The 60,948-nt window shown below is 36.2% G+C and overlaps 3 protein-coding genes across 3 annotated transcripts; 2 read left to right on the top strand and 1 right to left on the bottom strand.

Moving 5' to 3' along the window:
- The first annotated feature begins 200 nt into the window (after positions 1-200).
- Positions 201-21,287, top strand: LOC139120541 (BTB/POZ domain-containing protein 16-like). The gene is made up of 16 exons (XM_070685013.1): positions 201-409; positions 3,557-3,623; positions 4,390-4,546; positions 9,168-9,330; positions 10,702-10,811; positions 11,707-12,075; positions 12,502-12,616; positions 13,066-13,135; positions 13,560-13,622; positions 14,418-14,485; positions 14,818-14,937; positions 15,378-15,469; positions 15,832-15,914; positions 18,101-18,178; positions 18,584-18,688; positions 19,013-21,287. Exons 1-16 carry the CDS (start codon positions 300-302, stop codon positions 19,268-19,270), a joined length of 2,028 nt encoding a protein of 675 aa, XP_070541114.1. The 5' UTR covers positions 201-299; the 3' UTR covers positions 19,271-21,287.
- Positions 21,288-21,756: 469 nt separating this feature from the next.
- LOC139120540 (beta-1,4-galactosyltransferase 7-like) lies at positions 21,757-53,628 on the bottom strand. Its single transcript, XM_070685012.1, has 6 exons — positions 53,197-53,628; positions 42,655-43,171; positions 29,425-29,656; positions 28,445-28,528; positions 27,932-28,036; positions 21,757-26,150 (listed from the first exon to the last, which is right to left on the bottom strand). The coding sequence occupies exons 2-6, from the start codon at positions 43,143-43,145 to the stop codon at positions 25,986-25,988; spliced, it is 1,077 nt and encodes a 358-aa protein (XP_070541113.1). The 5' UTR covers positions 43,146-43,171; positions 53,197-53,628; the 3' UTR covers positions 21,757-25,985.
- LOC139120539 (toll-like receptor 2) lies at positions 34,653-37,856 on the top strand. The gene has a single exon (XM_070685011.1). It carries the CDS (start codon positions 34,791-34,793, stop codon positions 37,716-37,718), a length of 2,928 nt encoding a protein of 975 aa, XP_070541112.1. The 5' UTR covers positions 34,653-34,790; the 3' UTR covers positions 37,719-37,856.
- Positions 53,629-60,948: the final 7,320 nt, after the last annotated feature.

Below are 60,948 nucleotides of genomic sequence, written 5' to 3'. Positions count from 1 at the left end.
CTGCCATTCATCGGACAACATGCCAAGTGGAGGGGACATGAATAAAATAGTTTACCCTAGCAACCGGGCCGAATCACCGAGTTCAACAATATTTTAAAGAAACTGCATACGTCTACACTTTGCAGTGTGTTAGAGTCACATTTTTATAATTCAACCTTATTCTCAACGCAGTTCTTGAAATTTGATCATAGTGAATTATATTTTACAATAATTTGTGGACGTTTCTACAGCGTTATTTTCGTTCGCGGAAGCCGACTGCGTTAAGCGCCGCAGCCTAGAGATATAGCGCCAAAGTGAAAATGGCGGCTGATGTATCACCATCGAGCTACTCTCCGTCGCCGAGGTTTACCACCCTCTATCTCCCATCTCTGCCGCCACAGATGCACAGAGATGCGGCTGCGTATCCAAGGTAAGATAAGGCAGTAGTTTAAAAATCTACAGTGTGTTAACTCTAAAACGTTTATTTTTATCAGTTTTCATATGAATACACATGGGAAGAGGGCCCGTCGCGTGCAATGGGATTGGCGGAACAAGTTTGATGTTTACTCAGAACAAACTTTATGGAACGTTAATCTTTCAACAAGTTTGCTCGGCGAATTTTCGTATTTGGATTTTGTTTACTGGGCTTAGTCTGGCGGCTTGCTACCGCTCCTTTTCATCGTGTATTTTTGGCAACGGCCTCTTGCTTGCATAGCTGTAGAGACGTGTTCTGGACGGGAAAATCTGAGTCAATTTTCCAGAAAATATTACTGTAAATCACTGCTACACCCCATGGCCATTTGATGTGATGCATTCATCCAGACGTAAACTGATGAAATAGAATTGTTTTCCTTAGTGAAATAATCCTTTCTAATCTGATTTAAAAATTGGCTTTTACCGCAGACAATTTAAGCATTACTGTGTTATACACCTTCTGTGATTCATTTTACATGTTGGCCATTTGTCTCACCTTTATTGACTACTCCATAAATTAATGACATATTTTCAATTTGTCTCATTGGTCGCATGTATTGCTCAAAAGAATTATAAAGTATAATCAAATTTACAGTCTCTCAACAACAAATGCTTAACCATAGACCCTTTTCTAGGCTTTAACGCTCTACCTGTAGCCTACATATTGTCTGGCCAAGCTTTGCGAGTACATTCAATGCGTGCGTTGATAAAAGTATACTGCCTCAAGGCATTGCAAGTCACTCTTTAAATCACTCACGTTACTCGACAAAAGGTCTTTTGATGCATTCACCTGTTGCATTCTTCGGGCGTTCACCTGTCTGTGTGAAAAAAAAGCTTTGAAAATAAATGAAAGGTCCTGGCAGTGATATTTATACGTCTTAGTTCGCAATGGCATACATGTTATTGTTGATGATGTTTTTGGGAACCATACTCAAGACTGATACTGGTGCCGTAAGTTGTGTGAATGTTTGGTCCAATTTCTGCTAGAATCGCCCAAAGGCAACAGTGGAGTGTATACATACTCTGGAAAGAATCTGTTCAGTAAACACATTTGAATTCCTCTTGTTGGCCAGTGCCATTAGGTAAACCTCATTGTAGGTAATATCTTTCAACATTTACCCAAGTAGCAAAATGGTCTAATTGTTTGTCATGAGAATTTTTGCTCAGGATTGTTTGACTTGGTTTATAGACAGCTTCAGTCCCAGTGGTAGTTAGATTTCTTAAATTTAAAAGGAGGGGGTTTATCTCTGTGACCATTGTCTTGTGCAAATTCACACTAAGGGTATAAGTTTATGCTGGTTATGCCATGGAAACTTCAGATTTTCACCGTTTAGATTGTAATTTGATTTGATTTGCAATGTCTGCTGTTAAAAATCCAATGATTGGTAGTTTAAATCACCGTCCCTCCACCCACACAGTGTTTAAATCAGCAATTTTAACTCCCAACAAGCTATCTCAGCGATGTATTGCATAGGGCAAGGTCAAAGTATGATTTTATTTTCAGATTTTCACACTTGCAAATTTTAACTTAGGGGAAGGGTAGGAGGTTTGAGACCAAACATGATGACTTCTTTAGCCCTGTCCTCGTTCCTGAATATGAAAAAGCCTATTCTCTGTTGTGATCTGTCATGGTTCAGTTGGTTCCAATCATACAGTAACACACTATTGATTTAGTAATTAGGAAAAATGGAGTGATCATAGGTATTAAACATTGTGCAAATCTGATTAAAAGATTACATAAAAGTCTAGATTTTATACACTGCCCCTAGCAACAGACAGACTGCAAACCTGTTGACATTACTGATTAAGGTGTTCATACACAGACAGCAGACATGCATCAAATGCAAGCCAAAGACTCTTGACTGTGAATCCAGAGATATCAAATTGAAAGAACTGTACATAGATTAACATATGTCTACTCAGTTTGTAGCCATAGACATCATCTACATTGCATAACATGGAAACCATCAGTCATCAAGTGTAAGTTATTCACATCAACACGGTATCAAGGGTGTAAAAACCTTAATAATAAAAATACAAAGTTATATACCAAATTTGATAGATATAAATTTCTCATACGTGTATTAATGAATTAAAATAAACCTTAAAAATTAATTTGCATTACCAATAAATTTAAATTAACCTCAAAAATCAATTTGATATCGAGAGTGTAACCTAAGTCATGTAAGCGGATTGTCAGTGCAGGGAGCCATTCACAGGCAAACAGTATGGGTATGATTCAGAAAATACAAACATTAACAACTGGTGTTTTAAAAGTTTGTGTAGTCAAGCTGAGCTGTATGATCATATTGTTCTAAATAGAAACTGTCTCCATACAACTGGGCTTCATAATCACAGCTATTGAAAACACTTGTAAATTTTTTTGTATTTTTGAATCATGTACATGATAATAATAATAATAATAATAATAATAATAATAATAATATTTTATTGCTTGCTTGTAAATATAGGATTTACATCACATTTATGGCAATAAAAGTGTAATACAAAAATAAGTTCAAATTTTTCTTCAATAAAGATAAAGTAATACAGTATAATAATAGTAGCTAATAATAAATATAACTAGGTATTTCTTTGTTTATATAAAGTAAAAATATAATCTGCAAGTTGTTCATTAAAAGATAACTCTTGTTAGTAGAGAAATAAGCTGATTTTCAGTTGTATCATTTGGGAAATTGATTTTACTAAAAAAGTTCTTTCTTTGGACTTTGTATTTCTGACAGACTAATAAAAAGTGTGTGTCATCTTCAATACTGTTGGTGTTACACTGATTGCAGTATCTTTCAATAATTGGGGTTTTTGGAACAGTGTGTCTCCCCTTTTCAATTACATGATTACTGAAAGTTTCAAAGAAAATGTGGAAATACTGTAAGCTTGATCTGATGATACGTTTCACATCCACTGTCTTTGCAGTGGTTCTTGCCCTTTGTGAATGACCTTGAAGTAATGCATTAGTATTGCAATGGCCATAGCAGCAATCACATTAAGCGTTGACTTGCATCACTTTGATGACTCTAATTGCTTATAATTGCGGTATTGCGCAACTTAACTGACTATCATGTATTTGTCTGTTTTACAAAAGGGCAATGCAAGCAGCACCAATGACAGCATTATCAGGTGTTATTGTGGACGGAAGATTACCAGCAAGGGTGAGTAGAGAATTTCAACAGACATTCACTGCCTATTCAAACCAATCACATCTGGTCTTACATCTGGATACAAAATTGTGATTAATTTGCATAACCAAAATGGACCATTCAAGGATAAATTTACTTCTGTAAGAAGTATAATGTTGTACTGAAAAAAATTGCAAGAATTAATTATTATTGGCCTTTTAAAGCAATTCTATTGTAATCTATTTCAGACTATCAGTGTTACTTTGATAGTTCATAAAGACCCTGTTACTGATAACAAGGGCAAATTGACGCCCCCTGAACTTGACCTCTGCCAATCTTGCTGTAATTGGCCGGTCAACCTGTGAAATCAGAGTACTCAGGCCTATCGTTATCAAAGTACGCTTGTCGCTTGATTGTCCAATGCATAGATTCAGGCCTTGACAACGTAAGAATGTTTACACTGCCGGGCATAATAATTTACCTGAATATAAATAAATGTTTTGATAATTGGGCACATGATGACATTATGCTAAGATGAATAGCTACCTGCAGTCAAGTGGAATTATTTGACCTTAGGGTTTTTCTGTCATATTGTTATGTAGAATTCCAACTTCAGCATGACCAAACTCAATGGAACAGTGTCAGGCTTCACACATTCTCCATTTTCCCAGATCATGTTGTTTTGTTTTATAACTTCCATGTATTTACATTGAAATAAAAAAAATACAGGATTATAGGGTCGTGCCTTGAAATTTTTGTCATCACCAAGGTGACTGTTTCACTCTTGAAATATCCACAGTTCCCTGTATCTCCAAGATGTCGGGTTCGCAGACAGGTTGGAAGTACCAACAGGTGGCGCTTGCCTGAACCACTAGGAGGCGATCTGCTGGGAACATCACAAGCCTTGAAGTCGTTGGAAGTTCCTTTTAACAGAACACTGATGAGGATTGTATCAGGTAAAGAGCAATTTAACAGTTTGATTTTTTGAAAATGTTTGTATTGTAAAAGAAATCTTTGTGCAGGCAGCAGTCACCCATATATGCACCTTATTCAGAAGTATGCATCTTTACTATCACTTGAACTTCAAAATACTGTTTTAACTTTGTCTGAAGAATGTTTTCTCTCAAACTAACACTTACTTAATACTATCAGAATACTGTATCAACGATATATACTGTATGTGATCGATAAACTTGTTATTTTTCAAATTTAAAATAAATAAATAAATGCACCATATCTAGTAATAATTGTCCATCAGTGTTATAATTGTCTATTACATCAACTTTGCATGTATTGCTTGTGTTAACAGCAGTAAATGAGTAAATTTAACTAGGCTATCCAAGTCATTATATATCTGTGCTCCCCTGGGCAAACCAAGGCATTCATAATTGTCCTATGAGGGGACAGTAAAACCTTTATTCACAATTTATCTGTATACACCAAAACATTAGCAAAGACACTGTGCATGTTGATAGTTGTCTGTTCTCTGCATATTTATGTGTGTACTAATTAACCAGTACTGATTAACATTCACCTATTATCATCTTTGTCTTAAATTTTGATCTCACCTTGTCACAAATCTTTACCTTCACTTCATCATGCTCAGAGAATACATGTACATGTAGATCTTCAACATTAATGTCATTGACACCATCTTCCAAGTTATCAAAGGTATTCACCATTTCTCATTTATCTCACATTTCATTTTCTGGATGGCTGTGTTTTGTGTATATCGACCATTGACGTATAATTACAACAGAGACTAAGATTTCATATAGCATAATTTACTGATCTGTGTCTCTGTTGGGTATTGAAACGGTTACTCCCCCTGGACATGCCTTCCCAACATTCCCATCCAGCAGTAAGGGTTAGCATAAATGTCATTTGGTAAATGTCCACAGAGGGTATTGACCTTGAACCTGATTTGGAATATATGGCCGAATTCTCATTTTGTTTGCTACTTCCTCCAAACATTCAAGTTTGTTTTTCGAATTTGTAAGTTTATTGAGTGTCAGTGTGTAGGAAAAAAACTCCATGTCTTATTCGTCAACTGTTTTTTAACCGATGTGAAGAATTTCTTTAAAATGTTCTCCAATTCATTGTCCTTGCTATTGTCCCTACTATTTTTACCTAGTTGTATGTCTTTTCGTCACTGAAATATCGTTTTGATACTTTTTTCCAAATTAGTTTGCTTACAGTAGAATGGCATGATGTCTTTGGGAAACAGCATAGGAATATCATTTATAAATTAAATTACCGGTATTTACTTTAGCAATATCTGGATAACTGTGAAACATAATGCTACATGCTGTATTTCGTGTGAAAAAATCATATAAACAATAACATGCAAATACCAGCATTTTCTCACCTTAGGCATTGTACATCCTAAGCTGTCAGTTGCTTTGCATTCGCTTTTTTTTCCCCCACCCAACTAGCACATGCCGGAAAATGCCGAGAGAGTTTGACCGGTTAAGAAGGGCTTGACTACGCAGTTTCTGCGTAGTGAAGCTTCATTACGTATTCATGGTGACCCCTGGCCAGCTGTCAATAACTTTGGGGGCTTTTGTCTTTTGGCCTGCTTTGCATATGCGTCGTTGGACACGACCTGCCAATCACCCAGGTAGTCAATTAAACTATTAGTTGACTCATGTTTACCGACCCAATTAACACTATCCAGCAGTATCAGTCATATTTTAATCGCGTGGCCCGGGTGGGCACAACGTAGGAACGCGTGTATTTCTATGTGTACGTTTCACTTGTGGTGTTGTTTGTACCATGGAGGTAGGAATGTTTGTACCATCGTGCATTTGAAGTAAGCTTACTTGTTTCACCTACAGCATTACCTTCAAGGTGACAGGCTAACTATTAATGTTCAGTATCATTGCACCGAGTTCTGCCCACGGTGAAAACCACCTGTTTTGCCACGGTCCCTCTGTGGAGGGACCGTGGTTTTGCCTACTAATTACTGCCCGTCGCTGCCCGTCCTGAATGTATCCTATCTATAGCTACAGTAATCAGTCAATATATAATACCCCGCGCCTTATAATTTTTATATAAACCACAGTCTCTCTATCCACGAGGGACTGTGTATAAACTTATAAAATCATAGTCCGTGCCGTAAAATTGTTGACTTTCGATGCGATATAGAGGTTGATCGTTGAATCGCACCGGCGCATCCATATTTACTTGCCCCATAAGCTTACTACTCTGTAAAGGGTGGGTAGATGGAATTCCTGGGCCAAAAATGAACACCGGGGCGAAACTTTTTGTGAACCCATGTGAAAACATAAATCATTTATCAGTTTTGATATATACTCCTAAATTGTAAGTTTGATCATGGAGGTACCTCCATGGTTTGATCAAAATCGAGACCACATTCAAGGGCTATGCAGACTGTCCATGTAGCACACACAGTGACAAGAAGGCGGCAAACACCTACTTACCAAGCACATCGAATCGGCGAAAAGAAGCATAAAAAAGCTATAGGCTCATCGCCAAAACAAACGCGCCAAGCGCTAACAAAAACCCATACCAAGCGGCCCTTTTCAGGGCCACCAAACACTCCAAAAAGAGAACTACCCAAAAAAACCCCCATAAAATGACATAGAACACACAAACACTTAAAAGAAATAACAAAAATCGTACACATAAAAATAACGTGACAGAAAAAATGGCCGTGGAAATAAATCAGCTATTTCCAAAGAAAAGCCGACAACAACATGAAATTCAACAACAACCTATCATCGCTCAAACTATGAAACTCCAAAAAATAGTACTAGGCAAAGGCCTTAAAATTAATTCGGACGCTAACAAAACCAAACAGAATAAAACCACCTCAGGATTTCAACAAATAAAGTCGTAAAATGTGACTACGCTACATCGTGAGACACAAACAATCGCAACAACACAAATTCAAAGAAAGTCAAATTGGGCTCCACAAACAACAAACACCAAAAACTTGAAAGCTATCTGAAGCTGCTAAACTCGCACTTCTAGAGATACCCTTTCAAACAAGGAAACAAAACATGTCGCGTGCTAAAAGAATCGCGATAAACCAGCTTGCAAACAATAGACAAATTTCGGGAAAAAAACCCTCGACAAGGGTCGGGTTTTCGTCATTGTCAACACAAACGATTACGTACTCGAATGCGAAAGGCAATTACGCAACACTCAGTATTATACACAACAAGCCAGAACAAACAGTAAACAAAGTAAACGAACTATGAATCAAAATGTACGAGAACAAGCACATCAACCAGGATACTTGTGAGTATCTTGATCCAATAAACATAAAATCCGTACCCCCAGTGGTACTAATTGCCTAAAAATTCACAAACCTCCGCAAAAATCTAAAAGACACACCAGTCAAAACAAAATTTACCGAAGTAAAGAAACATAGAACAAACAAACCGAACCACCAAACGGACTCACAACGTGACCAAAAATTAATATACTTGCCTCGCTAATCGAAAAGCAAGACCACTAAAATGCATTAAAATAAATTTTCACAAACACAAACTAAGGAAAGAATCTACACCGCGACTGATGAGAAACCACAACCGGGTTTCGAAACGCAAGCGTCAAAGGGCGACTCTATCAACTTTTGTAACAACGTAGGTCCGGCTGCGTCTCGCCATAAGCTTTCCCCACACAAACAAAACATTACCGTACACACTAATCCAAACTTCTCTACAAATATCCAAAGCGAAACAAACATTTTTATTAACACACACAATCGGATAAGAATGTAGGAACACATTTTCGAAACGAATCAAACACAAACTCGACACAAAAACATTTAGGATAGTTAGATGGGGAGCCTCTTTCACATTTTTTACATCTCGCTATACTGTCTATGATTCTAAAAATAAAGTCATCTGCCACTTTTTCTGTATACGCGGTTTGGCAAAACTCATCTCTTCAATCGAAAGTCGGGTGATTTCATGGTTCTTTGGGGTACGTCGAGCTTAAGGAATGTGGTTATATTCGCGATGTTTTATTCGAAATTATTTATTTCTTCTAGGGCAAATGCACGTAATTCATGCTGTTGGAAATACTGGCCGCTCATAAACAAGACAATAAACTCGATATCTGTGCATCTTTACTTTTATTGTCAAAGTACCATCGACACCCAAAAAAAACCAAATGGTTCAGTCCACGCGTGGGTTCAGTCCAGGTATTTGCAACGCCAGTCACCTAGGCGACGGTAATCCGCACCACTTATCACCATCGGGAAGGTACTCCTCCCCCTATACCACTGGCGATCCCACCCTCAAGGCACTGCGTCATTCGACCAAGCATTGTTATTGTAATTTCCTGCATAAAATTAACAGCGAGGTCAACCGGTCAAACTCTCTCGGCATTTTCTCTCATGGCATGCATCACTTTTTCAAGGGTTTTATTGTCATTTTAAGTACACCTGCAATAAAAAAGAACACACTGTGACACCAGTGATAATTGTGAAAAAGCCGTATTACTCATTAGTCTACCACATCACAAACATCCATCAAGGAGAATTGAATCCTATGTGAGTACAAAAATGCTAAGTTGGTCATCTTGAATATCTTTTTCTCACAGCTGAGTATCCGGCCACAACCGTTAATCACGACGCTGAGCAGCCGTACCAATTCCCTTCCAGAGAGGGCCACAGTCGACCACTCAGTAGCCAAGAATGGGTGCGTGAATCTCAACCGAAAACTCCGCCAAATTCAACTACAGGACGACAGACAAGGCTTCCAAGGTAGGCTGTCTGATAACACTAATTAGTTACTTTCATGCAACAATTGCTTCAAAAGTTCTTTTAGACAAATAAATTGACTATAGTAATAAAAATAAGGGCCCCTGCAGCTCTCTGTATTTCAGGGTAGCACATAGATATTGGAGTTTGGAAAATTGTCAAAAGTTTTGTAAAATTTTCTAAAATTTCGCAGATTCACACTTATAACCGTAATAAATTATTATAAGTGCTACCGTTACTATGGACTAGACATAGTCAGCTTATAGGGTTGCCAAAAGCACACACATCCAAATTTTTTCAGTCTTTCCAACTCACATCCTTGGTGATTTTCTCATCAGGAAATAAATTGTATTTTTATTTTTGTTTTTTTTTCCCAGTCATTCCAAAGTGTCCATTACTCTATTTTTCTGCCAACGCTATGTTAACCATCCACACATGAGTAATTTGCCAGATTTTCTTGTTGAGTGCAATACATGTATGTAATGAAGTACTGTTATCTAGGTGATAAAGTATCTGATAAAGGAAAGGTTTAGTTTAATATTGTAAGTTTGCTTCAATGAAAATGAAAGTATTTGCAACAATTTTTCATTTGTGCAAAATTGATCAACATTTTGTATTCTAATTTCACCCACAAACTCTCCCCTGAGTAGAAAGCTAAGGTAATACATGTAGTTACAAAACACGTCTGTAGTTGTTGAGTTTGACTTCATGACTTGATACCTTAAGTATTCTTCCCTAGAATGTTGAAGTTTACTAACCATTGTCTCATCTTTGTCTCTGTCATGACTAACATAAATTTTCGTTCACATTGTGTAAGTCAACATTGTTTGAACTGAGCTCTCTGAAGTGTGTTGCCAAGTTTTACAGTAGTTCCCTCTCTCCAAACTGTTTCTTTTAAACTTTCCAATAGTGTTCATAATTTCCACATATACTCCAAATTTTGAATTTTACATGTATTTTATGCTTTTTTTTTTAGTGATGTGAATTTTTAAACAGATTTGTGTAAACTTTGCGATTGAATTGAACAAAACTAGAAGTGTGCTAAGTTCACCCAATGGTGGGTCAAGTGAGTTGTATTGTTGCATTGTATGTGTGTGATACTGCAATCGCAATACAGTCTCATGTTACATGGTTATCCAACACTTCAGTGTTATTGACATGGTGTTGCCATAGCCAACTTGAATTTTAAAAACAAACAGCCTATATGTGACGTCAGTCGATTTAATTTTTAATCATTTGTTTTGTAAATCGCATTTTGTGTGTGTTTACTTCATGTAGTTTTGATGATATTGGGACACTTTGCAAATATTAAGCAACACGCCAAGTGCCATGAGAATCTATTTATGTGAATTCTTTACATTTGTGTTTTTCCAGTCCACTGCCATTGAATACATACGTGCCATCTACAGCTAGAACACCCACCCCTATCGATATATTCCATTACCATTCAAAGGATGTCAACAGCAGGAGCCCTCTTGGACCAGGTCAGTAGACTTTTCATTTCTCTGTTGACAAATGTCATTGTACGAAGCTGCCAAATGCAATCAACTTCCAATATTGTAACACGTACTGCCACTTCCAATACAAGTGATAAACATTTATTTTTTTAAATCCAGTTTGTTGAATTTCATGACCACTTTTTTGTCGCATGACTGTGTGAATACTGCCAGTTCAGAAGCAAAATAGTATACATGTAGAAAGGAAAACAATTGCAGTGGTTGCCCCCATGTTTCTTGGTAGTTATTTCTTCGTTTATGATGTAGAAATTAACATCAATAAATTATGCCAATCACATTTTGTTTCCGGCAGCAGGCAGATTTGAAGACTTATGTACACATAAAATGCTGAATTTTTACATAACTTAGTGTACAAATATGCTTATATCAATCAATCTCCCATTCTAACAGACTAATCATAATGATATATTACCATTGAAACAAATATTGATGAATTACCATACTATCATGTTTGATTTAGGATATGATTTATCTCTGTTGTGATGCAAAAGCCTGATACCAAGTCATGACAGCTATTCCAGCTAACTCAACTCTGCAAACTGGCCTTTGTCGTCAATGTGGCAGTATTACAATATATTATATACACAGTGTTCATTTCATGTGCTGTATCCATGTGTCAGCGTGCCTTTGGAAGTAATTGAGGTGATAAGGTTATACAACTGAGATTGACATGTGTCAGTATGTCCATTCACATCAAACGCAGTTTACAGAAGAAGAGAGTGAAAGCCAGGGTTTCAATGCACCACAAGGAGCTGTTTGATGAAGTAAATATCAGATCCCACACTACTCATTATTGGTGAAGTCTTATAACAAACAATTAATTAGATTTTGAAGCCAGGGTTCCAATTCCCTTTATCTGCAGATGTGCTGTTAAGCTGTCTGGGTACAAACTGGGAGTTGCACAAACCGTACCTACAGAAGTCATCGACTCTGGCAGACCTTCTCCAATGTGAAGAGAACGGCCCCAAACAGCAGCGTTACTACAGGGACCCCCTAGCGGCCACCGTGGACAACTACATCAGTAAGAGCGGTTTCTACAGTGCTGAGTACAAGGAACTCAGTCATAAACTGAACACAGCTGACGCCAAGGAGATGAAGAAGATGCAAGATCAGAAATACTCTGCTTCGGGAAGGAAATCCCTGAATGACCCAGCTTACATCATGGAAGCAAGGACAAAAAATATGTTGAGATTAAAACTGAAAATCAGAGATCCTCTGGTGACAAAACATGGTGAGTACTGTAAACTAATTTACAAATTCTATGAAAAAAGTTTTGAATTCTTTTTCAAGGTTTTTAGTAGGAGTGTTACTTTTTTATCATCAAATAATCAAATGTACCAAAATTAAAGTTAGGTCATAGATATACTGAATATATCAAAGCAGGGATTGTTCTTGCCTACACCACAGATATTTAGTCTGTGATACTGTAGAATGTAAGAGACCGTATTTGATCTTTGTATTTCTATGCAGGATGAGGTCCTCTAGGAAAAAAGTCAGGGTCAGTCTCAAAAACAATAATTCTTGACAGCAAAATATGGAGTTTACACAATCCCTGAGACAATACCAGCGGTTTTTTTTTTCTGTTTTTGTTATTTGGTGAAATTTCCGTAGACATGAACATATGATGAGTTTTTCACTTAATTATAATTTCTTTCAGCATTTGCCATTGCCCTTGGTAATTTATATTATGATGAACTGACGGTGGATGATGCAGACGTCGTTGGAGTGACTGCAGCAGCATTTGCATTGAGATTCAAAGATTTGGAACAAAAGTGAGTCCTGCCTGTTTCATTTCTGATCATTTTCAAAATCTTCCTAGTCAAAGAATCATGCCAGTCTTAGTTTTTCTAACCAAAACTTTGGAACAAGCCAATAGTTTTTTATGGTAAATGTATGTCTTGAATACCGGCGTACTGTATGCAATGGAACGATTGCCACTGCATAACATAATTAGATACTTTGTTAATTAATATTTTAGCTTCATCTTTCTCATGAGGAGGATTGATAAAAATGAGATATCATTACATTGAAAACTGAACAGTTACGCATCTTTTCTAATTCACGCTGTTTCTCAAATGTTTGACCAAGTAAACCCTTAAGAATGAACTTTGTGTCAACATAAACTCTCATGTGTATTTCGTGAGAAGCAATTGAGACATCTTTGGTACATGTACATATGTAATGAAATTTGTATGGCTCTTTTTTATTTTCTTCACCTCAGATGTACTGAAGTCATGCTGGAGACAATTACTGCAAAGTCTGTCTGTTCATACCACCATGCAGCATTGAAGGTACATAGCACAGATTTGATCTGCTTGAAGAGATAGGTGTGAACCTGTTTGTCTGTGTGAGGGCGCTCTCACTCAAAGAATTTACAAATGATGAGCCTTCCCTTTGTGTGCTTGCTGATAGAACGCTAGAGCTTACAAGTCAGTCCAGTGATATGATATACAGTTTGCATGGAGGTGACATTTTCCTAGAAACAGAGATAGGGTAGCATGCACTGAGAATCAAAATTTATATAAATTGCATGTTGTCATTGGAAAAATCAACATTTCCCCCAAAATCACCCTTTATGTGTTGCAAGTAAAGTTAGATATCATCGCCAATTGTATACCGCTTTCTTCCTATGAGATATTGATATTTGAGATATTTGAGAAATTATGTTTTGTGCAAAGGCTAGTTGTCAAACAATCTTTAACATCTCCTTTTCAGTATGGAATTGGTTTAGTGGTCAACGCTTGTGAAAGGTGGTTAGAACTCAATCTAATTCCAAATGTAAGTGGAAGAATTCTTCTTTCTTTAGTGTGCACCATAATTTTTACAAAATTATTAGGATAATTTTCAGTAAAACATGCTGTGCTTGGGATTTTATGATTTAGAATAAATCTTATAACGACACATAATCTAATGTAGTAAATACAAGATTACATTTACATGTATATGTCACTAACATGTGAAAATACCAATGAAGTTACTAAGCTCATTGGTACTGTAATGGTATTCAATGATAATATTCTACTTGACATCCAACATTGCATATATACCCACATCAACTCACTGACCAATCAATACCTGTGTTTCATTTCTATCAGCTGTCTGTTCAGATTCAATATTCTACTTGACATCCAACATTGCATACCCATATCAACTCACTGACCAATCAATACCTGTGTTTCATTTCTATCAGCTGTCTCTTCAGATTCAATATTATACTTGACATCCAACATTGCATACCCACATCAACTCACACTGACCAATCAATACCTGTGTTTCATTCTATCAGCTGTCTGTTCAGATTCAATATTATACTTGACATCCAACATTGCATACTCACATCAACTCACACTGACCAATCAATACCTGTGTTTCATTTCTATCAGCTGTCTGTTCAGATTCAATATTATACTTGACATCCAACATTGCATACTCACATCAACTCACACTGACCAATCAATACCTGTTTCATTTTATCAGCTGTCTGTTCAGATTCAATATTATACTTGACATCCAACATTGCATACCCACATCAACTCACACTGACCAATCAATCCGTGTGTTTCATTTTATCAGCTGTCTGTTCAGATTCAACTGAGGGAACTGCCATTGGAACTGATGCAAAAAATTATCAAGTCAAACAGGTAAGAGAAAATTACAAACAGTTGATCAAGTACAAAAATCATAAACAGAGTATTGTTTGGAGGAATATGTCATATTGTCACATTTTCAAGTCTGTTCGTTCAGTCTTTCCTACAGTGATATAATTTAGTGTACACACTTAATTCTTTTTGAAAGATGTACAGGTATTCAGCTTCAAGTTAATTTTTCAGGGTTTTTTGTCTTAAAATTTTCCATGTCAACAAGATCCCAATCATCTATTCTTATTGATTAGAAATAAAAAAGATTGACAATTAAAACTGTTGAAATTCGCTTTTTGCAAGCATTAACCTTTGTGTGTGTCTTTTTCCAACAGGCTTTTTATCTTCAATGAGTATTCCATTTACAAGGTTCTCTGCTATTGGATATTTTTACAAAAAAATCCAGATATTCAGTTGATGCCATCAATGAGTACTATCCTTACATACTTCAACAGGTCAGTCTCTTAGATTTCCTCAAGGTGTTTTAAAAAGTAGTTTTTAAGTTGCTTTATGCCCGTAGATACTAGTGTTGCCACTTTCATGTTTATTTACACAGAGAGAACATGAGCACATTTTTAATTAAAATATAAATGTTACTTTTCTGTCTGTACATCATTTCCAATACAATTTTTTGACTTCATCAAAAATCACCAATCACAATTTAGGATCTTATCGTGAAATTGATTAAATTTTGTAATGAATTGTTTAGTGTTTGAAGCTGTTGTGGTTGATGTTTGTTTATATTTTCAAATGAAAGTGGTACCAAGATTCTTATGATGAATATTATTTTAAAGTAAAAAGTACAGTGAAATTGTAATTACCTGTCTACAGAATTAGGTTTCAGAAAATGTAATACCCATTCTCACATCTGTGGTATATGCTTGTCTTTTTCCAGTTTACCAAGAAGCAGTGCATATGTTGAAAGAGAGGCTGGCCACGATTATGCTGGATTGTTTATGTCAATAAGATTGCATGGAATTCTTGACAGTAAGTATACAATATTCATCCATATCATTAACATTAACCATGGTGCAGTAGTCTGGACGTTTCCACCCACATTTTCTCAATGTAGAGGTCCTACCATTGGGATCAATGGGATGTTATCAACATTTGGTAATGAGGTTAGCAAAATATAGTACCAGCCATTGCACAACTGCCAGGAATATATTGCACAATGTCACAAAAATGTGCATGAATGGTTAGAAAATAATATTGCTAATATGGCATATATCTTCAAAATACTATGCTGAGAGCCTTTTATTTTGTTGGAACACCCTCTCTCTTCCAAAAAACAATATCCAAATTTATTTGTATGGTACTCAGCCAAACCAATTTTTGGGTTTTTTTAGCAAAACAACTTGAAGACATGTTACAGATGAATGTCATACCACAGCCATGGATTCTCAAGACACTAAATCTACACTATCAAGCTGTAAGTTTTATCCTCTTATTCACTTGTAGTAAAAATGCCTTAATTTTTACCGTTCTGCTTCTTATGTGAAACTTGCCTCTATTTTGAGCAGGTTTAGGGAGCGTTCAGTTATTATGGCTGGGGGTGGGCCGGCAAATTCTTCCTGCGCATCAAGCAAAATAAGTGAACCCCCCCTACCCATTGCACCAAAAATTTGATGATCCCCCCTTTTAAGATGACAAAAATTTCATGACCCCCCCCACATTGCTTGAGTAAAGCTGCACACACATACACCTCGGAGGGATAGACTCAAAAAAAAGATTCTCAGATATTTTCAAATGACCCTCCTTACAAACTCACAAATATTTCCCCTTCTGACTTGCTATAATTTTGAAATTACCCCTTAAAGGGATTAAACAGAAATTACACATAGATCGCAATATTTTTGCGGAAGCGTGTGTGTAAAAAATTTTGATATTTGGAGTTAATTGATGATCAGCTGTTGATAATGTTGATTCACTATACATGATAGTGTATGAGAAAACTATTAATACTTTTTTAATACAAAACTATATCTATGCATTTATAGATGTTTGATATTTGACATAAATGTACTTACAACTGGTATGTGAACAAAAAATTTGACTTTAGAATTTCACCAAAAATGTTCATCCACTATACATAGGAGTCTATGATAAAATTGTGAACAATTTTTTTTCGAATGAAAAACTTGCTATACATGAACATATACAGACGCTGAATAATTAACATTATTGTACTTGATTAGAATATGATGGTTAAAGGTGCATATTATGTGTACAAGAAATCTGATTTTGAAATATCACTGAAAGTGTTCATCCACTATACATGGGAGTCTATGAGGAGACTATAAATAATTTTTTTCCAATACAAAAATAGGTAAATCTGTGTATTTATGTACTCCCGATTATTAACATCAATGAACTTGATTAGACTAGGGTGGTAACAAATGGATGTGTTTGCCAAAAATTGGATTTTGGAATTTCACCAAAATGTAGATTCACTGTACATGGGAGTCTATGAGGAAACTATAAACAATTTTTTTCCAATACAAAAATAGGTAAATCTGTGTACTTATGTACTCCTGATTATTAATATGAATGTATTTGATTAGACTAGGGTGGTAACAAATGGATGTGTTTGCCAAAAATTGGATTTTGGAATTTCACCGAAATGTAGATTCACTGTACATGGGGGTCTATGAGGAAACTATGAATAATTTTTTTCGGATACAATAATAGTTAAATCTGTGTATTTATGTACTCTTGATTATTAATATTAATGTACTTGATTAGACTAGGGTGGTTACAAATGGATATGTGTGCAGGAAATTGGATTTTAGAATTTCACCTAAAAGAATTATTTAACTTTTCATGGTACTCTTAGTCTACAGGTAACTGTTTAAAACTTGCCATATCTCTAATATGTAAGTAATAGGAATTGTTCATTGCCCTCAGTGAGCTCCATTGACAATAAGACATGCCTCAGAGTTGCCAAGTCAAGATGTTCATGCAATAGATAATTATACTTTGTTCAGATTTACAATTAAATGACTTCAGAGCATGAAATCATGCAGCAAATCATTTTTATCTCCCAGAATATTTCTGAACACTGAAACTGCATTTTGACGGGACGGATGCTTATGAAAATTAAGTGACCCCCCTCTGAGCTGTTTGAAAAATACATGACCCCCCCCTTTGCAGTTTTCAAATTTGAGGTGACCCCCCTGGATTTTGCCGGCCCACCCCCGGCTGTAAAAACTGAATGCTCCCTTGTTTTAAACTTTCAAATCTTTCTTAAAGTAAACAATCATGTACCATGGTAGAGGGGTACCATAGCACTTGGTTGTCCATTTTCAAAGTTTAGAATTACAGCCAGGTCTTAATTACTGCTGCTGTAAATGCATTGAAAAGTTTTGTTCTCATCTTGAAGGTGAGAGAACAATTTATGCACGATCCAGACATGGAATTTTTTATCAGAAAGTGATACTGGTAACTTTAGAAAAATTACAATTCAGTTGTTGATCAGTGACCTATTACTAACTGCTGGTGATATTTGCATATAGTATATATATTAAAGATATTCGTAAGTGTACGTATAGCCATCTTGACATGAGTAAAGCCATAATGCACAATAAATATTTCATGTCTTATGTGTTCCTGTTTCAGCTTCAAGGTGGAGGTGACATGCCAATGATGATGAGCTTTGAGAAAGATTCCATCAGAGACGGATTTATTATTGATCAGGTAAGGTCACCGTGTCATAAAACATTTCCTATTCTCGTCATCATAATACTCTCAGAAAATCAATGCATTCAGTTGTGTGGCTCTTGAATTTACTCTGCAATAAACAAAGACTTTTGGCCCACTCTACTCTGCAATGTGTAACTGTGTGTGTTTTACGCTTTGCAATCAGTAAATTTGCAAGGACAAGTCTGTAGTAGTGCATTATGATATTTGATGTAGGTGAAAATTTGTTATCTCATGTTCTGGTTACTGTGTAAGCTTACAAAGAAATAATATTAGCTCCAATTTTCAAATATACATTGCTTTGTTATTTTTGAAAGTTAATTTAGTCGGATAAAAAGAAAATGCACCCAGATGAACGTTCATTACAGTGTAATATAGTTAAAGTAATGTTTCTTTTTTCAGGAGCCTCAGTATCATGCTCAAATCTTCTCCGTTTATGGATTTCATTTTGAGTTGAAAGCGTCAAGAGTTGGAAATGGAGCAAATACCTATCAATTCTATATGCAGGTATGAACATCATGTGTATTCCAGAATATCAAAAAATATGAGACAAGTATGAATTATATAGGTCTGTGTATTTTTGGATGCTGGATTTGATTGCAAGCATAATATAGCGCCCTCAACGTTGAAATGTAAATTTTGGCCTAGTCACCTCCCAAGTACTTTTCATTGGATGATTAACAAGCATTGCAAAAAATGTGGTATCTCAAAAGTGTTTTTGCAACCTTCATTTTAGTGATGTGTTTTTTTTCTTGTATTCGAATAACACAGACATTTTAACCATTTAAAATTATTTATCAACTTTTCCTTTTCATTTTGTTTAATATACAGAGACTGAAACCAAATGACCCAACACTGTCATTCCGTGCATGTGAACGACAGACGTTTTCTTTGCGACAAGACCGTGAGGTGCGGTACAGCATCCGTGTCCAGTGCATCATCAAAGGCCAAGTTTACAGCTTTACAACTGGAATTCTCAGTAAAAGATTTGGACTGGGCAGCAAGACGAGTCGCAGTGAAATCCTTACCTTGGAGGGGCTCAAACTTCCAATTTATGCAACATTCTCCGTCTTTTTCCCACCGTCTTAAAAAACAACTTCAAAAATCTGACATTTATAATATTTTGACCGTCCACACAAAACATGTTCAGGGATGTACAAGTCAACTGATATTATTTCACAATAATTTTTTTTGCATATCATTATTGACATGTAAACGGATAGATGTCATCCATACATCTATAAATATTTTATGAACTTTGAAGTGTGCCCTCTTGATAATTAATTTGCACTAAAGTGTGCCTCTTTAGAATGAATATATGCGTAAAATTGTTATATTGTACATAGCTGAAGAATATTAATGGAAGTGTGTAAATATATATGATATGTATATTGTGAAATGTCTTCACTGGTCTTTCATCATGGAGTTTCTTTTATGGATGGTTGGAATACAACTTTAAACTGCAACTGGAAATTTTTGTTAGAGAGTATAAGGGGAATGTTCCAGAATCTTATTTTGAAATATTGAGCATTAATGAACTGTTTCAAGTTATACCAAATCTCTTCCCAGCATTCAATACACAGCAATACTACAAAGTTTTTGTATGTCATTTATATTTTCAGTACAAGAAGCAGAGAAATGTTTGTTTTATTTTTCCAAAGTACACATATTTGTTTTTGAGGTATTTGCCTATAGATAACCAGTCATTTTAAATGGCATTCATTGTCTCAGTTCTCCACAAAAAGTAGATTAGTTTATCCGTGAATTCAGGTGTAGTACAGGAAATAATAGTCATCAATACAGCAATATAGTATTTACAGCATTCGATGTGAATTCATCAAGTTCAAACACTGCATGATTGACTGCTAGGAAAAGAAACATAAAGCACTCCATTCATGTATTTGCTGTAGTTCTCTGAGATCAATAAATTCCATACTCTGTTACATTTCAAATTTCTGATACAAGACACTTACTGACTGATGGAAAGTACTTGTTTTCACATCGAAAATCAATTATTACCATTATTATTATTATGTCACCATTCTCTGTCACAATTGAAGGTACACTTGACACTAGGCATAAGGTTTGTAGTATCCTATCTGTCAGTGATTGTAAAACAAAACCATCGCTTTTCTAGAGACTTTACATCAATAAACATTAATAATTGAGTATTTTTAAAGTTTTATCAAATCACTGAACATTGAAAAATGTATATTAATCTTATATGGGTTAAACTCTTAGTTGTAAGCGAGAATCTTCTTTTATCATCATATGAACTACATGTACAACCAGGGCCATAACTTCACAGGAATGATATTTCAGTGGCATGTACTGTAACACTCACAGTTGTCACAATGGGAGTATAATAGTAATTTCAAGGATTAAAAATGATGTAAAATAATGTTGATAGGATTGGGATTAGGCTAGATGAAATTTGACTGACTTGAAATGAGATCCAAATTTGAACTGCAGAGAAAGGGGAATCAATGAGGTTTCATTGCTGTAATTCAAATGAACTGTAGCAAGTTCATAGGCTCAGTCACAAATATGGAAATTCTGTTATTCCAGAATGGTTAATCTGATTCAAGAAGCTTTAGCTCACACAGACCAGCATCAACCATTTCAAAAACTTAGAAAGTATACACACAATCATGCCAGTAATTATTGAGGTTGATGTATATCACAGTGGTGGATATGTTTAAACCTTAAATTGTGAAAGGAATTTGAGAATTTTATTTTTTCTCTTTTTTGACCGAATTGGTCTCTCTCATTTTTGCAAAGCAATATCAAGAAACAGAATATTGATTCAGCAATGCATCCATACTCCGTCCTTTTCAGAATGTTTTTTTTTCTTACATCATATACACAAACAGTGTTTGATACCATTTGTCTTCCTCCATTCATGATATTTTGAAACCTTCACTATCCGTCCAGTAGTCCTAAAAGGAGAAATAAAGTGTGCTACTTTTACATGAAACCTTTAATTGGTTATGTGCTTGGTTGGAATGAAATAGCGCCAGTGGCACTAAAACTCTTACTTTCCACTGAATGTGTGTTCTATGCTGTGAATAATAAAATAGTGTCAATTGACACTAAAGCTCATCTATCTAAGGTTCCCAGACTCAGTTGATTGGTATAGCAAATGTTACAGAGAGTGATGAGATTATTTTCTCAATTTCCTATTTACCCTGTAACTTATGAATATGAAAAAAAAAATGTTCTGTACATTTACATTTACTTGAAAAAAAGGGTAAATAAAATTATTATTATATTATTTGAGATATGCTAATGACAAATGTCAAAAATCAGGCAGTCTCCATGATTTGATATCATCAGGTGAGGAGAATCTTTCATAAATTTTTAACATCTTTTAGTGTCAATGGCCATTATTTGACCTCATGGGCACAAAAGACAAATTTCTCTGTCTCTTGATCAATAACATTCGATCTCCATGAGCACCTAAGGTCAGCCCCTGTTTAGCAAGTATTTCATAGTACCGTATGTATTGTGAACTACGGACACGTCTGTTCCAATAAACACATCCTTGAATTATACACAACACAATACAGAGAATGTACACTTTCAGAGACTGATGCAAATTATTTATTTCAAAAACTGAACTTTACATAAATTTTTGAAAATATAAGTTGCTTGCTGAAAAGACAAGACAAAAAAATCTCTAAACAGACAACATTCTTCTTGTCTAGAAAATCTTGAACAGATTGGTCACAATAATTGGGCAAAAATAAGCTACCATAAGCAGCGAACTAATATAAAAGAACTTGGTTAGTTTGAAAATGTCAAGAAATTTAATTGCTAGTGTTCATGAAACATAGTAAAATTTTCTATACGTAATAAAGATGGTGACCGACCAATAATTAACAGAAATATATTTTACTGGTCATACCATTGTATAGTTGACCTACTGGGCACTAAGGGTTTCTTTGTCTTTTCTGGTTAGGGTCTGACTCTGTCATATTCATTTGGTATAATTCTTCAGGATCACCGTTTCTCTGGTGGCTACAGGTTCATGTAATGCTGACATTGATAACATCGCAGGCATATTTTCACTGCCTGTTATTGCACAAGAAATGTAAAAATACTAGAACCCTGTATCTGTCACGATGTTATGAACTAGCTACTGAACACAACAGGAAATATTGGACTTACGGCGAAATAATAGTCACAGTAGCTCAAGTTCTGGGCTTTTTGTACAGAATCATCTCTAGGGTTTATACCTGGATCAACATTATTTTGGCACAAAATGACAATTGCACAACATGATGCATTTTACTTTATAACAATAAATGTGATACAAGCTAAATGCTATCATGGTTTACAAACAAAGTTGACAAACTGGCAATACAGAATAATGATGCTGCTATCTGGCTGCAAACTCGTCTTTTTACCACTAGCTGTCACCATGTATTGAATGCAACACCTTGTAACTAAACTCATTTGCATGCAAGCACAATGCACAAAGATCTCAGCATTCACATAATGAAGTTTCAGATGTTTGTATACCATGCATAATTGTAGCAGATATATATGACTTCAATCTTTGGTGTTTTGAAAACTACCTGCACATTCTACCATAAGACTAGCACTTACTGACAAAACATGACATTTGTGATGATTGAATCTTGAAAACACTTTCCACAGAGTGTAACTCTACCAACGACTGAACTTATCCATTGGCAGTTTTCTTTACACTGAACATTATCTCATTTGAAAATATATCATTCTCTATAGAACTATTGACTATCATATACACCCTACTTCAACTGTGTAATTTTTTCTCGTCTGTGATACGCAAATATCATGATCATTGACAAATACTTTTTGGTATTAAATCAACATGCCAAAAGTCGTGAAATGTATGCTTTCTGTTTGTAAAACACAGGTACATGTATGTTTGCAGCATGCCAACACCAAAGTGATAACTCTTATGAGTGAGGCTGATTAATCATTCCGTCACAATCATTTCCAATGATTTCTTTCATAATTTATAACACTTTTATGATTCTCAGTATCTGCACAGGAAGACCAATGAATACAAAATTGAGAAATGTGAGGTTGAAAATACATATATATACAATGAAAACTTTTCAAATTAACGTGGAAACATTGAAAGTACATAAAGTAAAAATGCTGAAAAACTGGATAATCAAATTATGAAAAGTTCATGGCAGTTTGAAGAATAAAAGTGTCATGACCTGTGTGCTTTCTTGTCACTTATAAAAACAGCAATTTATGCTTCATGATCTCCAAGCACTAATATTCAAAATGAATTTAAATCAATTTATGGAATATAAAATGTCTAAAACTGTACTTCTTATGGGCTTAGAGTCAAGTGTCATGATAGAACGTAAATGGGATAGGCAGCGCAAGACAGTTTGTGGGTTTAGCCCACAAGGAAAAAAGTTTCTACAGGAATGTCATAATTTGGGGAACCCTAATAATAAGTCTCATAACAATGATACCAACATCTCACCATTTCTCTCTAAATTATTATTATTTTCACTACTTTCGATCAACTTGACTATTGCTATGCCTATTTTTTGTCATTTTTAACCACTGATTCCTTTGCAATTTTAGAAACCACGCCAACGTCATTTAATCTCAATCTCTCTTTCTCTCTCTCTATTCCATTGCCTGTTTTTTTTACCTTTGATCTTCTTGAGGAATCATGATATCAACAATATATTTTTTTATAAAAGCAAAGACATGCTCAAATCAATAACTGTGGAACGTTGGTTACATTTTCATGAATACCTTTGCCAATAGTTTGGCCCTCTGGTTTCAATAATCTTGCAAAGATTGCCTTTCATTTCTGTGGCATCAAAATCTTTTTAAACTAAGACTTTACATGACATTTATATTCCTTTTTGAAGTTGTGTCCAAAACACTACATTTCACCCCAGTTATTACCACAAGTAAATTTATTCTACATTAATTCTCCAGCACATCATCTTTTTTTTTTATCTTGCTTACCAACTCAGAATACATGGTGTCACCAGACTGGCTAGCAACACACCATTTCCAGCAACAATCTGATGAGGTATATCATCTAATGCTTTTAGACCTCGGAGCAAATGTATGTTTTGTTGATCTACCATGCTTAAATGGATGCTTGACTCACAAGCTGGCATTACAATTTAGTATTTGGACTACATTTTACATCCAGGTAATATACTATTTCTTTCTTTCAATTCAGTGAAGAATTACAATGTCACCATTTTATCCAAACTTTGAACTCGACCCTTCTCCTGGCAAAGTTCAATTCCAGTCAGCATCTGTTCTCACATCTCAAAATTATTTTTAATCCAAGCTCAAAATAACCTACAACATGCAGTTCATGGTTGTGAAATCCATATTCATAGCTCACGATGAAAATGTGTGTTTGTCAACTTTCAACAAAATTTGACCTTTTTGAAGTGTAAAATGAAAGCCCTTGGTGGAAAAGCGACTCAAATTTGCAGTTAACAAGACAACATCTACATGAATATATCATATACATTGATATATTTTCTGGAAGCAATATAGTTTTGTTCTAAACTGTTACACACATCAAAATTATATATAGCAACATGAATCTTACACATAAAGCACAATTTTTAAAGCAGATAAAAGCTAACATAGACAAAACAAATAAATAGAAGAAAATTCTGACTTGCGAAGGTAAGCTCGTAAGAAAAGAATCTGAGATGTGCACTATGCTGGAGTGAAGAAACACAGAGAAACATAACAGAGTTATTGCTGATAAATCTGTCTATGCCAGACTCTTACTACACCAGTACACTGTAAATGCTGGTAATCTTCTTGTCTTTACAACCGTGTTGGGTCAGCTGCTTAAACTGTAAGTTCCCTTGCCAACAGGAAAGATTTCTCACACTCTCAGAGGACCGAACAAATGGCAGGTAACTAAACCGTATGTCTGTAAGGATCTTGCCTCATAGAATTAGAAACCCACGTACTGCTATGTACTGGGTTGGCAACTAACGCTACACTTTCAACAGGAGCTCACTTCTTGTTGGGTTTATTTCACTTGAAAGACCGCTTTTTTATCGCACGTCTCACGAGAAACTGTGAAACATATCACCATGGCAACAGTTTTAACTGTTGTAGGAAATATATCACTGTCATGATAATTGCAATTTTTGTGGAATATATAGGACCTTGGCAGAAGTTTTCTCTGTTCAGACACTGACTGGGACAGGCTTGTCAGTGAATGTGGCAGCAATTTGAAATGGCACTGTTCTTTTCTGATATAAGAAATTAGCCACACCACAGAATCAAAAACAACAGGAATGTAGATCACCTTCTTATGCACAGGAAAAAGGACTTACCAATTTGTACATGTGCAAGTTTGGACTTTTACATGAACAAACTTACATCCTCAGGAAAATTACATTTTTAGATTTTTCTACATAAATTTAGACACGTCAAACTTAATTTGTCTCTGTTCAGATTGTTGCCATGCAACATGGCTTGATATTGGTAAATATTTCACAATAGACACTGAAAGGGTTCTCATAAATTTGTAATTCAAATGCTATAAGTAGCAGACATGAGTATTTTGCATTTTTGATATAAAACCACATTTTGTTCACCTGTAAAGTAAGTCCCTTGAACGCTCATCACAATTGGGTCTAAAACGGTTTTGCATATAATAGAGGTATCCATCGGCGAATCAGCAGCCAGCATTCATAATGTCATTCAGCTGCTGATGGTGATGTATCTTTAACCCTGTTGGGATGATGCTCAATCCAGCAGTGACCTTTAACTTCAACTGACCAGCGCTTTACTCTGGTTTTGGATGATCACACCATGGAGTAACTGTCTTATCACAATCTAACATCACGTTTACCATGGTAACTGGTGCACCATCTATTTGAAGTTCATATTTGCTGACCACTTCATACCGAACTGTGTCTAAACCTGTCACACGGTCCCGTCTTCTTGATTCCTGTTTGCAGAAAACATATGAAGTTCAACAATAAATTGCAATCAAACGATAAAAACATATCTAGTCACATCTACCTATCTACTACACTAGATTATCCATCAATCCTGACAGGAAGGGTACTGCCTCAAGCTACATATCTTCCAGTCTCCCTATACATCTCCATGTATCCATCTATTTATTGCTCTGTCTATCAATCTATCTACATACCAAAATATTTATCTATCTGTCTATTATCTTCTTATTAGTCTACCTATCCATCAATCTACTTGTACCTATATCAATCTATACATCTATCAAACCATCTATCTATCTACTGCCCTGGTAATGAAACCAAATTATAAACATTTCAAACAAGGAAATGTGGATGTGTGTAGTACCCTACCATACACTAGTGTCTCTTTGTACAGGTTTGACCTTGTATAACATGTAAGACACTGCCTATCATACAAAAGAAAAAGCTTTGGGTTCTTCTGGCTATCTTCAAGAAATCATGATTCAAAGATTTTCATGACTAATTAGAAAGGGAGTGGCTGCAAATTTGAACATTAATTATTTCATATTTTTATGTTCATTTGCATATTAATTAGCCCAAGTTGATATGACATAATGCAACACCTAAATATTATCCATTACTTTTTTATGTGATAAATGATCACTGATTGTGGAGATTTTAATAATAATAATTTTCATTTTGAAAGCATTTTCAATCTTTAAAAATAAACTTTAACAAGGCAATCAACAATAGAAGCAATATCTGTGTTGGCCGGTTGATTACTGAGTGTTTAAACATCCTTTCTAGCCACAGCCTCAAACCATGATTCTGGCATTAGTTCTTGGCAACAAGAGCTATTTATATGAAGTCAGTCCTTTGTTTACCATGTTAAGTTTTAAATGGCAGAGGTAGAAAAACTCTGACTGAACAAAAACAGAGTGACAGTTGTCAGAATGTACAAGTACCAGAAAGCTCAGCTGTACAGCTGTAGCTGCACCAGTACACCACAGCATGACAGTATGTGGGTATGAGTACAACCAGTTGGATTCCTACACAGGACCTAGCTCTATCAAGTGACACTACAACCACTGAGGTCAACCGCTACAGTCATGATCTCCCAAGTTTTAAAAGTTATTCTGTTCTATTAATGTACATCTGATGGATTGTTGCCATGGCAATGGTCCTCTAACTCTTCTCTTTTAGTACTTATAAACAATTTAAGCACTTCATTCTATTATACACAACAAAAAGTAAATTTGATTTTTGATGGCTTATATAATTTTATCTTGGCAACAAGACAAGGAATATAAAGCCATTGTTTAATGCTTCTTTTACTCAGCAACTGGGTATGAACAAGGAAGCTCCACTGCTTTGCATTTTACAAGTATACCAAAAAGTGTTAACTTTAACCCTTTGAGTGCTGTATTTTCCCACCAAAATTTTAGTGCAACAATTTACCAATTTTTGGACCAAATGAGCGCAACATTTCATCGGCCAGTTTTTTATCAAAATTTTGGCAAAAATTTAACAAAAATTAACTTACTATAGGTATATTTTATAAGAGTAACAAAAATTGACTTTGGTGCTCAAAGGGTTAAACAAAAATGTATCTGATTTCAAGGAGTCTATGACACTAACTGATAGAGTGCTGATCAGTGAAATACTTGTACCAAACGTCATTATGGTTTTTATATAAGATCTAGACGTCAGAAAACTTATATAAGGCATTGCCTTGAAAACTTTACAAAGCCTAATCTTATCAGCAGCGGTAGTAATTTTTTTCTCTTACTTCTTTTTGGTTGAAATATCTCTTCTTGTCTCTTTCCCTTTTGGAACTGTTGTGTATGTGCCTGAATGAGTTGTAACCAGTCGTCAGTCCCTCTGGGTAGGATATCTGATAAAACAAAGTTGACAAAGGAGAAAAAATGCAAAAAAATCTGAAAAATCTGTGAAGCCATCAAATTCACATGTGGGGAGTTTATACAAGTGGAAAGAAAATGTCACTCTTTCAGTTGTCATGTTATATGTCCATTTTTAAACATGACAAGGAAGTGACATTGCGCATTGTCATCGGTAAAATATTGCACATTGTACTTTGGTAAACTATTGCAGTTGCAAATATTTACACGTACTTGTATCACAGTGGCTGACACTTTTGGATGAGTTGTTCCATGGACTACTACTACCGGGTAGTATTTGATCAGTGTAGCCTGTACACTTTATTCAAACTCATCTTGGCTGATGATTGTAACTTAGCAATGAAAAATCAAAACTTGACAAAGCAGATCGAGTCAATTTGTACCTGAAATCCTGCTTCTTTCATCCGCACATAAAATTCATCATCTTCTCTTCCCCAACCCCAATATTTATTAGAAAGACCATTTGCCTGGAACAAAAAAATGAAGAAGACATCAGACATTGACAAACTGAATGATACCAAATCAACAATCATCAGAAATTCCCTCCTGACTACATTATACATGTACATGTAGTTAAACTAAACAGCTACATTAAGTACTAAGTTGACAACGTTGACTGAAAGAAAAGTTCCATTGTCTTTATGAAGTACTACATACATGATCATGTACTTTGAGTGCCAGATAATTCTACCAATAATATATCCATGTTCACTGGTACAGCAACTTTACATTTTACTACATTGTGGTAGTCAAAGGGTTAAAGACAGCGGCGTATTGGGATAATAATAACTTTATACAACATGTCGGGAGTACCTGTATTCCTTTACCACTGAAGGCACCATAAGTGAGATGACTTGCTTTCATATGATAATCGTCTCATTTTTCTACAAGTAAATCATTCAACTAAAACATGTCCAAATACGGTACAATCATTTCCTGGTAGGAATTTTTCGCATTTTCTACAGTGCAGACATACATGACTTGCACAAAACATGTTAACGTAATTGATGTGATTTCAGTGCATGGCAACATAAGAGTGATTTTGAAAAAGAAATTTCCATTATGTTCTTTCCTTTATTGATAAACGATACATTGCTACTCAAAGGGGTGACATGTGCTTAGCACAAGCGTTACCTTACCTGATTTCAAACAGATGAAAGATTTCTTTTTGTGAACACACAGGGACGTGATCCTATCTGCATATGATTCCGTTCCTAGCACTGAAATCACACTACCATAGCTGATAAATTCACCAGCTCAAATTTCACCAAGAAATCTCGACTTTGTCTATACATTACTAATGACTAAATTTTGTTTGTTTTTTTTCATAATCTGTGACTGATACAAAGGAATATTTACTCACTTTTTCAAAATGTTCATTTTTCATCATCAGAATACCGCCAACAAATGTTTTATAATGATACTTTGGATGGAGTTCAGGTGATGATATATGATGCGGTCCACTTTCTACCATCTGGTAGGTGTATTTGAGGTCAGGGTTCAGAGGTAAAAGGTCAACATCATGCATCGCTAAATAGTCACACTGTACCCTACTGTGCATGAAGCCAACATTCAAAAGAGATGCTCTATTAAACCTGAAAGAGACAAAAAAGAACAAAAATTCAGGAATTACAAAAATATTGTTCAAGGCTTTATAATACAGTTCAACATTTGTAAGGATGGGGAGGGGCTGAATGAAATGGCCCTTACAGTTGATTATTTGGAGGGATCTTTAATTTCAATAATCAATTTGTATCTCCCCGCTGCTGCAAAGATAAATATTTTTCCCAACATTTTGACGATGTGATTTTTTTGGAAACTCCTTATGGGTGGCCTTCATCAACTTTTTCTGTGATAATATTCTAAGAATCTTTACTTTTGTAAGTTTCATGACGGCTCAAGTTTGAGAAGGACTACAATGGATATCCTTGTGTTGGAGAGCTGTCAGGTCGGTATCAGAGTACCCCATGTGCAAAACTCTCTTTATCTTATCAACTATCAAATATTGAATTACATCATGATGTTGCTATTTATAACCAATCAGGGAGTGGCCTGCAATGATTGCAAAATCGGTAGGTATGTTTATTTTGGTAGAGTTAGGGAGTCCAAATGCAGTGAGAAGCCTGTGTAGTACAGTGTAGTACAGCCAAGTCTCCTGTCTTGGAGTGTCACTGTGACTTCAGCAAAGCAAGAAGGCAGTACATGTACATATATTTACCTGTATGATGAATACAAAGTATCTGAACAACAACAGAGCAACAGATCATATTAAGAAGAGGACAGTGCTTTCAGGTATGTACATAGCTACTTCAAAAAGTTCAAGAAAAAATTCTTTCTGGCAAAGCAAACCACTTTGACTGTGTGCCTTTAGTCTTGCTGTTAGCATTTCAAATCAATTATCCCATCACTTGGTTGTGATACACAGTACAAACTATATTGATGAGATGTCATCCGTAGATGAGAAAACTCGCCACAGTCAGCATTGGTGAACTTGGCTCCGGGACAGAAATTCGGACTCTCAAACTTTTTCAATTCTTTTCTGATCTACCACTTGTGAGGTTCATTTTACAGGAAAAGAGGTGTGCATATGCCAGAAGCAGTACGTGAGAAAGTTGTTAAAATGTACGGGGATGGATAGTAAGGAAATCTTTGCCCTACTCATTCAGACACTGATCAGTTCCTACTGGCCGACAGGCTTTAATGTTGCTCTATCAACAATTCCAGTGGAAGCCCACTGTGAAACAACACTATCATCCCTCTGTTGTTTGCCACAACTTAACTACAATTACGTATTCTGTAGTAAATTTTGACACAACTTTACAAACATATTACACAAGGGAGATAACATTTAGATAAATTTCACTGTACCCTCTTATCTGCATAGCAGTCTAAAGCTCTTGGAGAAAGAAAATCTTTCACCATCTTAGTTTTATTAAAATCCAAAATTTAATTTTACCCGACAGAGTTAAAACAGGGATGGCAGCCATTTGAATTTCAAATATCACAAAATGCTTCGTAATTTGTTTCGCTAGTTCCAAACTGCACGGTGACCCCAGATTTTTAATGTTGATTTTGTGAGAGAATGGTTCAAAGTTTCATTTTTGGAAAGTTTGAGCAAAAGTTTATAATCCGATGTTGTGAGGGGAAGACGGCAGAAAAAGAAAGATGCGATAGCATACAAGACTGACTCATCCCTACATTGGACTTTCATCAGATTGAACTTGGCTAAACTTTCATCACATTCCATGTATGACAACTTTATTTACAAGATGTTGTGGCAAACCAATGTTTGGCTGCAATGACACTTTCAGAAATGCAAAATAGTGGTTAAACACTTATATGCACATATAAATGTAAAACAAATGTTTATTCATTTCTATTGGACATCATTGCAACAGGACCGACGTTTCTTACAGTCAGCAAAATAATGGTTAACCATTGGAATATCGAGAAACTTTCAAAGGTCTTATTCATGGGCAAGCTGAGCAGTGTTGTTGAAGGAACACAAAAATTGGTTTCAATGGTTCTTGACATTTCAACATCATAATGTAAAAGATGGAACTACATTTTATTTTCGTATCAGTATGCTACGTAAGCTTTACAGTAATAATATCACTTAAACAGCACTTTCTATTATACTGAAAAGGACTTCCGCTAATTTGTGTAAAACTCGTGTCATTCATGTACCGGTTAAAGCCGGAAAATAAAAGCACAGGTCAAGTCTCGGTGGTATAAGTTACAAGGAAATGCCACATTTGCTTAGCAAGTATTGAATTCTCAAAATTCATTTTATGTACATTTCTATGCTGTCCACTTATTGACCGGAAACACGGAATTCCTCAAGATAGCTATACTGTATAAGCTTATACTGTATCAGTGTTTGTCAACGACTCACTTCTACTTAACTCTTTACTTATGCTGTAAAAATGCCATTCTGCAGATTAAGCAATTCACAAGCACCCTTCCTTCCTTATCACACAGAAATCATGACCTTGAATGAGCATTAAAACAGTGCAATTAACAACACAGAAATGTCTATGGCAGCTTTCTAGAGCGGATAAAATACCAGTTGAAAAGGGAAGGGCTTTTGTCTCTAAACTGATACAGTTTAATTCAAGTTGTTCTATACACTTATACTGACATACATGTATCTCACTGTGTGTTCAAGAAACTCTCAACTGATTATCGTCTGACCAGTCAGTAGGAAATCACGGAATTGTTAATATTAATAGTATGTGATGTATTGAATTTGATCAATTGTTTCTTTGATACTGACTTTCTACAGATTACTGACACACAGACAGAGCTTTTTGATCGAAAAATTCTCTTGCTGTTTAATGTTCATATTTGAAAACGGCAAAAATGTGTATAGGGTAGCAAACCGGAGAATACATGGTTCCATCAAAATTGCTATTATGAAATTTCAAAGGCATTGGTGTTATTCTCCTTTGTCAATAGACTTGTAGCTAACTTTGTTCCAGGGACTGGAAATCACAAAATTCATGGTCAATAATTATCTAACACCTCTGCTCTGGCAGTTTATTGCACTCACTTTCATGCTTATTATGTTCTCTGACATTTTAATCATCTCATAATCATTGCTTTTATGTCCCTGCTGAACAAAGGGTTTAAATCTCATTATAAAAACTTTTCTTCAATGCCATAGTCAAAATTACAGGCTAACAGCACAACAGTCAGTGTTCTTTAATTCCATTCAGATGTCAGCTTTCCCATGACAAAGATGCAATTCATGTGAAGGACTGTCATCACTAGATGGCGCTGTTCAATGCTGTCAAGCGCAGTTGAACAGTCTTATTTTGTTTGCTGTACCGTGCATGAACATGTATCATTGTTGGCCAGTGAATTCCAGTCAAAACTAGAATTCATTTGTAAACTGTAAAACATCATACATTACACACATACAGGCTGTGTCGGCAGGTTGAACTTTCGGCACTACAACAGAATTTTGGGAATGGAACTTTAAAAACTACAGTATTTTACAAAAACCAGCAAAACGTGAAAATATATCAAAACTTACACCTAGGGAAGCTTTAATATAAGATCAAGTGTCTAAAACAGCTTCAAAAATGTTTTGATCATTGGATTGATTTCATAATTTTCATACAGAAATAAATTTAACTTTGATTTTTGAAGTTTGGGTACTTATATGCATAATTGAAATACCACTCAGTTCTTACCAGTACACTTTGAAAACTCTGTAGCATGCTTTGAAGGTACAAGTCGGCCATTTTACATGAATTTTGTTTAATGTGAGATACTACTTATATTGTTTGACATGTTGAAAGATACTGAATGAATGGGTGACCATACATGTATTCGACCCTGGTTTTACACACGATAAACAAAACCATCATGAAAATGAATTAATGGTCATTCATTTTCGTGATGGTTTCATGTATCATGTCTAAAATCGGGATCGAATACATGTATGGTCACCTATTCATTCTATATCTTTCAACATGTCAAACAATATAAATAGTATCTCGTATCAAACAAAATTCATGAAAAAATCGCCGACTTTGTCCCTTTAAACATTTAACCATTTCACCACCATGGTTTGGACCAAACCCATTGTCATCAATTATGATTATGGGCCTGTGTACAGGGAATTGGGTTGAACAGGCTAATTCCAGAAGATATGAATTGAAAGACAAACATTGTTTTAAACAGTAAATTGATAGGCTGAGTATTTTTGATACTGCCAATTGACAAGCAGTGTATGGTAAATTCTTCATTTTTGGAGATATCTCGCAAATATGATGTAATAGAACATTTATATCCACAAAATCAATTCAATGTAGACAGAATCTAAATGCTAGAAGTTTCACTCGTCCCTTGATTTGGTTACAGTATCACATTAATTACCAACCAGCATTTAATTTTGCAATTTTTGCTGATAGAAATAATTCTCTGACAAAAATACTAAATAACAACAGATTCTATTGTTTTACTGACAAATCTATGAATTTAAATCCCGGTGAAAGGTCTCAAGCATCAAAGTGAAATATGATACAGTGAATATTAACCCTTTGAGCACTGCAATTTTTCCCACCAAAATTATAGTGTATGACATTTTACCAAGTTTGTGAATTTTTCTGTAATTTTTTTGACAATTTTGGACCAAATGAAAATCATATTTTATTGGCTTCAGATTTTTATCAAAATTTTAGCAAAATTTTGAAAAAAGTTGACAAGTGTGTATTTTGATATAGGCAACAAAAATTGACTTTGGCGCTCAAAGGGTTAATACCTAAAGTCCTCAATGGAAACCGTAATTCTACATGAAGTATCCCATACAAATTGGCCAGTCTTCACCATGTACATGGAGCTTCATGTGCAACGTACATACTAAAGGACATTGGACCCCATCTTCAGTAGTTTCTAAGACCTCAATCGCTCAAAATGCATCTTTCCAGGTGTATGGTACAATGGAGCTACAAGTAAACACATTGTTTCTTTTTTTTTCCAATTTCAGCTTTGAAGTGACACTGCTGTTTCTGTGAAAGCGCGCACGAGCTGGCAGGAGGATCTTGTACTAACAGATTACAGTGTCTGGCATATTACAGGAAACAGGATGCATGACCTTTAACCTCTGGAAACGTACTCTCAGTGTTTCATCAGAATCTACGCTTACTGTTACTTCAACTGATTAAAAATTGTGGACAGTGATATCCCAGGAGGTCAGAAACTGACTGAAGCAATACAAAGATGATGTTTGTCAAACACATGAGTTTCAAGTGCCAAATCTATGTCATACTGTGGGCTCACTTCACAGCCACATCATTGCAGGAGCTGCACAGCTATCGTTGTCACCAAGGCCATCCAGAAACCAACAGGACAGACTGCCAATCCCTGAAACCTCCCTTGGAAAGGATCCCAGCATATCTCAGTAACTTCACAGAGGAACTCAATTTGAAGTTCAATGACATCACATCTATAAGGCAGGGTGAGCTAACGTACCTAGCGAACTTGAAACATCTGACTTTTCGATATAATAACATTAGATTGATAGAGGAACATGCTTTCTTTGGTCTGTCTAAAGTACTGGATCTGGACCTAGCAAGAAACAAAATTTCCAGTCTTTCACAGCTGATATTTGCCGGACTAGACAATTTGACATCTCTGGACCTTTCAGGAAATAACATATCTGTTATTGGCAACCACTCCTTTGCACCCTTGAAAAATTTGGAAGTTTTAGATTTAACAAGTTGTGGGATTCAAACAATCACGCTGGACGCATTTGCCGGACTGACACAATTGCAGCGACTGACACTAAGTAGCAACAAGCTAGTTGAATTCAAGGAAGACAGTCTCATCCACACATTCCGACTGATGTACCTCAGTTTAAACCTCAATTCCTTGACTCAAGTACCCCAAAGGCTTTGCAAGTACACACCTTTTCTACAGCAGCTTTCCATTCCTTTCAATCCTATAGAAACACTGTACTTTGGTGAGGAGTTCAACAAGTGTAGCCACCTGACTCTTCTTGGCATGGGGGATGTGCAAAGCACCATCAATGGAAGTTCCTTTCAGCCTTTCAACATCTCTCTAAATAATTTAGAGGTATTCTATTCGTATCTAAATACCTCAGGAACACCATACAAATCATTCAGAAATATTAATTATCTAAGATGGCAAGGACCGACGTCCATTTCTGGTTTTGATGAGACAAACGCCTCTGCTTTGTTATCATCAGCATTACAAGAGGCTTTTTATACCTTCGATGATGCAAACATCACTACCTTTGACCTTTATGAATTGACGCAGTCAAATGTGATTAACCTGCACACTTACTTCGATGTACGATGGCACATACACAGTACAACATTCCAAGGACTGGCCAAAGGGCCCCTACAAGAATTAAAAATACGGCGCACCAGATTGACCCTTGAAGATTTCTCCTTCAAATGGATGCCTCAGTTGAAGAAACTGACCCTCAGTGATGCATCACTGACAACCATTCCGAACAAAGCATTTTACGGACTCTCCAATCTCTGGTACCTGGATTTGGGTATCAACACACTGACTGCCATACCAACGACTGCACTGTCGGCCTTATCAAGTCTCCAGTTCCTAGACTTATCCAGAAACCCACTTCACAGCCTTGGTGCAGGAGCACTGCGTGGGTTGACCTCCCTGACAAATTTTCAATACAGCAATGACCATGCCTCTCTGCGGCATCTTTACATGTCCTTCTTGACAGACGTGCCCAGCTTGGAAAGATTAAAGCTGACTGGCTGTGATTCCCTCCATACTGATGTTGCCAATGTTAAACCAATGAAGAATCTGACCATTGCTGATTTTGCACGGACAAGAACAGTTGGCCTCTGGGTGTACAGATATCTCTGTTACCTTCCCACAACATATCCACAGCTTGAGTACTTGGATATCAGTGGCGCATCAGGGATCAGCTTTCCAGACAAACCACTAGGATGCACACTCTCGCATGTCAACACCCTAAAGATGGACGGGATCATCATGAAGACATACGAGACTGATCCGAATCCATATTTACTGAAGTGTTTCCTGTTTCAAAGTTTCCCAAACTTGAAGATTCTTCAGCTTAGCAAGGCAACTCTGAATCAAATTGACAGTGGTTGCTTCTCTAACGTATCCTCACTAGTTTACTTGGATCTCAGTCACAATCAAATTGCGACAATCACACCGAGTATTTGGGAAAATCTGAGTAATCTGGTTACTCTAGATCTAAGATCTAATAATATTCAAACCGTCAACTCCACCACATTTGCTGATCTGCCCGCTCTGAAACAATTATACTTGGGAGGCAATCCATTTGCATGCACATGTGACATCCGGTGGTTTTATTCCTGGCTAATGGAAAATCCTGGAAGGCTGCTATTCCAGCAGCGATCACAGTACTCCCGTGAGATATATTGGTTGCAGGACTATCAGTGTTTCTCGCCAAGTAAGTATGAGGGTGTCTACTTGGTGGATTTCGACATATCAACAATGCATTGCCAGTCAAAGTTGCCTCTCATTCTGGGTACTGTATCTGCTGTCCTTGCCACGGTCATTGTCTCATCCATCTTGGTCTGGCAGAAGTTCAAGTGGAACATCAAGTACAAACTGTTCCTGTTGAAACTGAAACTGGGAGTTCTTCAAAATGGCTATCATCCATTAGAAGGCAAGAATGTTCCAAAGAGTAACCAAATCATGGTGTCATACGCAGATGAAAATTATCATTGGGTCAGACATAAGATGATGACTCGATTTGAAGAAGGGGACAGGTTCAAACTCTGTATCAAAGACAGGGACTATATCCCAGGTGTTGCAATAGCTACTAACATAGATGAGTGCGTGCACGCGAGTGATAAGGTAGTCTTTATCTTGAGTGATGACTTCATTGAAGATCAGTTCTGTATCTTTGAACTTGAAATGGCCCTGCAGCGACTCTTTGATGAACTTCGAGATGTCATCATTCTCGTTGAGCTACAGCCGGTTCCTGAGGACAAGCTGCCACGTCTGATACGCCTTCTTAAATGCCGGAAGAAATGCTTTCAATGGACCGATGACACACTGGGGCAAGAGATGTTTTGGACACAGTTGAAACTTGAAATTGAAAAGGACAGTGTGCTTGATCACAGAGTTCACCTAAATCTACAGGAACTGACATGAACAATTTGTTCAACACAGTGTACAGAAACACTAATGATAGGAGCTTACATGAACAAATGGTTCAACACTGTGTACAGAAACACTAATGATAGGAACTTACATGAGCAAGTGGTTAAACACTGTGTACAGAACCACTAATGGTATTTACCAAAGTCTGGTGATACACTGTCTGCCAACAGCACCACACATATTGCATTGCCTCAGTTTAACTGTATGATTTTCCAAGGCATAGTGACTGGAGTTACCTCAATTCCATGTACATGTTGAAAGTTGGCCAACATTTACATGTCTAGAGGCTGGTAAAACTTTTGATATTGGTGGTTTTGGTACAATTTCCTTGTTTTTCAATTGCTGTACAGCATGGCTGCATCTTCATAGACCAAGTATGGGAATCCAGGACAGATTAACCCTTTGAGTGCTGTAATTTTTCTGACTAAAATTTTGGTGCAACATTTTACCAAATTTTTAGGAATTTTTCTGTAATTTTTTCCATAATTTTTGACCAAATGGAAACCACATTTCCTTGGCTACAGTTCTTTATCAAAATTTTGGCAAAAATCTGAAAAAATTTGACTGAGATATACTCTGTAAAGGTGACAAAAATTAAGTCTGGCACTCAAAGGGTCAATATACCATGCTCTTCTGAGTAAAACCTATAATGATATAGCGCTTCACAGTAGTATCAAATTTTCTTCAACAAGTTTGACCAATTTTAAGAAATTTTACATGAAACTAGTCGTTCATAATCAGTTTACCATCACCCTTGACCCTGCATGATCTAATGCAGAACATAAGTGAACATCTTGAATGGGAAAGTTTAATTTTCAAGCGACCATAAATCATCCTTTGTTCCATTGAGAAAGAAATATCTACCCAATTTGTCATGGGCATTTCATGCATCACTGAATGTAACGGTGAAAGTATGGCAATATTTGTATCTTTTATAGATTTTTGCAATCCTGGAATTTTGGCACTTTTGCAACAAAAAGTGCACATTAGTGAATAACTGGAAGTTGACAAGGAGTAAATTGACATGAAACCTTGATTTGCTTCAAGAAATATGTCTGCCACCATCGCTACAACAATTGACACTCATAACAACATTTTCCTAGATTCTTGTTCACCTTTGTAACAACATTAACATCTCTCATTGTTCAGAGATGATATTGTCACACTGAATAACTGAGAACAGAATCTCTAATGTTTTGCACCTGACAAAGTGATGAACACTCATTCTACAGTGTATCTGTGCATTACCATTTTTAAGTCTTATCTAAGCATTCAGTATTTTTTTATAGATCTTAACTGGTCAAAACACAAAATCATTATTATAGTGCATCATTACTTCAGTACTGTAAATACTTAGAATGTGTTAATTTCAACAGGGGCAAACAAATTGCAGTGCAAAATTACAATTGTTGGATAAAATACAATTTTGCCCCATGTTGTTTAGAGGAAGGTACATGAATTCACAAAGACTTTTGATAAATTGTTGCATGCAGCATCTCTGCTGACACTCAAAATCTTATAATTCTGACATAATTACTCAAATGTATGTACCATATTTGTAGCAATACATCAATATACTTTTTATATTTATTCAGCCTGTCTCATTAATAATGTATAAACGTCTGTAATTTCCGATGTAATAATTCTTTAATGGAATTTAAACAGTCTGGTTCTTACTTAGTGAAAAATTTATGAACCTGTTCCAATGGCAACGCTCATTTTCAATATTTGTATGGGTCAAAGGTCACTAGGGCACAGGACAGCAAAGTGTAGCTCGTCCCTTTCAAGGCACAGATACTTCGTTTGCATAAATCCATATTGAATGAAATGTGGCAAAGTGGCTATCTAATGTCTGCTATGGTGCAGTAGAAAAAAAGCGATCAAATTTACTTGCCTGTGATATGATTGACAGATGTTTGTTGAAATTTTAATACATTACTACAGTTCCTTGCAATGTTGAAAGGTCCTTTATATGGTATGCTGTATTTCTGAATTATTTACTTTGTCATGATAAATATTGGAGGTGTTTTTGAAAAGGTCAGGACATGTGATATTATGAATTATTCTACTATAGTACATGTAATGAACTGATATGTGCGAATTAAATAGCCAACATTTTCATCAAATCGGTTCACTTTATCAATTTATGAAGTCACTATACTTTGTTATGGACAGAAAGTGTGGATTTTCAAATCGTGTCTACTGTAAAATTTTCTTGAATGAATGAAAATGATGAATAAAATTGGTAATGGTTTTCAATATATTTCTAAATACAATAGGGGAAATATACAGGTGAATGTAAAAATGTCTGTTCTTTAACATCACAGATATGGCTGATGATAAGATTGTACACTACACCAGCTTTGATTCAACATTGTCCTAAGGGGTATGGTATCCTGAAAGGCACCCTAGTGCAAAGAGGAAAGTCCTGGAAAAGACCTGGCCCCACTTTTCAACCAGAATAATGTGATAATATGAGTCGTGATGTTAAATACAAGTTTACAAATGCCTTATCAAAGAATGTAGAAGATATTTCAGTTTTCTATGGAAACTTCATATAATACACAGTTTTAATAATAACTGAACCCGAAACTTAGTATAATACACAGTTTTAATAATAACTGAACCCTTTCTAATTGCAATGTTCATTTTCATATTTTTTGGAGGTCAGAGGTCACTTTATTTGTCTTGGGGGAGGATTCTTGTTTTGGTACAACACTAAGAAAATTTCTGGAGAACAACATCACATTTGCAACTAGATCCATTTTACATGTCAATTAAATTGTAAATATATCTGCAGGATGTACATGTACAAATGTATTAAGCTGTATGTATCTTGAAAGCTACGATTGCTATTTTGTAACCAAAAATTCCATCAGAGTCCATGAAATTTATTAAGTTTCATATTATTGAAATGGAGGAAAGCTGTAAAATGTTTGTGCAAAATATTTTAATGAGAAAAAAAAATTATCAGAAAAATGTAACACTAGAAACCGAATAGGCCAGGAGCTAACCATATGATGAGCATTCACTTGGAACAAAATATAATTTAACTGTAATTTAAACAGTTGAGTTATTACCAAAGGAGATTGGGTGTCTGTTTAATTTCCAAAAAAACATAATTGATTTTCTTTCACTGCATGTCAGGTTGGTTTGAACAACTGTTCTTTTATCGAGTGTTAGCGGTGTAGAACAGACCATATGGTTGATACATCAAAGCTTTGAGTGATCTGACCGGACCTCTGGGTACTGAGCAATAACATGTACATGTACTTTGTTTGTGTTGCTGAATAAAATGTAAAGAGCATTAGAAAGTCTGGGCTCTCATCTATTCATTTCTCGTCGTTTAATCACAGTGAAGTAGCTATCCAGATATTGAATTGGACAAGATGTGACCTTTCACCTTTGAAGGAACTGCAGGGAAGTAGCATTTCAAAAGGCAGAAGTAGCGTTTCAAAAGCCGATCTCGCTTGCCCAGTGTTCCGGCTGTCAGCGTGCAGAAAGTGTCTGTCTCAATATTCAGTCCTTTCAGACTTATTTTCTTATGAGTGGTTCAAGCTACCCTATGGAGAACTGTAGTAATACACTAGTCTGGCGGGTACATTGAGGCTTCAACCATTAAAATGATAAAACAGTCATGTTAGAAAAATGTTAAAACACTGCATTGATTAGATAGAAGTATGTATTTATGTGTGTGTGTATATATTTCTGTTTATACCTGGATCTCAATGGACTGAAACCAAGATCTGCTTTGTGAAGTATTTAATACTTATGCATGAGATACATATTGCCAAGAGTGTTACGGCCTGTATGAAATGTGGCATTTCTGATTGCATGTTCAGCTGGCCTGATTCTGAAAACACTGTCCGTGGAAGTACATGTACCCGGTACCTGTGAAAACTCTACCCCTATCACCACCATGGTTTAGTCCGATCCTATTGATTTCTACAGCAGAGTTGGACCTCTAACCAGGGAAATAGGGGTGGAAGGGTAGTGAAATCTTCCTCACATGTAAAAAGGTGCAAATAAAATATTTTGACATTGAAAAAGCCAGCATACCATTATGATGGTGATCAGTGTGCCCTCTAAGCCTATTTGGCGTGCCATGACTCATGAATATTCTCTGTGACACAAGAAAGTTTTCAGTTGATTAGAAATTATACATTGTGACTCAAGAAAATTTCACAAATTTTTCAATTGACTCAAAAGTTTCCTGAAATCTCGTTTGTTAGAGGGCACACTGATGGTGATGATGATGATATGATGATGAAAATATTGTGTGAGTAAATTTGGTTGAACATTGAAGATATCCAAAAAATAGCCAGTTTTGATATAAAAACTGCTTGGTATATACAATATTCAACCTCCTATTGTGGTCTCCTAGTCATCAACATTATTATTGCTGTATCATCTAGAGATCCATGCAACTACCGGTATAACACAAGTACAGGTACCTATATATTTCAGTAATGAGAACAGAATGAAGTGGTGGATCTTCTGTGCACTCTGTACTTTATTGTAGCGACAACAAAGTGAAGGGTGCAATTTTGTTTGATTTTTACCCTCCTGCCAATTTTTGAGGTGTACTGTACCAGTTAAATATGGCCTATCAAACAGTGTGAAATTTCAAAATATTGTCATTAAGTTACTGCAAAGGCATCAACATACCAAAGTTGGCTAGTATAACTTTCTGTTTGACCCAAAAGTTCCTGTATGACAAAGATGTTTTTGTTTTTGCTGGAGTTGAAATTCTTGATCATTGAAAGCCTGATTCAATCTTAACAGATCAGTTTGAACAAGGGATTATTTTTTTATCCGACACTGATCTTTTGAGGCTCTGCCCGCCTTGAAGCAGATAACGCAGGTATATGCCCTCTAGCAAGTTAAACACGGAAATGTACATATAGAGAAGGCATAAAGTACTTACCTATGACTATCTACTTGATTAATTACATAAATATGATGCTTTACACTTTGGTCAGTTAAAAATCTATGCATGTACGGAGCAAATTCGAGAAGTTCTTCAAGTCTGTCTCTGAATGGCACTAAAATGGCAAGCTTGTGAGGATCTTTTTCATCCAGATTGTCTCTATCAACAGCATCATCGTCCTCCCCTTCATCATCTTCATGGTCGTCTTCATGGAATTTCTCATCGTCCCTGATCTCCTCGTTGATGACATTGTCATTGTCAATGTCCACATGCTGGGGGATGTCCTCCCCAGTCTTGATGATGTGCACTTGCCCGTCGTCGAAATCCAGACTCAGTTCTCTGTTTGCTTTCCTGTGGTTTCCGGGCAGTTTGTTGTTTCCGACTGGAGTGCAGTCGCAGGTATTGGAGGCAACCATAATGTAGAGAGTAGCTAGGAAAGACACCACCAGCATAAACAGTAGAGTTCTGGTCAGTGACACCCGTGCCATGAGTTTTAATGTCCTCTCTTTGCAACCTGTAAACGGGGAAAAAACAAATCATTTTTAAAGAAGCTTGAAAGACAGTACCGGCATTTTTTTGTTTAAAGTTTGGGAATTTATTTTTGGCCCATGTATCTACACTATTTGTGGCTTGGGAACCAATGCAGCGTTAACAAATTGCCAATAATATTGCTTTAGCAGACAATGTACCATTGAGAACTATGGAGTTAAAGTGACTTGAGGAATCTGGCAAAATTTTCTGGCTTCTTGTTGCCCTACACAAAGCCTGACCATATAAATATAATAGTACCAGTAACAGTTCACATGAATAAAATGAGAAAGCAGTGGCAAAATGTGGACATAAAGTATGTGAAGTTTAAAATGTTGTATTGTACTTGGTCTTATGGTGAAATCAGAATTAGTAATGTTAGCTAAACAACGAAATACTTGACTGAGTTACGAAGTACACGTATACTGTGAATTCATTAAATATTTGTAACAGACTGGACATCATGTGTTTTATGGTACAGTATATTCATTTTAAATTGTTGGATGAATGCGCACTAGTATTTGTTGATAACTTCAAAAAAGTAATGATTTAATGTTATCAAAAAATCACTTTTCACAATATTAGCATCATACATGTAGCAACTGAATATGACTGTATGATTCTAACTACATCATAACATGTGGAAATTGGTAATCACAGATATTGATTTATTTACAGAGACATGACACAGCGATGGCGAGACCATCTTCCAGACTTGTGTGAAAACTTATGAGAATTAGAACAAACAGCCACCAAACAATAGTTAAAATTAGAAGAAAAATTTATTGAATTTGAGTTAAAGTTTGTTTTCATTCCAGTTGTGTATCTTGGGTTGTGAGTTCTGTTCCTGGGGTTTTTAAAACATTATTTTACAAACACAAAATGTTTACATTGGTTTTAGCATCTTTCAACATGAAATGCTGACCTATGGGTACAGACGGTACCTTCAGAATGAGTTTTCACATGAATGTTGATCTCCAAATATATGCCCACATTAGTTTTATGGTTGGGTGTTTTGCACTATACTCCAGAGGTCCGGATCAGAAAAATTGATCAACTGGCTACCAGAAATAGTCTGCTTGTTTCAAGATGCTATATAGAAGCATAAACAAGTTGATAAATTGTTTATCTGGAACATCACTGAAATTTTGAAATGTTTCAATTTGCAGCTGCACAAAGACAAGTGAATTGATATACAAAAGTTGGGCTGGGTTTGAAAAGCCAGATGAATACATGTACCTCACTTTCAAATTTCTGAGAGTGACATTTTCTGTGTAATAGGAATGTATACAGTAATGTGTGAAATTAACCCTTTGAGTGCTGTAATTTTTTCCCACCAAAATTTTAGTGCAACATTTCACCAGTTTTTATGAATTTTTCTATAAATTTTGTGATAATTTGGGACCCAATGGCCATCACATTTCATTGGCTACAGTTTCTTATCAAAATTTTGGCAAAAATCTGAAAAAAATTGACTGGGGTACATTTTATACAGGCGGCAAAAGTTGACTTTGGCGCTCAAAGGGTTAAACAGGGAAGACGGGAGAAACCATTCATATTTAATTAATGAGAATATGCAGGTATTCATGTATGTCACATATAAATTTGGAGTTCCATTAGTACTGCATGGCTGCCAATAAACACGTATGTATACAAGTATAGGGCAAAATGATATCGTGTAAATAAATGTACAACAATGCACGCTATCTAATGTCTCTCTTGAGGTGAATGCGCAAAAATGAATTTCTCCTTTTATCAATAGACCAATTTATGACAATTTAGGACACATGCTGGTACATTAATTGAAGTTTTATTCATAGTTTGACACTTAGAATTGAACTGATGCTGCCTTCCCGAGATGATTAGCCAGAACTTTTATCATCGAGCGACCACTTGGGAATCAGGTTGAACAGCGAATACTCTTTCTGAAGTTAAATTGTCGCTGGTATAATATAGTCTGCATGCACGCACACAGCTTTAATATGTACACGAGCAGAGAGGTTTACTTTGATGTTGATGGCTTCAAATCCCTGAAACTATGACATGTAGTGAATGGAAATTAATCCAAAAGCAATATCTCGCACCTTCTGCTCTCTGATATTAAAAATACATCTCTCATTGTAGTTATTTTCTACAACTCCAAACACATCAATTCATCTTTGCTGACGATCATAAATAATATCCCACTCTCTGTCAAAAAAATTGACATGCAAAATGGCAAGGCAGAAGGAACCATATGGAACTGCATCACGGCAGAGCTGGAACCCTCTGGGGGAAAATCCATTGCTACGCTGTCTACATATCCACACTTGGTATAATATTCTGGGCCGAGTCTCTTGAGTTTTATAGCAGACATTTTGGCAGGAACAGTTTTGACCTCTGACCCTTTCACCCTCTATTTCACTGTATGCAGTTACAACCATGGCAGTGAAACCAATAGGTTGGAATGAAAACTTGACAGCAGAAAGGTAAAAAATTCACAGTTGAAAAAAAGCAAAATATTTCAAGCATCAGGTTTTCCTAAAATTGATAACTTTATAGTCACAGCAGTCTCCAAATTGTGTCATATTCTACAATCATGGACATCCATTAGTGTCCGAATGTCCTGCCTTGAGCATTATAGTAATGGTATTTAGTCTTTTCATTTCACATTTATAGAAAGTAAAATTCATAATTGTTTATCATTATTGTTACAGAATAACCCTTTGGTTATAGTTTCTGACATATTTCATGATTAAATCTTAGAGTTATGATCGACAATGGATCATAATGCCACGGATCTTGTGGATTAATACATTTTGATTTCAGTACTTTTATTTAGATCAAGTCTCCTCTGCATTTGTCCTGTGAAAAATTCAAGTTTTAGACAATTTATCACGAAATACTCAGACCGATCCAGCCTTACATCGAAATTTAAGATCACGAATTTACAAGATGGAATTATACCTATACAGTGAAATTTGAGGATAATTCAGAAGCAGCGACTATCAGTCAAAATTTAAACTCCCACTATCATTGAAAATAAAATTTATATTTTGATTCCACCATATGAAGGTAATAATTATAATTCATATTAATAATAATAATAATAATAAACAAACAGTGGATTAAAAATCGATATAAAGCAAAAATCTCTCCTACCATGCATCATGGCTTGTTCTCCGTGGGCTTCCACATGCCATCTGCTCCAGTGTGTGCAGAATGATAGGAACTGATGCAAATAGCTCATGCTTCTACCCACACACTTAACCAACTGTTCAGTAAATACCTGATTTTGAGTTTAAACTTCCGAACAGTAATCCTGCTCGCCGTATATCAACATTTGACAAACACAGATGTAATCCTCTACATCTTCCATCGGCAACACTCCAGCTTGTTTGTTCAACATGCTGCGGGGTTAAAACCGCCTCTCTGAATTTATGTGCCAAGTTTGGCTAAACAATGCCTTTATGTATATGTCAGGCAGGGCGTTTTGGAAAGAGCGACTCATTCAGCTGAGGTGTGTACTCCATGAAGTAGCAATTGTACCATACAGACCGTACACATTGACTCTCTAAGTTAAACACATGTTGTGCATCTGTACTCTCCACATTCAAGTACTTACATTCACAGTGGCACAGGGATGGCATTACAATCGTTGACATGTTTCCGGCAAAAGCTTGATAACACTGAAGTATTACCAAGACTGAACAGGGCATACAATTCTACATGGCATGAACTTTACACACATATAAACCATGTGTGGTTTCCCCATAACAAAAAGTTGGATGAAAATTTCACATCTGAATAAGCCGTAACTTGAGAATACGTTTTTTGATGCATGGCATTTGTCGAAGTCTCACGAAACCAATTTAAAAGGGTAGGTTTGATATCTAACCCTGGTTGCTGGGTTAAATTCTTATTGTTTCCCCTCACTAAGCACACTGATGGAAATCTTCCTTGTACAAATTTGTATGCAAGCTCATATACCACTGCAATCTCTCGGATAAACCATCTTTCATCTTTGCAATACCTGATTAAGCCGGTAAATTTAATTTCCGATTGAGCATCAGATGCTGTGCTGGACTTCATCACAGGTTTCATCTGAGCTCTGTAGATTGTCACTACATACATTGTAGTTGGCAAAATGAATAGCACTATCAACTTTGTCGTTCGTCAGTGAATAATAGTGGTATTGCTCACCAAGGTCAAAGTACATGGTGCACATACCCTACTTCAGATAATGGTCAATGTTAGACCTAGAATCAGAGGCACTGGGCAAGATTTGAATTAAAACTCTCTTAAATTTGCTAATCCTTTCAGCTTTAATCTAAAGATTGGTTGCTATGCACCTGAAAAAATCCATACTACCTTAGTGAACAGTTGTGTGTATGGTATGAGAGCACTTCTTGGACAGAAAACTTCAAATTGATGGTACAATACGTGACCTGCCTCTCTACCGCATAACAATCTACATCCTGAGAATTTGGATGAGAGAGGCAACAATATTGCACAATGGTTGATATATTAATTAAGCAATAAAGCACACCCAGCAGCGGTATACCCCAAGATTTTGACCAGTTCACGACATACATGCACGAGCGATAACGAGTGCATATATGAAGTGAACTGGTCAAAATTTAGTCGTGGGTATTGCTATATCATAATATTTTATTGACATTCTGGAATGGATCATCAAAAAGGGATATTTGCTCAAGCTGAGAGCTCGCGCCTGTGCTAGCCTTGGTATATCACGAATATACCACCGTTCTACAGTCACCACCAATCACATTGCTGTATTTGTGCCATCAATATACTGGTATGATAATTGATATATAATATGTTATAACAAATAAATAGCACTTACGTAATTCACCAATCTATCTGACTAATTTGTACATTTCAGGTAAACACAGCTACATCAAATGCATTCAATTTTACCATAAGACAAACCTCGCTCTAACAGTGAAAGTTCAGTTTCTACACTGACCGAACCCTTGCCTCAAAACAGATTATTTTTCCACAGTTCAATTCATCTTCATTTCCGGAGATTAAAATAAAAACACTGCCAGACATAATATTATGCAACAAAGCTATTTATGGTCTTGTCTGACTTCTGTCACGGAATAGGGCACATGCATGTACATGCCCTGTCAACTTGTAAGTCAATTTGTAGCATACCAAATGTGATGATGTCATATTGATCACAGTGATTGGTGATAATTACAAGTTAGGTTGTGGTCTCTGTCAGGCATGTAAAAGTACTGCCTGTACTCTCCTTGTTTAGCAACTGAACAACCAAATTCTTGATTACTGGCCATTTTTACAGTACTTTTGTAGCACTTTGTAATGCATCAGACTTACTATATCTATATCCTGTGTTGATAACACCATAGGTACATATACATGGCTGTATTAAAGTTGCACACAGAAAAGATGATAACCGTTGCTATGGGCACCAGAAATTTTGTTTTTGAGTGATTTTAAAGTACTTTGAAATCTTTGTTTTTGCAAGCTTTTGAAACTGTCCTCATAGCTGCCTAAAATCCTACGTAAGTGTTGCTATTTGCACGGTTGTTACAGAACCTTGTTTGCCACGTTGATGTTTTCATTTTTCGTAGAAACCAGTAATTGCAGAGTACAGTGAACTGGTACATCAAGTATAAACTGTTCAGTGTTTCTAAGTGGGTGTATCTTTTGCAATTCTCCCTGTCTATAGATGTAGTTCTGGTTGCCATGGCTACAATTTCGGTTGCTAAGCATCCACGACGAAGTGTGTACACCATCAAATCTCACTGCGAAAAAGTGCATGCAGCATGCTAGGAACTATTTGTTCAAACACAAACATTCAATAAATTAGACTGAAATGTTTGACATGTCGATTTCTACACCTACCAGCATATCTAAAAATACCTTTGAGTTCTTTATATGGGACTCTCTAATATTACAGAAACATGGTTTTCTTTGCATTTGAAGTGCTCTATGTACTGGGTACTTTTGATGTGCTGTTTGTTCTTTTGTTTCAGCCATTGTTGTTCTTGTACATATGAGTTCTGACATTGTCTTTAGCATGGCATTAAATTCAAACATTTTTGGACTGTGAATTAATGACAGTATAAGGCTACAAATAGACATAAGTATTCAATGTCTGTTGTATCATATCATCAGAGAATCGTTTTTGAAAAGTTCATATTGTTTCACTATTATTTCAATCAGGGAGGAGACACTTGCAGGATCAGGGACAGCCAATGAAGCTGTTGGAGCAAAAAGGTGTTCCCGAGTGATTCAGTAGTGGGAGGGCAGATATCAGTGGGCAGAGGGCTGTCATGTCCTGTAATGTATGAACATAATAGTTCAGCTACACACTGATACACAAGTAACTTTTACTTTCATTGATTGAATTACCAATGTAAGCTAAAACATATATAACATACGGAGGTTACAAATTGCTTCACCTGAATCTTTCAGAATATGAACCCTTTTACCTTCCAGGTTTTTGAAACTCCACCTAAACATATTCACTTTAAAAGTTCAGCATTCTCCTGAAGCAAATAAAGAGTACAGGCAACTAATCTTTGATCTTTTTCAATAACTATTCAATTCTATTGAGAAAACAATTACCTGTAATTGATATGTAAATTACGCACTACAGAATTGAAAATTCTCACACACAACATGGAATGTCTTTAAAGATCCATTAGCTGTAACTTTGGTCATTTTTTTATTTTGTTTGTTTCTGTGTATCATCTGCAGTTTCTGGTTTGAATCCCTGAACTATGGAGAAATTCCTAATATTTAGCTCGTAAATATACCCTATATGAGTATAATCTGCATTGTTATTGTTTAAATTTTGTATTCAGGTCCGGACTAGAATACATTTATAAACAATAACAATGGTCATTTCACATATACAGGCTGTGTTGGCAAGCAGGACACCGGGCATTGGTCATGATGATCGGATTATAGTAAAATTCTGTAGTTGATATATTGAAACAGAGTAGTGAAAAATTTAATAGCTAACAGTTACAGCTAATGTCCCTTTAACTAAGCTAGCCCTACATCAACATATCATATGTAAAATTTCCTTGAATGACAATGGACATGATAGCATCAATGTCAAATAATATCGGTAAAAATTTCAATCGATCAATTGATCGATTTGTCAAAATTATAACTGATGGCCTATGGAGCATAATAAGGCACTTTCACTTTGCTTTTAATACAGAGCAATACCAAACTGCTAATTCAGACAAAATCAAAGAATATTACCTTAAAGAACTATGTCAGCAGACAGCATTCAGTTGACTCTGAAGTGACTTGGGGGGAAAGAGTGCACATGTACGTTTTAATCCTTTAAATCTCCAAGGGGTTAAGTTAGAGGACCACCCATGGGTTGTGCTGAGTCTGCATATTCCATAGACTAGACTAGCACCTTCACTGAGAAATGCCAGGAAACACCGATGTAGTGTTGTGATTTTCTTGGAACTTTCACAAAAAACTAAGTTACAGAAGCTGCATTCAAAATGCATTTAAAAAAGGAGTCATCATGCTATTAAAATGACAAAAAAATTACACCTTTCTTTGGGAAAGTGTGTGAGAAAAAGACTGACTCGGCAGTTTTGATAAGATGCTTTTGATAAACACATCATTGTACAGTCTTCATTGTCAAGCGATCAACTCAATCTCGTCTTTATACATTTGAAAGTCATTTGAAAAAGAATGTTTTAGAAATCCACTCTAGCAGAAAACAACAATGCTTACATCTTTCTGTAAGAAAGTGAAAAAAATTCTGACTTGGCAGTTTTTTCATGATGCTTTTGATAATTACATCATTGTACAATCTTCATTGTCAAGTGATCAACTCAATTGTGTCTTTATACATTTGAAAGTAATTCAAACAAGAATGCTTAAGAAATTCACTTTCGTAGAACACAGCAATGCTTAAGTCTTTGTTAGCCCTCTCCCTCCTTTGAAAGCTAGTGTCTCATCAAGCAATGAGAGCTGCATAAAATCAAGAGTTCTTGTGGGTTGATATATTTTCATGTGATTCATCTGTAAGTAAGATGGCAACAAAAAGAAATGAATGATAGAAGTTCAAAGCTTTTGTCTCAATTAATTTTCGAACCTCTTGATTCAGCTATTTCCTTTCAATGAAAGGGAGAAGCCATATCTTGACTCAATTTATCTCCATCATAAATAATGTATGTACATTGCTTTCCTTGCCCTTTTTTCTCTGAGTTGAATTTGTGGGAAGCCTCCTTTGGGCCAAAGACATGCACAAAAATATGAGAAATTCTAGTTCGTACCAACTACTGATAGTAGTGTGTAATTTTTAATTTCAAAAACACAAACAAGATGTTGATGTTCACTGAACAGGTGAAATTTCAAATCACATTTTGAGGTGTGGGCCACCCTTCTGCTTTTCCAGAAATACGTTAATTGCCATTGTATATAAAAGAATACATTTTCAGAACAAAATATTATGCAAATTCTACATTGTTATGTAAATTACCCATCCCTCTGGTTTTTTTCAACGATTGGAGAACACTGCAAATCGAATGTAACTTGTGGAAGACTGGTCCGAAAGTTCATTGAAAATGAATGCATGACACAGTAAGACACAGTAAGACCTCCAGAAAGGGAGTGCAACATGGGGATAACATGGTTGGCTGCGGTATAAGGTGTCTTTACAGATGAGAGACTGGTAATGGGAAACTTGTCCTACTGTAAAATCAGTACAGTTATACTAGTGTTCTCATTTTTCTTGAGTTTTTGGATCGCTTCTCAACAATTTAAGTGAAATTTCACAGAAACTTTGTGATATTTTGCAACATTTAGTAATTTGTTATTTGCATTTAATAAAAAGTTCACTGCTGAACAATGCATAGATACATGTTAAGAAATAAATAATGACAATGATAAATAGGAAAGAGTTCTGTAGGGCCCCTCCACAGCAGCTTTCATTTCTTAGGTAGGATAAAAGTGATTTCTAGATATGAGGAGGTCTAAAGGAAATGTTGCCGATAAATAAAGTACTAATTTCATTTCATATGGTCCATCTGAAGTAGGCAAAATGTAACATGACAGGGAGTTGCAAATCACCTATACAATTGATGAGAGACTGGTAATGGGAAACTTGTCCTACTGTAAAATCAGTACAGTTATACCTAGTGTTCTCATTTTTCTTGAGTTTTTGGATCGCTTCTCAACAATTTAAGTGAAATTTCACAGAAACTTTGTGATATTTTGCAACATTTAGTAATTTGTTATTTGCATTTAATAAAGAGTTCACTGCTGAACAATGCATAGATACATGTTAAGAAATAAATAATGACAATGATAAATAGGAAAGAGTTCTGTAGGGCCCCTCCACAGCAGCTTTCATTTCTTAGGTAGGATAAAAGTGATTTCTAGATATGAGGAGGTCTAAAGGAAATGTTGCCGATAAATAAAGTACTAATTTCATTTCATATGGTCCATCTGAAGTAGGCAAAATGTAACATGACAGGGAGTTGCAAATCACCTATACAATTGATTTTCTGCTATTCCCCACCTTGATACCTGTACACATGTGCACAAATTCAAAAAAATATAGATGTATTTGTTGGATGGAGAAAACTATAACAAATTACATGTAAAACTCTGGGCACAGTAAATCTGCCACATTATTGTCAATTACTGTATTCATAGACCCTAAATTTAGGGTCTATGCTGCATTACACAATTGAGCACAGCGGATACGGTACCATTTACTGTAATAATCGATTCAATAATCAGGTAATTGAATGAATGAGATACATTTTGAAGTGTCAGTTGGCCTCACCTTACGAACTGACATGCCGATGACTTTGTACCTGTCCGATTAAAAGACACAGCAAGGTGGATCGCACACCTACTACTGACGTAGTTGAACCTCACGGATTAACGACATTCACTATGCACAAGTACATAGGATGTAAAGAAAGTGCTGCTGCAATGGAAACAGGAAGCAGACATGACGCGATGTACACATAATCTTAAACTAACGCTTACCGGTTGTCCTGTTCCTGTGCGTTAAGTATCGCCTCACAGAAGTTAAAGTGCATATTCCGCCGCCTTCGTGGCTCCCATTATAGTTGCCATAATATTGGAAAAAGTTACCCCACACGGCGCGTAAGCTTACGACAGTAAAAACTCAGACCGGTTCAGCAATACCCTACCGAGTCGTGTCATCGAAATTTGTCAACAACATAGAGCGTCGATCGGTGGGTTATTGAGCGGTCACCGATTTGAGCCGTTCATGATTTCAACGTGTAAAGGTCAAATTTGACGCCAAAAACGACAAATGGATCACTCGACAGTTCAGAGTACCGAACAAAAACGTCCACAGAATACGTTTACCCTGCTTTCATGGTACGCTGACAAACCGTCTGCTCCTGTTAAACACGTCGACTTGCTGTCGACATGTCACTTCCGGCTGCACATAAAAAGTTCTTTATACCCACAATGCACTAAAGGAAAACATACAAGAGCCTGAGCTCGAGAGGGCGGTCAGTCATATCTTGGCTGTACTCGTATTTTCCCATTACTACGTCAAAGCGTCATTGGAACAGGTGAGCGACAGGTACTTTTTTAGGTATTCTTATGATTAAAAAATAAAACACTCAAATTTAAGCAAAAATATGGGCAGGGGCATTGTGTTCCTGTAACATTCGTCGCGAGCAATCGTCAACAATTGTCCAATTCATTAGGTTGCTGCTCATTATCATTATCTCCAGAATAAAGTGATTTGTGCATAAAAATAATGTGTGTCCGTCCCGGTGGTGGCATTCCCCGGGTTGGTGGGTACCCATGCGCGTTACCAAATTCATGGAAAAGGGGGTGTTTTTCTTCAGTCATCTCGAAGATTCTAGGTCCGTGAAATCGAGAAAAAGGGGTACTTTTTCAGAGTAACCTCCAAGATTAGGGGTAGTACTTTCATAATCTCCCTAGAACACTAAATCTGGTCTAGTCCCATTCACAAAGAAAATGAAAAACAGTACCGTACGTTTGTATGTACATATGACGTATACATGCCCATCACTTAGGGTCCATCCCCCCTAAATCAAACCCTGGAAGTCAACATACTAACCTCCTAGATTTCGAAAATAAGGGTATGTTTTTTACAGCTAATTTCTCCCAGATTTGCCACAAATAGAGGGTGTTTTTCTCGGAAATATTCTAGGAAAGGGGGTACTTTTCAAACTTGGGTAACGCGCATGGGTACCCACCAACCCGGGGACTGCCACCACCGGGGTTTCCGTTAACATGCCCCCGGAAAAAGGATTGTCGGTTGGGAACTTTTTTATTTTCAATACCAGCAAACCAGCAAAATTTGGCCAAATCATGCATGATTTTTGAAAATTCCAAAAATATTTTTAGGGTCGGGTTACCGGAAACAAATATTTTTTTTGTTGGGCCTTAGGAATCCGTGGCAAACGCGCCCAACAGTTATTCCTTTTTGATACAAAGAAAGAAAAACAAGAAAACTGCTATCATATACTGTTTTTCAGCTTTTGTTGAAGAAGTGAAAAGTACATGTAAGTTCCTTTTTCATGTTTTTGCTTTTCTCTCCTGTATACCTATGAACGAAATAGGGAGCCCTACTTTCTACAGAGTGGTCTAAGTGCGTCCATTCATTTTACGAATTTTACAACAAAACGCAAAATGACAGTTGCAGGGATATTTTAGTTTCTTTTTATAATGCGCGTTCTCATGGGGGCGTATTTATCAACTCAAGAGTTCGTTGTATAACGTGGACCAGTTTGTTATTGTTCATAGTTGGTAGGTTTGTGCATAATTATTTGTGCATAAACTATCTCAAACACGATTGGAAGTAATTTGGGATAATTTGATCTTCATATTTTTCAAATTTTTCAAAAATGTTTGGTAGCTGAATGTTGCAATATTACAAACTACTCATAAAAACAAGTGTGTAATTTAAAAAGAAAAAGCAGATGAGCTTACATTTGCAGATTAAAACGACCTTACTTCACCATCTAATTATCCCAAATAAGTTCCAATCGTGTTTTCAATCAACGTGCCTGTATATATTTTTCTTTCAAGGCCCGGTCTTTGGACTGAATTGCATGCACCTAGCTAGGATGGATATGCAGAAGAGCAACATAGAGATATGTTATGTTAAGTGAGCGTGGCTCATATAAATAAATGCAAATACTCAATTTTATTAATAAAATACAATGATCCAAACCCTGAAGCTTGGCAGGAATTTTAATGGTACAAAGTTATGATAAAACTTACAGATGATCTGCTATTGTTTGTAAATGAATTGCCAGATAAAATGTCATTTTAAAGTTGCGAAAAGTTACCAAGCAACGTGTGAGACCTCACCAAATACAATCCAATTTCATACTACGTAAATTAAATTAAATGAACAGTGTAATCAGAAACATATGTTTGGATTACTACGGCATGAAGTGAATGAATATCAAGTAAATAGCATAATCATATTTACAGTCACTTCTTCGAGGCATCAAATCTATTGGAACTTTGCAGAAATCAGTGCATCTGGAAAAATGCAACCGGAATTCCCAATTCATTGTATTTCCAATAAACGCCACGAAAAATATGAGAAGTAATGTTCTCCGTAGGTTTCTTTGGTTTGTATGCTATTTGTTTGTATTTGAATAGGGTATGGTGCTATATTTTGACCACATACTTCGTAATAGACAGTTCGTGCTTTCTCTTTCACGTTTTCTTTGGAAATGTCAGTGAACATAACTTTAAGACTCATGTTAAAGAAACACCTTTTATTACATTGGAATAGACCATACTTTTCAAAAATAAATAACGAAAGCTTAAAAAAAACTTCACAAATAATCCTTCATTGATTGGGGGACAGTACAGTTTTGTCCGGTGCCTCACCCATGGTCATGACCATCGCAAATGCGCTGAGGAGCTCCTTTGCAGAGAGTCGAAGACAAGGCGTCGGACATACTGACAGATTAATTATCGTACCAACTTGTTCCATCGTCGCACCCTGTCTTGAGTACAGACTCATCTCCACGTTGCGTGATGGTTTCTGTCGATATCTCGGTCGCTTTCCGTTGGCTTGGTGTAGATCCAACAATTTGTCCATTTCGGTTACAGAATGATAAGGAGTAAGGCCTGTAAACAAAAGGGCTAGCACCATGCCTACACTCCAAATGTCCTCTTTCAGCGAAATCGCACCATGGTCGAAAACCGCCTCAGGAGCGATGTACGGGATGTTTCCAAGTCCACGGGTTGCAGAAGCGTCGCCGATGAGGGAGGCATTCCTAAATCCAATCAGTGTCAAGGTAAGAGTGCTGTTGTCGATCTGCCAAGAGAAAAATGCCGATAACGAGGGTTGAAGATGTTGTGGACACCATGTAATTATTGTTTGACGGTAAAGAGAAAGTGGTAAATTGAATATGTAACGGTGTCTCTTCTAAGTTGAACATTATTCGTAATCGATATCAATATTTCAACATTTACTTACGATGATATTGTCCGGGCAGATATTTTGGTGGACAATGCCATTGTCATGCATTTGATACACCGCAGCACAGAGTTGCAAGGCGATGTAAACTTTGTCTTGGAAAGAAAATTTCTCCTGAAATAAAAAGGGAAATTTCCGCGGTGAAAGATAAAGGCCAACGACGAAGATACTAAAGATTCGAAGAACAGGCCATTTCTGGCCCCAGATTGAACGCGATTGGAACTAATTTGGGATAATTGGATTTTCATATTTTTCAAATTTCTCAAAAGTTTTAGTTGCCTTATCGCTGAATGTCTCAATATTACAAATTACTCATAAAAAGAAGTGTGTAACGTAAAAAGAAAAGCAGATGAGCTAACATTTGAAGATTTTAAAGACATTACTTCACCATCCCATTATCCCAAATTAATTCAAATTGTGTTATTGGTTTCTTTGTCGATGTGGTCGCATAGAAAGACGCGTTGCAAATGGAGGCCTATGTATAAATAGATAATTCGCGTGATGAATATTTATGTCTAAGCACAAGCACAAATCCTTCGTTTTGACTTTAATTTTTTTTTTTGCTCTCTTTAGTAAACAGATGGATAATATATAGATCTCATTAACAATATTATACATATATCTCAGATTATTATATTCAAGGTGAGAAAATGAGTATCCACAAATTACTACAATCGACTCTATTATATGTAAGAATAATGTACTGATGTTGTCGAGATAATTTGCGAAGGCGTAAATAATTATGAAGACATGTTTCACAATCAACGATTACATTCGCGAAAATGTTCAACAGTTCATAGGAAGCGAAAATTTGAAGTTTTCCATCCCGCTGACAGTAACAACTTACCAATTCACCACTGCATCTCAGAGATTCCATATCTTCGCCATAAACCAAGTCCTGTACGATTCCATAAGAGCCATCATCAAGACGAGTCACCGCGTGTACAGTTTGGAAGTTTCTGAAGTCGGATACTTTCCTGAATATAACAAACGGAAACTAATGAGTTTTATATAGTCGAATAAAGGTATCCCTGTTTCAAAGTGCACTCGTTACTTACAGATGTCAAAGGCAGACTGACGATCTCATTCGAATTCTGACTTGCTATCACATCACATCACACCATACCTAATGCTTGGTACTTTAACGTATAAAATACATCACATTTCTTTTACAGAATTCATGTTATTATCACATTATCATCACATCCATTGAAAAATATCTAACCTTAGAATCGCTCCTTTGCGGTCCAGTGATGCGGGATCTATCACTCTTACTGCAAACTTGTTCTCCTCTGGAATTGTGTTGTAAGCTTCACAGAAACACAGATCACTGATCACCTCGTAACTATCAAGGCTTTTCTTGTCGATCATTGGCAATCCTGTCAATGTTGAAGTAAAATAGTTTCAACATTTACATTCCATCACAGTCACTGATTACACATTGCATCACAATACCGTACATCACATTGATGGCACTGATTACATCAAACCAATAGTTGGTGATTGTTATCTCTTGAATTAGAGCAACGACATGCCCAAATCAAGTTACGTAACGCAGTTTCAAGTCAGGACTTCCCATTTATAGCAAAAAGTGTTCTATGAAGCATAAATTATTCATCGGAGCAATAGGCTATTACGTTCTTAAACACTCATCTAAAACCTACCATGAAGGGACGGGAACGCAGGGTCCATGAAGATGTCTTCGGATGACGCGGTGGGCTTATCACTGTCCGCAGTCTTCTTCAATCGTAAGTGAGTGTTCAAAATAGTCGTCAGGAAAGGAGCTAGTTTCAGTAGGAGAAAAGGAGGGAATAAATTTTACTCTACAGTTCGTAGAATTTAGCTTTGTATGTATATGATGAAACACGGTCCCTTCACAAACCGTGATACAATTTACGCATCATCACGGATATTCTTCAATCGATATTTATGAAATTGAATTTTGACTAACTTTATTCAAATCATTGAATGTACTTCTTTACTTACGCTTCGCGGACCTTGTTGCAGTCGTATTCAAGGATTTTTTGATGTCAATTCTCCTTGAATGTTCTGTGTCGTCACTGCTTTCTTTGGAGTTACCTCTACTACCACCAACATCAGACTAGGAGAGAGACAGAAAACTTATCAGTGAGCCTGTGACATTTCACCGCATTAACAATCAATGTTTTGACTCGATAATTGTGTAGCTGTGTGTACAGTTATTAGTTTCACACGGAAAATACCGTCTAACTTTTTTCTGAGCGTAAGTGTTAAACATTGCAAAATTAATATTGTACCAGTATTTACAACATTATATTCATAGTAGAAGACAAGAATACAATTTGAACGTATATATCTCTCAGTGATGGTAAGGTTTTGTTCCCCTCACCGTACCACTACCTTACTGTACATTAAAAAGGTGGAAAACAAAGCAAAGTCCGAGAACCGACCATGTACTTACCTTTCTTCTTTCAAGAGGTTCATCCCTCGCTGTCATTGGGAAACATAAGAACGCTCGGAAAAAATTCCCGACAGCCCGCCTGCAGTTGCGCGCACCGCTACGCAGCTTTTGGCCGGCAGAAACCATCATTCCGTTTGAGGCATCGCAAATGTATGAAATATCTCATAAGAATTGCAAGACAACAAGTAAACTGTACTACCGAAGTAATGTGTTGTCGACAGTGTTTGTGTTCTCTGTGAATGGAATTTTGGAGAACGACGGCATATGATTGGTCGAATTCTTCTAAATGGAACGTTGATTTGCCAAAAGTTGCAGGAAGGCAATGTGCGAGAATCTCGCGAGATTTGCACGCGTTATTCTCATTAATAGAACGAGAAGACTAAAATGAGCGACTGCGCACAAGTAAAACTATTTCCATTCCTTTGTACCGAGTTTAGTGAAAGTTTCAAGAAAATAATCGTATTACAATGACATTTTGCTGCATTTCTACATGCAAGTCTTTGCAGTTGGCTGATATTATTGCCTCCCTTTGATAGGCATCAACCTAAGATGTGCTTCATGACGAGAATGCAAAATAGTGTTTCGTGCATCTCCTATCATTAGGCCTAAGCGAACGATTTCGACAGAAGTTTGGAAAGTGTAAAAAGCTGACTAAACTCTTAAACATAGAGGCCCGCCTTCCGTAAGATATTAGGCCTATCTGTGTGCGAAATTGACGTGGGTCCGACTGTCCGATACTGACAAATTTCTTGTCGGGCTGTAAGTCGGTAGCAACCTGTCGGTTCTTCTGACCGACTAGAATTTGGAATAAATGATTAAAATTTCTCCGTCAAGACCTGTTACAGATGCTGACGATGACTGACTTTGAATCATGTGATTAAGACGTGAATGCCATGCACCTATCAATGTTTTCCACAGAGGGAGTGCGGGGCAATAGGGGAAATTGATCGCACCTTGTGTCCCGGCAGTTGGGAATTCGATCGCTATGGTACGCCAGACAGGGGGTTTACAATGTCGAAACATAGTAATTTTTGTCTTGCGACTTTTTACATGAACGAACGGTCTAATCCCCTCCAATCGATGTGCATAGCATGGTGCAGCTAATTACATTTCCCTAGGCTGCGTTCACAAATAACGGGGGGGGGGGGGGGGCTGGAGGAATCGCGATTGAAATCTTTTTCAGATTCCCTTTCAGTACTCTCAAAAATTTTCAATTCCAACCCCGATACCCTCAAAAATGTTCAAGTCCCCCTCCCCCATTATCATATACATATTTATTAGGGATGCGCGTAAAGAAAAAAAATAAACATGTATTTGGCGATTCTGCTCGCACATGTTCAACACTAGCTAGCTGTCATTAGCAGCCTGTAGAGCCATATTCCTAAGACTAGTTCTTAACTTGATTCATTTTAAAACACACCAGTGCCGACTTAAGTTAATCTATCTCGATCTGGCAAGGCCAATGGCACCTGCTGAAGATGATGATCATGAGAAAGTGTGCAAATTGTGAGTTCCTGGCTACATTAAATGCTACTTATAAGTTTTAAAAAAATTGATTTTACTGGAAGGTTAAAGTTTTTCATCAAATAAATGTTTTAATCTCTGAAAATTTTGATGTAATAATAGTAATTCTGAATTAGAGTCGTACGAAGTTTTACTTTTGTGTTATTTTACAATGAAAATGTGAAAATTTAGAAAATCAAGCATTGTCATCCCATCTGTTTTCTTTAATATTTGATTATTCTCATATGCCAGAATTCAAAAATCCCCGATAACTTTTAAGTCTCCTGGTCTTCCATGTGTTGCTCTCTTGCCTGATCTTGTGCAAAAATATGCTTCACTGTCA

The sequence above is a fragment of the Ptychodera flava genome, chromosome 20 (genome assembly GCF_041260155.1).
Source record: "Ptychodera flava strain L36383 chromosome 20, AS_Pfla_20210202, whole genome shotgun sequence".
In the NCBI taxonomy this organism is placed as follows: Eukaryota; Metazoa; Hemichordata; class Enteropneusta; family Ptychoderidae; genus Ptychodera; species Ptychodera flava.
The sequence above is the reverse complement of the archived record's forward strand: the minus strand, read 5'-3'. Positions and strand labels throughout refer to the sequence as shown.

Bases quoted from the DNA above. Each gene is read 5' to 3' on its own strand.
- LOC139120541 (XM_070685013.1), top strand. From the start codon at position 300: ATGGCGGCTGATGTATCACCATCGAGCTACTCTCCGTCGCCGAGGTTT. The intron at 4,547-9,167 runs GTAAAGAGCAAT...TTTTTCTCACAG, and splicing joins ACTGATGAGGATTGTATCAG to CTGAGTATCCGGCCACAACC. The intron at 9,331-10,701 runs GTAGGCTGTCTG...GTGTTTTTCCAG, and splicing joins CGACAGACAAGGCTTCCAAG to TCCACTGCCATTGAATACAT.
- LOC139120539 (XM_070685011.1), top strand. From the start codon at position 34,791: ATGATGTTTGTCAAACACATGAGTTTCAAGTGCCAAATCTATGTCATA.
- LOC139120540 (XM_070685012.1), bottom strand. From the start codon at position 43,145: ATGGCACGGGTGTCACTGACCAGAACTCTACTGTTTATGCTGGTGGTG. The intron at 28,529-29,424 runs GTGAGTAAATAT...TTTTTGTTCCAG, and splicing joins AAAATGAACATTTTGAAAAA to GCAAATGGTCTTTCTAATAA. The intron at 26,151-27,931 runs GTAAGAGAAAAA...TTCTGCAAACAG, and splicing joins GATATTTCAACCAAAAAGAA to GAATCAAGAAGACGGGACCG.